General features: G+C 40.7%; 3 protein-coding genes and 2 long non-coding RNA genes across 8 annotated transcripts in view; 2 read left to right on the top strand and 3 right to left on the bottom strand.

Annotated features, from left to right (window-relative positions):
• LOC130838656 (zinc finger protein 546) overlaps positions 1-10,241 on the bottom strand; it is a 13,651-nt gene extending 3,410 nt beyond the window's left edge. Inside the window, exons 1-7 of one of the 4 annotated variants that reach the window (XM_057712075.1) lie at positions 10,175-10,241; positions 9,380-9,454; positions 5,217-5,303; positions 4,841-4,924; positions 3,482-3,608; positions 2,176-2,271; positions 1-831 (exon numbers count right to left, since the gene is read on the bottom strand). The exon at positions 1-831 is cut by the window's left edge and continues 3,410 nt beyond it. In XM_057712075.1, the coding sequence (XP_057568058.1) occupies positions 1-831; positions 2,176-2,271; positions 3,482-3,608; positions 4,841-4,858 (1,072 nt within the window). In that variant the 5' untranslated portion in view covers positions 4,859-4,924; positions 5,217-5,303; positions 9,380-9,454; positions 10,175-10,241. Of the gene's footprint in view, positions 832-2,175; positions 2,272-3,481; positions 3,609-4,840; positions 4,944-5,216; positions 5,304-9,379; positions 9,455-10,174 lie in introns of those variants that run through there. The other 3 variants (XM_057712077.1, XM_057712078.1, XM_057712076.1) reach the window with 3 other exon arrangements.
• Positions 10,242-30,792: 20,551 nt separating this feature from the next.
• On the top strand, positions 30,793-36,262 carry LOC130838659 (uncharacterized). Its single transcript, XR_009049697.1, has 4 exons — positions 30,793-31,067; positions 33,458-33,652; positions 35,624-35,734; positions 36,172-36,262. It is a non-coding gene; the product is annotated as an uncharacterized LOC130838659 (long non-coding RNA).
• A 21-nt stretch (positions 36,263-36,283) lies between these two features.
• PSMC4 (proteasome 26S subunit, ATPase 4) lies at positions 36,284-44,148 on the bottom strand. The gene is made up of 11 exons (XM_057712079.1): positions 44,030-44,148; positions 43,059-43,157; positions 42,748-42,934; positions 40,934-41,080; positions 40,744-40,853; positions 40,549-40,642; positions 37,437-37,604; positions 37,275-37,351; positions 36,963-37,131; positions 36,700-36,755; positions 36,284-36,524 (listed from the first exon to the last, which is right to left on the bottom strand). Exons 1-11 carry the CDS (start codon positions 44,063-44,065, stop codon positions 36,411-36,413), a joined length of 1,257 nt encoding a protein of 418 aa, XP_057568062.1. The 5' UTR covers positions 44,066-44,148; the 3' UTR covers positions 36,284-36,410.
• Positions 44,149-45,616: 1,468 nt separating this feature from the next.
• Positions 45,617-52,237, top strand: LOC130838660 (uncharacterized). The gene is made up of 3 exons (XR_009049698.1): positions 45,617-46,025; positions 47,068-47,212; positions 50,581-52,237. It is a non-coding gene; the product is annotated as an uncharacterized LOC130838660 (long non-coding RNA).
• Positions 52,238-69,931: 17,694 nt separating this feature from the next.
• LOC130839072 (sugar phosphate exchanger 3-like) lies at positions 69,932-71,524 on the bottom strand. Its single transcript, XM_057712909.1, is given in 3 exon segments — positions 69,932-70,663; positions 70,928-70,999; positions 71,002-71,524. Coding segments are annotated over 3 exon segments (1,197 nt in total). The 3' UTR covers positions 69,932-70,061.
• Between the last annotated feature and the right edge of the window lie 333 nt (positions 71,525-71,857).

Raw genomic sequence — 71,857 nt, 5'->3', positions numbered from 1 at the left:
CAGCATGAATTTTCTGATGTTGAACAAGGTATGAGCCATGACTGAAGGCCTTCCCACATTCATTACATTTATAGGGTTTTATGCCAGTATGAATTTTCTGATGTTGACTAATATGTCGTTGTACCCTAAAGGTCTTTCCACAAATCTTACATTCATAAGGCCTCTCACCAGTATGAATTCTTTGATGTTCAGTAAGCTGGTAATGAAGTCTAAAGGCCTTCCCACATTCCTTACATTCATAAGGTCTCTCCCCAGCATGAATTGTCTGATGTACTCTAAGGTCTCGAACACGACTAAAGGCCTTCCCACATTCCTTACACTCATAGGGTTTCACACCAGAATGTATTCTCTGATGTTCAGTAAGGTGATAATGAAGCCTAAAGGTCTTCCCACAATTGTTACATTCATAGGGTCTCTCCCCAGCATGAATCGTCTGATGTACCCTAAGGTCCCCCACACGACAAAAGGTTTTCCCACATTCCTTACATTTATAGGGTCTCTCACCAGTATGAATTCTAAGATGTTGAATAAGGTATGACTGTTGTCCAAAAGCCTTCCTACATTCCTTACATTCATATGATTTCTCTATAGCATGAATTTTCTGATGTAGAGGAAAAGATATATGTTTTTGGATTAACATTTGACGAGCACATCTCATTTGATGTCCCTCTTGTCTCTCAAACTCAAGTTTGCACTGCAAATCATTTCTGAAAATGGGGTCCTCATGGATGTAGGTTTTACTTTTGTCTACTGTCTGCAACTGAGACAAATATATTTCACAAATATTCTTTTCTGGAAATAACTTCTTGGTGACATACTCAGACTCCAAATCTGAAAACAAGCAAACAAAAAAAACAAAGACAAAAAGGAAACAAATGCTGTGATGTGATTTTTCTGTATTGGGGGTAGAATAAAGGATTGCATCTCTTAGTTGAAATAAAATATAAACTAAAACCAACACACATTAGAAGAAAAGGTTTGGAGCAGGGGTCAGCAAACTATTGCTGTAAAGAGCCGGAGAGTAAAAATTTTAGGCATTGTAGGGCATGTAGTCTTTGTCACAATTACTCAGCTCTGCTGTTATAGCTCAAAGGCAGCCCCTAGACAGTATATAATTGAATAAGTGTAGCTATGTTGTAATACCACTTTATTTATGGACACTGAAATAATTTCATAAAATTTTTAAGTTTCACAAAATGTTTGTGAAACATAATTCTGATTTTTTTTCAATGAGTAAAAATGTAAAAACCAATTTTAGCATGTGAGCCATACAAAATCAGATGGTGAGCTCTTTCGCCCATGGGCCTTAGTTTGCTGGATCCTGACTTAGAGAACTCTAAATTGTTGTAATTCAATCTGAAAGATGGCAAAAGACTTCAGAAAATGATGTGACTCTAAAAGAGGGTAAAATAAGTGATTAGAAGAACAAGTTAAGTCAGTGGTCTTCCTGCTTAAGATGCATGTAGGGGAGTTCCTTACATATATTGCTCTTTATGCACCAACCCAGACAAATGGAATCAAAATCTATATGAACAAGTCCTGAATCTCTGCGTTTTTAATCTTTTTCATCAGATGACTCTGATGCAGATCACTTTGAGAAACTGTACCTAATTATTTCCCCAAAGATTTCTTCTTACCCTTAGAATAAAATGCAACCAAATTACCACAGATAAACATATAACCACCATATTGCCTGACTTCTCTGTACTGGGTATCTTCTTTACTACAACATCAACACCTCTATGACAGTAGGAATCTATATCAATAGATTCAACCTAAATCAGGCACAGTGCTGATTTCAAGTAAATAGGAAATATATGTTGAATAAAATAACTTTAGGCAATGGGGAAATGAATAGAAGTGTAACTATAAAAGAGGACTTGAAAATATAGGTAAAGTGGTTATCAATGGAGAAGAAAGAAGGTGGTTCCCTTTTTGAAATGGGAAGAAACATAAGAGAAACAAGGAGCATGGCAAATGCGGGTAAAGACTGGCGCTTTTAGGAGCTCACATTGAGAGGACATTAATGTTTTCCCAGATTTCAGGCCTTTCCCCCACAGGCCTTGGGCCTTTGAAAGGAGCTTTCCAAACAACATCTCAGGGCCATGCCTCTCCCTGACTCAAAGGGCTATAACTTGTGATGGCATCCCCCTTGTTTGATTTGTCATCACTGACCTGTGTACCAACTACTTGTTCCTTCTCTCACTACCATCCAGGGCTCTTTCTCTTGTTCCAATAAAGTAATCACGTCTGGCTTAGGAGTGGAACATCCTGGTCATAGGAAAGAAATGCCACATAATTTAAAACAAACAAACAAACAAACAAAACCCTGTAAGTTCAAAATGACTCAATTTAGACTTGGTTACATTTATATTAAACTGTAGGTCAAAACAGTATGAAAAAGGCCATTGAAGAATATTGACATTTAGATGGACTCATGGTCATAGGATAGGGGAGGGTAAAGGTCTGGTCTGCTTTTATAGGCAGTATAGACAGGGGTTGAGGACATAGGCAATGGAGCCCTGTGGTCTGGATTCAGATCCTCTGTCACCCACCAGCTGTTATTCTTTCCATGTGTTATGCTTTTATCAATGCAAATGGGGCTAATATTATGTGCTCTGTAACAAGAGAAGCCACTACACTGAGAAGCCTGTGCACTACTATGAAGAGTAGCCCCCACTTGCCACAACTAAAGAGAAAAGCTTGCGCCCAGCAACAAGGATCCAACACAGCCCCAAAAATAAATTAAAAAAAAAAGAATAAAAAATTCAAAATGGGGCTAATATTACCTGCTTCATAGGGCTCTTGTGAGAATTAAATGAATTAATATACGTAAAGGCTTGCAAGGATGCCTAGCATGCACTATTATTTTTGTTGTTGTTCTTACTATTTTCGTAAAAGAAAAATACTGTTTCCTGAAATGCTTCCAAGTTCTTCCTCAGAATTCTTTCAATAGAAAATGCAAAATTCACAGACTAGAATTTGGAAGCACAAAGTAGGCTGAAGAGAGTATGTCCCTTCTCAGATGGGATGTGTTTGCTTGAATTTTAAATGGATATTGTTAGCCCAGTTCACCACTATATAAAATGCAGAGGCTCATCTGATCACAAAAACACAAAACACTGAGACTAGCTAATCTCTTTTCAAGTGAGTCAGACATGAACGTAGAGCAGCTACAGGAATTCTGAAAAAATGCATCACACGACACCTGGCTTTTCTGAAAATGTTGTGGGACTCAAATCCAGGAATAACTTAGAAAAACAGGCAACTCTAGGAAGAACCCGAGGGAAGAGAAAAGGTCACTGAAGGATAGAGTAGATGGTGCTTAACCAAATGCCTATTTCCAACCCAATAATACTCAAACTATTTGTTTCAAAATAGGGGGCTGACATTCAGCTGGCGTCTTAAAGGAGTGTTCTGAAATTCAACAAGGGAGCAAACTGATATTGCAGAAGACAGTTATTTGCACAGATATTCTTACCCAATGAGACTAAGTTGCTATAGTTCTCCAACATCACATCCCTGTACAGGGCCCTCTGAACAGGGTCCAGGCACTCCCACTCCTCCTGCGAGAGGTCTATGGCCACGTCCCTGAACGACAAGGACATCTGAAATGACAGACCCATGTATTATAAACAATGTTTTAAATTTATTTTCAAGATAGACAATTGCTTTGCAGGAAAGAGGCAATACAGCAAGCAGTAATCTGGTTTCAAACCCATGACAATTAGGGAAGAATAAGAAAATCAGTTACTTCTAAAGTGGAGTGCCTATATGCCTTTAAAGAATACAGTTGATACATAAGAATGTTCTGTATACCATGGGATAACAGAATCATCCAAGGTTCGAGGAATGAATAAAATAATCAAATTTCCCCAATGAAATGAAATCATATAAATAAGCACACTGACTATCATGTTACTGCCATTTAAATTATGAATAAATGTGAGTTCCATTCTCTTTTCCCTTCAAAGAATTAAAACAAAAGAGAAATAATGAATTGTTTTTCCCCAAAAGTACTCTAAAATCTCTCTTAGAAAACAGGACGCGATTGATATGTGATTTCCTTAAAACTCAGGTTCAAGACATGGATAGACCTAGAGACTGTCATACAGAGTGAACTGAGTCAGAAAGAGAAAAACAAATATCATATATTAACACATATATGCGGAATGTAGAAAAATGGTACAAATCAACTGGTTTGCAAGGCAGAAATAGAGACACAGATGTAGAGAACAAACATATGGACACCAAGTGGGAAAGCGGGGAGGGTTGGGGGGGAATGAATTGGGAGATTGGGATACCAAATTGTACACTCTATGCAGTTTATTGTATGTTAACTGTATCTCAATAAAAGTTCTTAAAAAAAAAACTCAGGTTCATCATTATGCAAGATAATGTCATAAGCATTTTTTCTTATTGTAACAAATGATGAACTCTTTAGTTAATTTATTTACTGGCTGGCTATTCATCCATCTTGTGGATATATAAGACTAATCCTTCTCTCATATTTAGGCATTTAGGTTGGACAAGATGTCTAAGGTCTTCCCCAGTCCTGTTAGCCTTTCTTCATTCCTGCTATCACCACCATCCCCCAGGAACACTTGCTTGATCCTGAGCTGGAGGATGCTGATGTAGGATGATTCACAACGACACTGATGTCACTAGAGACCAGCACACCCTCCCTGACCATAAAATTGACTTTTGTCCTGTTACTCATTGCTCTGGGGACCCCCTGGACCGATTCCCTGAAATCCCCACATGCAGGCCTCATTCACACTCCAATCTAGTCCTATAAGTCTCTTAAGGTATGGGATCTCATCACATGCAAAACACTCACCACGAAATTCCATCTCATCAACCTGCAAAACTCAGGTCTGTGGAGTCTAATGGACCATCATCTCTGTCTCATGGAATCATGACTCTAAGAAGGGAAGTTCAGATATTTCCCTCAAGCAACTTTATCCATCACTGCTCCATCACTGCTCCTAAGAGAGACTGGGCACTTGGAGAGGTGATGAATAGGTGGACACAGGTGAGAGAGAAGAGGGGCAAAGAGGAGGCCACTAGGTTGTGTGACGCCATCTTTCACTGTGATCAGAGCTGCTGGGTGCAGCTTCAGCAATAGGGTTGTCTTAGGAGGAAGTCTCAGGATAATAAAAATGATCACAGGAATTCAAACCCACAACATCTCAAGTGAAGAAATGTGAACTTACATGGGCCATGGTTGTAGAACCGCAAGAACCTGTTGTCCTCTTTGGGCCTCCTCCACTTGAAAAGCACAGAGTCCAGAGAAGCCAGGACTGGGGGAGGAACAAGAAGCTTTGAGATCAGGTGTGTCTCAAAGAAATCCCAAAGTAACTTTAGTTAATATGATCCTGTTTTGCCTTCATTCTACTTCCATCCCTACAGGGCCCCACATACAAATTAGGAGAGAAAAGAGGAGCTTGGATGAAGCCAAACCTTCCCTATGCCACAGGGAACCACCCACACAAGTACAGATACAGAGCAGAGGCCTCCTGCATGAAGCCAGACCAGGAACTCCAGCAGAAGGGTCTCTAGTGCACCCCAATTTCTGATGATGTTGAGCTGTAGCTGTTCCTTTAGTTTCACTTTGAATCTAACATCATGAGACGAACTAAGATATGAAGTTGTGTTATGCAATATGATAGCCACATATGGCTATTTAAATCAAATCAAATTTTAAACTAAGTAAAAAATAAAATTAAAAGTTCAGTGCTTCAGTTGCAGCAGCCACATTTCACGGGCTTGATAGCCTCATGTGGCTAGTAGCTACCATATAGGGGAATGTAAATATAGAACATATCCATCACCACAGAAAGTTCTACTGGACAAAGCTGGTATGAATCATACAGCCTAAATTCCATTTTTCACTACAGAGTTCCCCTGAACTCACAATAATTTGGTCAAAACCTGACAGACCTTTCTAGAGAAATAATATCTCCTTCCTATGAACTCCTAAGGCATGTGACCTGAATTTCTCCAGTGGCTTTATTACCTCCTCGCTCATGCTTATTCTGTCTATTCTGATTTTATATTATTTGCTGTATAACAAGAAACTTAAGGGATAGTAACTGTTTCACTGCTTGTATTCCTCTAACTACTATCACAAGATTCAGTGTACTGTGAGCCCTTATGTCTGTTATTTGACCAAAATTCCATTTTTAGGCAGTTTTTCTTAGCACACTAAGATACATCTTAGCACAAGATGTTTATCATACAACTTAGAGTAATCAACTGTTAGAAAAATAAAAAGCTACAGGAGGCAACAGGTTAAATCAATTCCCTGGCGGTCCAGTGGTTAGGATTCTGTGCTTTCACTGCCGAAGGCCGGGGTTCAGTCCCTGGTTGGGGAACTAAGATCCTGCAAGCAGCGCAGTGCAGCCAAAAAACAAAACAAAACAAAAGTATATAAAATGAAGGGAGGGATTATAACGTCAATCATAATACAGTGTTGTCAGACTTTCAGAATGTGAGTCCTAGCCTGACAGCTACCAACTTTTCAGTTAGTTCATTGATAAGCTAGGGATAAAAATAGCACCAACCTCCTCCAGTTGCCATGAAGATTGGGATATTACATGGACACCAGTTAATGACATATAATTACTAAATAAAAATTAGATGGCATTGTTATTAGATAAAATTATTTTCTTTTTTTATAGTAAAATTTGAGTCTCATGCCCACTCTTTTTTATAATGACATTTGAAATATTTTAGAGGCAAGGCTTGGAAGTGCTAACTGAATCTCTCCTCATCCCTGCAGTTACCAAGGAAGAGACACCATTCTTCAACATAAAGCTTAAGTAAAGAACCTAATAAGGTTCTAATAATGGAGAATGTTAATAAGAGGTTCAGTCTTACTCTCCTGTCCTATGTAAAGATTTACATGAATATTTATAGTTATTACCATCTTATTCTGTTTTCCACTATTATAAATCTGTCTTCTAAAATGTTATTTGCGGGCTTCCTAGGTGGCGCAGCGGTTAAGAATCCGCCTGCCAATGCAGAGGTCACGGGTTCGATCCTAGCTCCAGGAAGATCCCACATGCCGCGGAGCAAGTAAGCCCGTGTGCCAAAAAAAAAAATAAATAAATAAATAAATAAATAAAATGTTATTTGCATTAAAAGATACTTGGACTGGAGAGGGTATTGCTATGTCCTGTGAGAGCAATTTTATCTTAAAAAAGTGTAATCTTGAAGGTTATCTTATTTGGTAAACTCTACTATAATAATTAGTCTGAATTCATTTATATAACCCTAAAAGGTGTAAATCTGGAGGTATAAATACGTGGAAGGTTTATAAAACTAGTGGGTTCATTGGCACTTTCCTCTTCTTCCTATATTCATGGAGGTATAAGAAACCTATGGTAGAATTACTTTTTCTAAATAGTAGTTGGGGAGTCTGTGTCCTTTGAATGTTCAATTAGAACAATTTCTATTGTGTGCGTGCACGCACACACACACACACACACAGCTGGAGAAAAAAAAATTTGCTAAAATAAACCTCCCCAAAAAGAATTTGAAAAGGAATAGATACATGTATATGTATAACTGAATCACTTTGCTGTACACCTGAAACTAACACAACATTGTTAATCAACTATACTCCAATATAAAATAAAAAGTTAAAAAAAAAGAAATTATGAATTTAGCTTCAAAACTTCAATTCTACCAACTGGGATGTAAATATTTTGGAACTCACTACAATTGGCTAAGGGAGAACTGAGAATGTCATTACCTAAGAAAAGACTTCTAGTAGAATTCTAATAAATCTGGCTCAACAAATCACTCCTCATGAAATTTTTATTGTTTATTATTACACTTTTTTTGTTACTTTGATCTGAATGAGATGTTCCCAAATAAAATCCAAAAGCACAGTATAAAAAAAAAACTCCCCAAAGTATTAATAGTGGTGCTGGGGCTATTTTAACTTTCTTTTTTATAAGCCCCTCATGTAATATAATTGAATAACTGATTCTTTTTGCAAAAAAATGAGCATTAATTCCATAATCTTAAGTATACAATAAATCTATGTCGAATTTCAAAATATTTGAAAATTCTTAGAAGCAAATCTGTTTGACATGTGTGGGAACAGTAAGGGAATCAGTATGACCACTATAATAAAGCCTAACAATTCTTGAAGATTCTTCTTCAATACAATAAGAACCTTTTACTGACAAAATTCTCCTCTGAATGGACATGTCAGATGAGGGGCATGTGCAGACTAAATGAGAAAATTTGGGCAAAGCAGACAGAACAGTATTTGGTTCTTCTTCTCCTTCTCCACTGAATAATCAATTGAAATGTCACTTTGGAAATAACCCTTGTAAAATGTCTCTGAATCCCAATAATAGTAAGTGACATTCATATAAAATTTAACATTGGAATATTATTGTTCATCACAATGAATACTGCTTTACTCATACGTGCATTTTGTTTCTTTTGACAAACTCTATAAACATAAATCTCAACCCGTTGATTCCTTGGAAGAACCCCCTGCCTATGATGACACAGATTTCCATGCTCAGACTTCCAATCACATTCCTGCTCCTAAACACCTTAAAAAACAGATGCCCATGTCACTTACTTACTGATACCAGTCAGATTACCTCTGGCCTTGCCTTACTTAAAAAAATTTTTTTTAATTTATTTTTAGTGGTGTTGGGTCTTTGTTGCTGAGCATGGGCTTTCTCTAGTTGTGGCAAGCGGGAGCTACTCTTCATTGTGGTGCAGGGGCTTCTCAGTGCCATGGCTTCTCTTGTTGCAGAGCACATGCTTGGGCTTCAGTAGTTGCAGTGAGTGGGCTCAGTAATTGTGGCTTGTGGGCTCTAGAGCACAGGCTCAGTAGTTGTGGCGCACGGGCTTAGTTGCTCTGTGGCATATGGGATCTTCCCAGACCAGGGATCAAACCCCTGTCCCCTGCATTGGCAGGCAGATTCTTTTTTTTTTTTTAAGAAATTTTATTGAGATACAGTTAACATACAATAAACTGCATATATTTAGAGTGTACAATTTGGTATTTTTTTCTTGTTAGTAATGTATATATGGCAATCCCAATCTCCCAATTCATTCCCCTCCAACCCCTCTTGCCTTACTTTTAAACTTAGATTCTGCAGAAGATCAATGATGTGATTCCACTTAAATATTAATCTCAAATCAAACAAAGCTTTAACTTTAGACTCCAGGATATATATTTCTTACTGTTATAAAAAGCGAGTGAGGGGGCCATGCAGGTGGCCCTTCATTGGGAAGGAAGGCCTAGAATAGGCCACTGGACATTTCAGGAAAAGAAAAGCAAATCTTTCCATGTACTAAAAACAAAAATGCATTTATGAACAAAGAGGAAGTAGAAACTCACCTGATCTGTACTTTTAGATGTGCAACAACAATTTTTCCCTCCTCCTCAGGATCCTTCTTGTGGAGGATGGCAGGACTGGGAAAGAAGGAAATCATGAGACACCAGGCCTTTCTTAGAGCACAGATAGATGGAGAATGTCCCCTCCATGGCCACATCAGACCTGACCTCACACATATGACCAGATGGGAGAGGGAGGCTGGAACCTGTCTTTGAAATCACAGCCGATTCCTAGGATCAGAGGTATGGGAATGCTGTGGTTCTGAAAAATGTAGCAGCACCCACAGCGCCTCCAAGTAGGAACCCCTCCCACCATTTTGTCCCAGGAGTCTGTCTTGGAGACACTTTTAGCTCTAAAAGTCCCATCCCAAGCCCGGACGTGCCTTTTTGCTTTCTGGGAACCTTTATCCTAGGGTTCAATATTTGACTTTCCTCCTGGGGACATAGGTCTGTGCAGACACCCGGGCTGTGAGGGTAGGGAGGGGAACGCAGCAGGCGACACACCACTGAGCCAAGCACCAGTATCAGACTGACAACCGCGCCCACCGACAGGAGGCCCGACTTGGTCCTGGAAAGCGCGCGTGCGCGTGCACACACACACGCACATGCAACACACACACAGCCTGTCACACTTAGTCACACAATCCCCCTCCTCTTCTCATTCAGGCCTGATACTGCGGGCACGATGCTCCCTGGGCTCCACATTTTGGGCAGCAGCTCCATCCCCACCCTAACCCTAGACGAGTCCTGCTCCACCTCACCCAGCACCAAATTCTCCCCTAGCTTCGACTAACTCACCGCGGGTGGCTGAGCCACCCAGAACCAACGGCTGGGGGCCCTCAGGGTGGAAGTTACCCCACCCCTGGGGCTTCTGGGAAATGTAGTCCACGGCCGGAAGCCGGTGGGCTTGGGCTGTGAGTGCGCAGGCGCAGGCACGCTCGGCCTTGGCTGCTCTAGTCCCGGACGTGGGGACTCGCGTACTTGCGCAGCAAGCTGAGAGAACTCACAGCCAGGGGCTTTCCGGGCTGTGCAGACCTCAAAGGACCTCAAGAGTCTTGACCGCCAAGTGTGTCCGTGGGTGCTGCCCTGAGGCCGAGCGCGTGTGAGGCGGATTCTGTCAGATTCTTACCACCCAGGTGTAGTCCCCTCGCGTGGTACACAGGTGTGTGGCCCTTTTTACCTGGCCTCATGAGCGTGTGTGTGTGTGTGTGTGTGTGTGTTGTGTGTGTACGTGTCTGCACAGCGCGCCGCTCTGAGGGTTGCGAGACCGACTACACCTCTGGCTGAGGGTGAGTTGTGTTTCTGCATGTGTATAATTCTTTGAGTGTAAGACGGTGTGTGCCTGGAGCGGCACCTGACTGGAGGGAGGCCACAGAAAGTAGCCTGGAGTGTGATTGGTGACTGAGCAGTGAGGTGAGAGGCCCGGTTGGAGACTGTGGCTGAAGTGGCTATAAGTGGTTCATCTGCCACCTTTACTGTATGTTTGCCTTTAACCATGAGATTTTTTTCCTTTCATACTTTTCACATTTCTAGTTTTGGTCTTTTCTGCTTAAAGAAGCCCCTTTAATATTTCTTGTAAAGCTGGTTTAGTGGTGCTGAACTTTTTTAACTTTTCCTTGTCTGTAAAACTCTTTCTCCTTCAAATCTGATTTATAGCCTTGCTGGGTAGAGTATTCTTGTTCTAGGTTTTTTCCTTTCATCAAATTGAATATATGGTGCTGCACACTTCTGGACTGCAAAGTTTCTGGTGAAGAGTTAGATTATAGTCTTTGGGGAGTTCCCTTGTATGGAATTATTTGCTTTTCTCTTGCTGCTCTTACCTTATTTTCTTTAATTTTTGCCAATTTAATTATAATGTCTCGATGTGGCCCTCTTTGAGTTGATATTGTTTGAGACTCTGTGCTTCCTGGACCTGGATGTCTGTTTCCTTTATCAGGTTAGGGAATATTTAAGCTCTTATGTCTTCAAATAAGTTCTCTGCTCCTCTCTCTCTATTCTCCTTCTGGGACCCTGATAATGCAGATGTTAGTATGCTTGTTGTTGTCTCTGAGGTTTCTTAAACTATCCTCATTTAAAAAATTCTTCTTTCTGGGAATTCCCTGGTGGTCCAGTGGTTAGGACTCCACGCTTTAACTGCCGGGGGCGTGGCTTCCATCTGTGGTCAGGGAACTGGGATTCCTCAAGTCGAGCGGCACGGTGGGGAAAAATCTTTCGTATTTTCTCTTTAGCTTGGTCGATTTCCACTACCTTTGTCTTCCACTTCCCTATCCATTTATCTGTATCATCTAATCTACTGTTGAGTCTTTCTATGTATTTTTAATTTCAGTTGTTGAATTCTTCAACTCTGGTTCTTCTTTATATTTTCTAATCCTTTGTTAAATTTCTCGTTGTGTTCATCTGTTCTTCTCCCAAGTTCACTGAGCTACTTTATGATTATTACCTTGAACTCTTGATTGCGTATCTCCATTTCATTTAGTTATTCTGGAGTTTTCTTTCCTCATTTGGAACATATTCCTCTGTCTCCTCATTTTGTTTAATTTTTTGTCTTTATTTCTATTAGATAGGTTGGCTGTGTTTGCTCATCTTGGGGAAGTGCCACAGGACATGTCCTATGGGACTCAGCAGCACACTCTTGGGGTGCCTCTTATGTGGGCTGTATAGACCCTTCTATGGTGGGGTCAACTACTGTGGGGGTGCTAGTAGGCAGGGATGGCCCCCATCCCAGTTGACTGCCAGGCCTTGCCTTGTGTGGTAGCTGCTGGCCTGCTCTTGGGCGGGGCCAGGTCCTGGGGTGGCTGGCTGTGCAGCCTGGGGGGTCCCATGGCTATTGCCAGACTGCTGGTTAGCCGGGTTGGGTCTAGGGTGCTTGTTTGAAGGGGCTGGAGGAGTGTCTAGGGCTGGAGCTAGCCTGCTGGTGGTGGGTAAGCCCCTGATGCTGGTAGGCTAGAGGGAGTTCTCCAAAATAGCCTTTGCTAGCACCAGTGTCCTAGTGGTAGAACATGTTCCAAATATTTTTGCCACAGGCTTCTATGTCCCCAGGGAGCCCCTGCCTCTCTGGGAGGTTCTCCAAGATCAGCAAGTGTGTCTGACCCAAGCTCCTTTTTAATTACTGCCTCTGCAGTGGGACTTCCAGCCTGTGAGAGTTTGCATGTGCCCTTTAAGAGTGGATTGATTTCCTACAGTCCTCCAGCTCTCCCATATGTAAGCCCTACTGGCCTTCAAAGCCAGCTTTCTGGGGCTCATCTTCCCAGTGCAGGATCCCTGGGCTGGGGAGACTGATGTGGGGCTCAGACCCCTTGCTCTTTGGGGAGAACCTCTGAAATTGTGATCATTCCCTCATTTGTGGGTCACCTACCTGATGGTGTGGGTCTTGGCTATATTGTATCTATGTCCCTCCTACCCATCTTGTTGTGGTTCCTTCTTTATATTTTTAGTTGTGGAAAATCTCTTGCTCGTTTTCAAGATGTTTTCATAGATAGTTGCTCTGCAAATGGTTGTAATTTTGGTGTGCTCATGGCAAGAGGTGAGGTCAGCATCTTTCTACTCTGCCACATTGGCCACACCCCATCATAACAGAGGTTTTTTTTTTTAATGTAAATTTATTTGTTTATTGGCTGTGTTGGGTCTTCATTGCTGCGCACGGGCTCTCTCTAGTTGTGGTGAGTGGGGGCTATTCTTGATTGCTGTGCGCAGGCTTCTTATTGCGGTGGCTTCTCTTGTTGTAGAGTATGGATTCTTAGCACAAGAGCTTCAGTAGTTGTGGCACATGGGCTCAATAGTTGTGGCTGGTGGGCTCTAGAGTGCAGGCTCAGTAGTTGTGGTGCACAGGCTTAGTTGCTCCATGGCATGTGGGATCCTTCCAGACCGGGGATCGAACCCACGTCCCGTGCCTTGGCAGGCAGATTCTCAACCACTGCGCCACCAGGGAAGTCCCCATAATAGAGTTTTTATAAATGATGTGTGTTTTTAGACCCTGGCTAGAGGCCAGTCAGTTCCACTTCTTGAGTAGCTAGTTAAACTCACACCCCTAACCACTTCTCTGATTGGGTTCTCACACTCCAGTCCACTATCCATTTGCCGTAATTTTCCTAGGGCAATTGTACTAGATTACCCTAGGGCAAGGGTACCAATTGTACCAGACAACTAGGGACAGCCCTTAGTCCCCAGAACATACTAAAATTACTCAAAGTAGCATTCCTAAGCCTGACTACCTTGCCTTGTGTATATTCCTTCCCACAGAAACCAATAAAGGTGTTTACCTACAGTTCTCTCTCCCTCTGCCTAGTGTATGACCCTGACGCTTCCCCAGAGTGTAACCACATATGGCATGCTGTCTTCTCTCCAGGGAACTGTGCATATATTAAACTGTAAAAAAAATTTCCAGTTTCTCTCTCTTGATTGCATCATCATACCTTTCATAAGGTAATATTGTTGAAACATTCATGCTATGGACTTTTTTGTGCTTATTGACCATTTCTCTATCTTCTTTTGTGAACTGTTTGTTCATATTTTTGCACATCTTTTAATTTTCATCCTATTAAGTACTATGAGTTCTTTAGATACACTAGATGGAAGTACTTTTTTGGATATATGTGTTGACAATATTTTATTCCATCTGTGGTATGTTTCAATAAGTTTTTAATTTTATCGAGTTCATTTATTTTTTTTAAATGTTAGAGCTTTTCACCTACTCTAAGGTTATGAAGATATTCTCCTATATTATAGTCTAGAATTTATAATTGTTTATATCTATGATCTACCTCAATTTAATTTTTGTGTATGGTGTTAGGTATAAGTTGAGGTTAATCACCCCCCTCCCCCAAGTTTATCCAGTTATTCCAGCACCATTTATTGAAAGAATTGTCCTTTCCCCCACTGAATTGCCTTGAAAATTTTTAGGAAAATCAGTGACTGTGTAAGTGTAAATCTATTTCTTGATTCTCTATTTTGTTCCACTTATCTGTTTATCATTATATCAATACAACACTGTCTTGATTACTCTAACTTCACAGTAAACCTTGAGTTCCGGTAGTGTAAATTCCCGAGGTTTGTTCTCTTTTAAAATATTGTGTAAGCATTCTAACTCCTTTGCATTTCCATATATGTTTTACAATCAACTTAGCGATTTCTATCTGTACAAAATGCCTGTTGGGATTTTGATTACCTCCCATTGAATGTACAGGTAAATTTGAGAAGAATTGCCTTTTAAACATTTTTGGGTCTTCTCATCCATGATTATGGCATAATTTTTCCAATTTATTTAGGTATTCTCCAGCTTCTCTCAGCAAAATTGTATAATTTTCAAGCAGTAGTTCTGCACGCATTTTGTTAAACTTATTCCTACATATTTTATGTTTTCTAAAAATGGAACTTTACATTTCATTTTCACTAGTTTACTGTGATATAAAAATTCAGTTTGGGGGCTTATATTGTCCTTGAAACTATAAATCTTTCCCACAAAGAAAATTCCAGGCTCAGATGGTTTCAATGGCAATTTGACCCAAGATTTAAGAAAGAAATAATATGAATCTTATAATATCTCTTTCAGAATATAGAGAAGGAAGAAACACTTTCTGTCTCACTTTACGACATCAATTTAACTGATGCTAAAAATCTGAGAAAGATATCCAAGGAAAAAAAATTACAGACCAATATCAATAATAATCATACCCACAGAAATCTTCAAAAACAATTAGCAAATGGAATTCAGCAATATATATAAAGGATAATACATCATGGCCAGGTGGGGTATAACGCAAGGCTGGTATGACATTCTAAAATTAATCAAAGCAATTCACTACATTAAAGATAGCCCATCCTTAGGGTCACTCTTTTTTGGTTATGGCAGCATTTTCAGTATGGGTTCGCATCCCAAAGATATTAAGTATTGTGAATGGGACTTCCTTAGTAAAGTTTAAGATACAGTAGAATAAACAATGTCAGGCCAATTTTCTTTATCGTAGGACTCTTGAGTTCTTTAATAGTCTGATAATTTTTTTCATAGAAGGGATTTAGTATTTAAAATTTCATAAGCCTCTGTGACCATAGAACATTTATATATATATATATATATATATATATATATATTCTTTTTCAGATTCTTTTCCATTATAGGTTATTCAAGATATTAAATATAGTTCCCTGTGCTATACAGTAGGAGCTTGTTATTTATCTCCTTTGTATATAGTAGTGAATATCTGTTAATCCCAAGTTCCTAATTTACCCCTCCTCCTCACCCCTTTCCCCTTTGGTAACCATAAGTTTGTTTTCTATGTCTGTGAGTCTCTATTTCTGTTTTGTAAATAAGTTCATTTGTATCATTTTTTAGATTCCACATATAAGTGATATCATATGATTATTTGTCTTTCTCTGTCTGACTTAACTTCACTTAGGTCCATCCATGTTGATGCATATGGCGTTATTTCATTCTTTTTCATGGCTGAGTTATGACACATCTTTATCCATTCACCAGCATGGACACTTAGGTTGCTTCTGTGTCTTGGCTATTGTAAATAGTGCAGCTATGAACATTGGGGTGCATGTATCTTTTCAAATTAGAGTTTTCATCTTTTCTGGGTGTATGCCCAGGAGTGGGATTGCTGGATCATATGGTAACTCTATTTTTAGTTTTTCAAGGACTCTCCATACTGTTCTCCATAGTGGTTGCACCAGTTTACATTCCCACCAACAGTGTAGGAGGGTTCCCTTTTCTCCACACCCTCTCCAGCATTTATTTGTAGACTTTTTGATGATGGACATTCTGACTGGTGTGAAGCAATACCTCATTGTAGTTTTGAGTTGCATTTCTCTAATAATTAGTGATGTTGTGTATCTTTTCATGTGCCTGTTGGCTATCTGTATGTCTTCTTTGGAGAGATGTCTATTTTGGTCATCTGCCCATTTTTTTGATTGGGTCGTTTGTGGTGTGGGTTTATTTTTTTCGTTGGTGGTGTGTTTTGTTTTGTTTTTGTATGTTGAGCTGCATGAGCTCTTTGTATATTTTGGAAATTAAACACTTGTCAGTTGCATCAGTAGCAAATATTTTCTCCCATTCTGCAGGTTGTCTTTTTGTTTTGTTTATGGTTTCCTTTGCTATGCAAAAGCTTATGTTTGATTAGGTCCCATTTGTTTATTTTTGCTTTTATTTCTTTTGCCTTAGGAGACAGACCTAAGAACACCTTGTTACGATTTATGTCAGAAATTTTTTTTTGCTTGTGTTCTCTACTAGGAGTTTTGTGGTGTCATGTCTTGTATTTGTCTTTAAGCCATTTTAGTTTATTTTTGTGTATGGTGTGAGGAAGTATTCCAACTTCATTGATTTACAGGTGGCTGTCCAGCTTTCTTAACAACACTTGCTAAAGAGACTGTCTTCTCCATTGTATATTCTTGCCTCCATTGTCAAAGATGACTGTAGGTGTGTGATTTTATTTCTGGGCTCTTTGTTCTGCTCCATTGATCCATATGTCTGTTTTGTGTCAATACCACACTGTTTTGATTACCATAGCTTTGATTACCATAACTTTGTCTGAAGTCTGGGAGGGTTATGCCTCCAGCTTTGTTCTTTTTTTTTTTTTTTTTTTTTTTTTCCTTTGAGCAGCACTTCCTTCCATTTGTGCCACTTGGTTACAAATTGCTAGCTTTGTTCTTTTTCCTTAGAATTGCTTTGGCAATTCTGGGTCTTCTGTGGTTCCATATAAATTTTATGATTATTTGTTCTATTTCTGTGAAAAATGTCATGGGTAATTTGATATGGATCACATTAAATTTGCTTTGGGGAGTATGGCCATTTTAACTACATGAATTCTTCCAATCCAAAAGCATGGGATAGCTTTCCATTTCTTTGAATCATCTTCAGTTTCCTTTATCAGTGTTTTATAGTTCTGTGTATAAGTCTGTGACCTCTTTGATCAGGTTTATTCCTAAGTATTTTATTTTTTTGATGTGATTTTAAAAGGATCTTTTTTTTTTACTTTCCCTTTTTGATATTTTCATTTAGTATAAAGAAATGCAACCGATTTCTGTATGTTAATCTTGTATCCTGCTTCCTTGCTGGATTTATCAGTTCCAGTAGTTTTTGTTTGGCATCTTTAGGGTTTTGTACATACAGTATTATGTTATCTGCATACAATGACAATTTTTCCTCCTCCCTTCCAGTGTGGATACCTTTACTATCTTTTTCTTATCTGATTGCTGTGGCTAGGACTTTCAATACTATGTTGAATAGAAGTGGTGAGAGTGGGCATCCTTGGCTTGTTCCAGATTTTAGCAGGGAGGCTTTCAGCTTTTCACCACTGAGTAGTACGTTGGCTGTGGGTTTATCATAAATAGCTTTTATTATGCTGAGGTATGTTCCTTTTATACCCACTTTGGTGAGAGTTTTTATCATGAGCAGATGTTGACTTTTATCAGATGCTTTTTCTGTATCTATTGAAAGATAACATGGTTTTTGTCTTTTCTTTTGTTGATGTGGTGTATCACATTGATTGATTTGTGTGCACTGAACCATCTTTGTAACCCTGGAATGAACCCAACCTGATCATAGTGTATAATCCTTTCTCTGTGTTGTTGAATTCGGTTTGCTAATATTTTGTTGAGGATTTTTGCAAGTATATTCATCAAAGATATTGGCCTGTAATTTACTTTTTGGTAGTGTCTTTGTCTGGTTTTGGTATCAGGGTGATGGTGGCTTCATAGAATGACTTTGGGAGTGTTCCCTCCTTTTCAGTCTTTTGGAAGAGTTTAAGAAGGATTGGTATAAGTTCTTCTTTGCATGTTTGGTAGAATTCCCCAGTGAAGTCATCTGCTCCTAGACTTTTGTTTGCAGGGAGTTTTTTTGTTTGTTTGTGTTTTTTAAATTATAGATCCTATTTCATTTCTAATGATCAGTCTGTTCTGATTATCTATTTCTTCTTGATTTGGTTTTGATGGGCTGCACATTTCTAGAAACTTGGCCATTTCCTCTAGGTTGGCCATTTCCAATTTGTTGGCATACAGTTGTTCATAGTGTTCTCTTATGGTTTTTTGTATTTCTGAGGTGTTGGTAGTTTTTCTCTTCTTTAATTTATTTTTTTTTAAATTAGGGGTCTCTCTCATTTCTTCTTGATGAGCCTGGCCAGAAGTTTGTTGACTTTGTTTATCCTTTCAAAAAGCCAGGTCTTGGTTTTATTGATTTTTTCCTATTTTTTTAAACCTCAATTTTATCTATTTCCTCTCTGATCTTTATTATTTACTTCCTTCTGCTGACTTTAGTTTTTGTTCTTCTTTTAGGTGGTAAGTTAGTTTATTTGAGTTTTTGTCTTGTTTTTTGAGAAAGGCCTGTATTGCTATGAACTTCCCTTTTTAGGACTTTGCTGCCATGGTACTATTCTTATATTTTTTCCAAAACAAAAGTGGTCTTTTAATTGTTAGTTTCTAATTTATCATGAAATTTGGGCAGAAAAAGCAGACTGTAACATATCTGCTTTATGGATTATGAAAAGAAAAAGCATTACAGCTCTTCCTGATTTTTCAAAAGCCTTACTCTCATAATCTCTACATTCATCAGATCTAGAGATTTCTTTCCCACATTAGCTTCCAGAAATGAGTTCTGATTTTAGAAATGAAAGTTTATTTTATTTGTTTTTATCCAGAACTAATTATCAATTTAAGTAATAAGTGAAAGGTAGTAGACAGTTTTTACACATTTTTTTATACCCATAGGGTCTTCCTATCACATGAATTTACTAATCACTAATGATAAATAAAATATTTATTGAACACATGGTCTTCTAAGGGTTTTGTTTTTTATTAACGTTTCATCCTGGGAATTCCCTGGCAGTCCAGTGGTTAGGACTCCGAGATTCCATGGCAGGGGGCCTGGGTTCGATCCCTGGTCAGGGAACTAAGATCCTGAAAGCCACATGGTGAGGCTGAAACCCTCCCTCTGCCCCAACAAAACAAAACAAACCCAAAAAACCATTTCATCCTTACAAAAATACTATTAGGTAGGTACTGTAATCACCACTTTAAAGTGCAGAGAGGAAAACTGTTTTCCCAATACCGCACAAGCAGAGGTAGAATTGTGAGAACTATAGTAAAGATTTACCATGGCTAAAGTTTTTTCCCAATATGTTACATTAACAGAGAATTATATTCTGTTACAATGCTATTTAAAATGTGGTCCACTTACTGATGCTGGTCAACAGAATGTTTGCTTCTGGTCTGCAGTGAGTTAAGGTAAAAACACCGAGAGCAACGATTTAGAAACGTACAGAAATATGACAGGGCTAACTTCTGTCTGTTAAATGCAGTCATTAAAAAATTGGGGCTTTCATTTTGTATGTTTGTTTTTCTTTCAATTTCATTTTCCTGGCAATTCAACTTCATTGCACTTTATAAAACTATTGGCCAACAACGGTGTTTTGTGTGTGTGTTGGGGGGGTGGGTGGGTTACTTCATCTTGTTTGGAGATGCATTGCAGCAGTATCATTCTCTAAAGTTAAACAAGACTGGGTAATGCTATAATTTTTCAACTCTTTAAATCAACATATATAGTATAAAACTACTCTGTTAAGTTTTGAGCATGAAGCAAGAGGGATTCCCACATATTCCCTAACAGGTAAAAATGTTCTTAAATCAAGCATGAATTCTCTGTTGTTATAAGAGGCATTTTCTAAAGGCCACTGTATCCCCTTTACATTATGCATAGGGGTTCCTCACTAATATGATTTCACTGATGTAAAGTGAGTTGATCACTACCAATAACGGCTTTCCCACATTCTTTACATTTATAGGGTTTCTCACCAGTATGAATCCTCAGGTGTTGAATAAGGTATGCCTGTTGTCTAAAATCCTTCCTACATTCCTTACATTCATATGATTTCCCTCTAGCATGAGTCTTCTGATGTAGAGGAAGAGCTATATGTTTTTGGATTATCATTTCAGTAGCATCTCATTTGATGTCCTTGTCTCTGAAACTTATGTTTACACTGCAGATCATTTGTGAAAATGGTGTCCTTGTGCATGTAAGTTTTACTTTTGTCCACTGTCTGCAACTGAGACAAATATATTTTACAAATATCCTTTTCTGGAAATAACTTCTTGGTGACATACTTAGATTCCAAATCTGAAAAAAAGCAAACAGGAAACAAATGCTATATGTGATTTTTCTATGTTGGGGGTCGATTTCATCTCATAGTTAAAATAAAAGACAGATTAAAAACAAAACACATTAGAAGTAAAGGTTTAGAACAGGAGTCAGGAAACTTTTTCTGTAAAGGGCCAGAGAGAAAAAATTTTAGGCTTTATAGGACCTGTGGTCTTTGTCACAATTACCCAGCTCTGCTGTTATAACTCAAAGGCAGCCATAGACAGTATGTAAGTGAGTAAGTGTAGCTATCTTGTAATACCACTTTATTTATGGACACTGAAATTTGGATGGCAGAAGACTTCAGAAAATGATGTGACTCTAAAAGAGGGTAAAATAAATGATTAGAAGAACAAGTTAAGTCAGTGACCTACTTAGGATGGATGTAGGAGAATTCCTTACATATACTGCTCTTTAGGCACTGATCCAGACAAACAGAATCAAAAATCTACAGGAACAAATCCTCAGTGTCAGCATTTTAAGTCTTCTTCATCAGATAATTTTGATGCTGATCCTTTTGAGAATCTGTACCTAATTCTTTCATAAAAGGTTCTCTTTACTCTTAGAATAAAATTCAAACATATTACTACAGATAAACTTATCACCACCATACTGCCTGGCTTCTTTGTACTAGGTATCTCCTTTACTACAACATCAACACCTCTTTGACAGTAGTAATCTACATCAATAGTGCCTAAAATCGGGCACACTCCTGATTTCAAGTAAGTAGGAAATATGTGTTGAATAAAATAATTTTAGGAGATGGAAAAATGAATAGATGTGTAACTATAAAAGAGGACTTGGAAACATAGATAAAATGGTTGTCATTGGGGAAGAAAGAAGGCAGTTACCTCTTTGAAATGGGAGGGAAATAGAAGAGAAACAAGGAGCATGGCAAATGGGGGTAAAGATGAAGTGTCTCTGAGGGCTGATGTTGAGAGGATTTTAATGTTTTCCCAGGTTTCAGGCCTTTTCCCCACAGGCCTTGGGCCTTTGAAAGGAGCTTTCCAAACGTCTCAGGGCCATGCCTCTCCCTGACCCAAAGGGCTATAACTTGTGACAGCATCCCTCCTGTTTGATTTGTCATCACTGACCTGTGTACCAACTTCTTGTTCCTTCTTTCACTACCATCCAGGGCTCTTTCTCTTGTTCCAATAAAGTAATCATGTCTAGCTTAGGAGTGGAACATCCTGGTCACGGGAAAGAAATGCTACATGATTTAGAAAAAAAAAACAAAACCGTAAGCTCAAAATGACTCAATTTAGACTTGGTTACATTTATATTAAACTGTAGGTCAAAACAGTATTTGATAAAATGAAAAAGGCCATTGAAGAATATTGACATTCAGATGGACTCATGGTCATAGGACTAAAGAGGCCAGATAGGGGAGGAAAAAGGTCTGGTCGGCTTTTAAAGGCAGTATAAACAGGGGTTGAGGACACAGACTCTGGAGCCCTATGGTCTGGATTCAGATTCTCTGTCACCCACCAGCTGTTATTCTTCCCATGTGTTATGCTTTTATCAATGCAAATGGGGCTAACATTACCTACTTCATAGGGCTCTTTTGAGAATTAAATGAATTAATATATGTAAGGGCTTGCAAGGATGCCTAGCATGTAGTATTATTTTTGTTGTTGTTCTTATTATTTTAATAAAAGAAAAATACTGTTTCCTAAAACACTTCCAGCATCTTCCTCAGAATTCTTTCAATAGAAAATGCAAAATTCACAGACTAGAATTTTTAAGCACAAAGTAGGTTGAAGAAAATATGTCTCTTCTAGGATGGGTTGCGTTTGCTTGAATTTTAAATGAATATTGTTAATCCATCTACCACTATATGAACTAGAGGCCCTTTTGATGATCAAGAAACCCAGAACCCTGAGACGAACTAATCTCTCTGCAGGTGGGCCAGACATGAAAACAGAGCAGCTACATGAATTCTGAGCATATGCATTGTATGACACCTGGCTTCTGTGAAAACGTTGTAGGACTCATATTTGGGAATCATTTAGAAAAACAGGTAACTGTAGGAAGGGCCAGAGAGAGAAGTGAAGGCCACTGAAGGATGGGGAAGATGGTGCTTATTAACCAAGTGCCCATTTCCAACCCAATAATAAAACCATTTCTTTCAAAATAGGGGACAGACATTCAGCTGGTGTCTTAAAATAGAGCTCTGAAATTCAACAGTGGAGAAAACTGATATTCCAGAGGACAGATTGTCAGTTATTTGCACAGATATTCTTACCCAATGAGACCAAGTTGCTGTAGTTCTCCAACATCACATCCCTGCACAGGGCCCTCTGAACAGGGTCCAGGCACTCCCACTCCTCCTGCGAGAGGTCTATGGCCACGTCCCTGAACGACAAGGACATCTGAAATGACAGACCCATGTATTATAAACAATGTTTTAAGTGTATTTTCAAGATGGAAAACTGCTTTCCAAGAAAGAGGCAATGATATAGCAACTGTAAACTGAGTTCAAGCCTGTGACATGTTGGGAAAAATATGAAAATCAATTATTTGTAAACTGGAGTGCCTATATGCTTTTGAAGAACACAGTTGGTACAAACGGAATGTTCTGTATACCATGGGATAACAGAATTATCCAAGGTTCGAGGAATGAATAAAATAATCTGTTTCCCAATGAAATGAAATCATTTAAATAAGCATGCTGCCTATCATGTCACTGCCATTTAAGTTATGAATAAATGTGAATTCCATTCTGTTTTCCATTCAAGGAATTTTTTTTTAATTTTTAAAATTTATTTATTTATTTTTGGCTGCGTTGGCTCTTTGTTGCTGTGTGCGGGCTTTCTCTAGTTGCAGCGAGCAGGGGCTACTCTTTGTCACTGTGTGCAGGCTTCTCATTGTGGTGGCTTCTCTTGTTGTGGAGCATGGGCCCTAGAGTGCACGGGCTTCAGTAATTGCTGCATGTAGGCTCAGTAGTTGTGGCACACAGGCTAAGCCACGCTGTAGCATGTGGGATCTTCCTGGACCAGGGATCAAACCCGTGACCCCTGAGTTGGAAGGTGGATTCTTAACTACCTTGCCACCAGGCAAGTCCCAAGGAATTAAAAATAATAATAATAACAGGGACTTCCCTGGTGGTCCAGTGGCTAAGAATCCACCTTCCAGTGCAGGGGTCATGGCTTCCATCCCTGGTTGGGGAACAAAAATCCCACATGCCACGGGGCAACTAAGCCCACATGCTGCAACTACTGAGCCCACGCATGCCACAACTAGAGAGCCCCATGTTGCAACTACTGAGCTTGAGCCACAACAAAAGATCCTGCATGCCACAACAAAGATCCTGTGTGCCACAACTAAGACCCAATACAGTCAAATTAAAAAAAAAAGAAAAAGAAGAAACAATGAATTGTTTTTCCCCAAAAGTATTCTAAAATCTGTCTTAGAAAATAGGAGGTGATTAATATTGGATTTTCTTAAAACTCAGGTTCATCATCATTGTGCAAGATAAATTTCATAAGCTTTTTTTCTTGTTATAACAAATGACAAACTATTTATTTACTGGTTGGCTATTCATCCCTCTTGTAGGTATATAAGACTAATCCTCTCATATTTAGGCATTTAGGTTGGACAAGATGTTGAAGGTCTTCCCCAGTCCCATTAACCTTTCTTCATTCTTGCTATCACCACCATCCCCCAGGAACACTCGTCTTGATCCTGAGCTGGAGGATGCTGATGTAGGATTATTCACAGCGACAATGATATCACTAGAGACCAGCACACCCTCCTCGACTACAGAATTGACTTGTCCTGTTACTCATTGCTCTGGGGACCCCCTGGATAGATCTTTGAAATCCCGACATACAGGCTTCAATCACTCTCCAGTCTAGTCCTATAAATCTCTTAAGGTATGGGATCTCATCACATGCAAAACACTCACCACGAAATTCCATCTCATCAACCTGCAAAACTCAGGTCTGTGGAGTCTAATGGACCATCATCTCTGTCTCATGGAATCATGACTCTAACAAGGGAAGTTCAGATATTTCCCTCAAACAACTTTATCCATCACTGCTTCTAAGAGAGACTGGGCACTTGGAGAGGTGATGAATAGGTGGACACAGGTGAGAGAGAAGAGGGGCAAAGGAGGAGGCCACTAGGCTGTGTGACACCATCCTTCACTGTGATCCAGAGCCACTGGGTGCAGCTTCAGCAATAGGGTTGTCTTAGGAGGAAGTCTCAGGATAATAAAAATGATCACAGGAATTCAAACCCACAACATCTCAAGGAGGAGAAACGTGAACTTACATGGGCCATGGTTGTAGAATTGCAAGAACTCATTAGTCCTCTTTGGGCTTCCTCCACTCGAAAAGCACAGAGTCCAGAGAAGCCAGGACTAGGGGAGGAACAAGAGGCTTCGTGACCCGTCTTGTCTCAGAAATTAAAAAATGATTTAAGTTAATATGATCCTGTTTTGCCTTCTTTCTACTTCCACACCACAGTGCCCTGCATACAAATCAGGAGAGACAAGAGGGAGTTTGGATGAAGCCAGACCCTTCCTACACCACAGGGAACCACCTGCACAAGTGTAGATAACAGAGCAGAGGCCTCCTGCATGAAGCCAGACCATGCACTCCAGCAGAATGGTCTCTAGCCCACCCGAATTTATGATGATGTTGATCTGTAGCTGAGACTAAATTGTTGAGTCCTCTTCTGAGTTGATCCTCTTCTATCCACGTCCACCTTCTTGAGTTGAGAATGGGCTCCTCCATCCAGACCTGAATATCTTTCACTGGCTCAAGTATGTGTCTGGCCTCTGCATATATGCAGACAGAAAACAACAGGCAGCCTTTCCCAATGCAAAATGCACTTGCCCATGTGGAGTCCTTCCCCAGCCAGAACTTCAGCCCCAGAATCCTTTTGGGTTTGTTTCCAACCAACCTCTTATTTCCTAATCAGGATCATCTGTACTGTTTTCCTGCAGGAAGTCACTGACCACCCCAGTCTCTCAATATTCAAGGCTGTGTTGTCATGAATTCATGCCCATGGTTGTGAGGTGATAACAAAAATAGATATTTTTAGGATCTTCTATGTGATGGGTCCTTAATGACATTAACATTTAATCATGCAATGCAGTTATCTCCATTCAAGAGATGAGATTAAATAGAGGCTCAAAGTAAAGTTCCTCTCTCAAATTAGGTTAGTAAGAGGCAGAGCTGTATTTTGAATCCATGTTCCTCTAAATATAAAGCCAAATCACTTTCAACTCTGGCTTTTTCCTCTGTGTCCCAGGATCTCTTCTTTGAGTGAAACTTGAGCATAGGTAATGCACTAAGAATCACTAAAAAATAACATTATCATCCACCAAAGTTATTAAATTTCAATACAACTAAGGAAATACTTGTTAAGGAAATAAGGAATTCCAGTTTCCCTTTATTATAGTGGCAGATTTAAAAGACTGATGAGATACTCTATGAGTGAAGCCATAGAGAAATGAATATTTTTGTAGATGCTTTAGATTTGTGCAACCTTTAAACAGGGCATATGTGAAAGAATTTAACCATATAAACCTATGTCTGGGAATTTGTCCATTGGAAATGATTGTAAATGTGTATGAAGATGTATGTAGGGATGGCAGTGTTCAGCATTCTGAGTCCAACAATAGCTGACTGGTTATGTAAATCACAGATCATCTATGTAATGGAACATTAAGTAGGTATTAAGTTCTGTACTAAATTTGAGAAAACACTGAAAGGGTGTGGAAAATTTCAGGATATATATGATAAATAGAAAAATCAGGTTAAAAATCAGAATGTACAATATGGTTGTATTTATGAAAAATATACATATATATATATACACACACACACACACACACACACACACACACACACACATGTGCAAGGAAAGAAGGAATGGGATTCTGTTTCCAGGTGGCGATGTAGGAAGATCCTGAACTCACCTCCTCCCATGGACACATTGAGTCTGTAGCTACACATGGGACAGTTTCCTCTGAAAAACCTACAGGATGGCTGAGTAATGACTATACGTTGAGCAAATGAGAAGAAAACCATATCAAAGCAGGTAGGAGAGGCTGGGACACTATCTCACCATAAACCCCACCATTAGCTTGGTGACCCACAACCAGGAGGGAACTCATAACCTAGAGCTTCTCCCTGAGAGTAAAGGGTTCAAGTCCCACATTGGGCACCTCAACTTTTAAGACATGCACTTAAGAGAAAAGCCCTCAAAACATCTAATTTTGAAAACCAATGGGGATCACGTTCCCAGTAGCCACAAGACAGTAGTGATCTGAGAAGCAGCTCTTGAAGGGCTCATACTCTTGGACTTAGGCCCAGCTCAGAAGCAGCTGATTATGCCTAGGCTTGGGAGACTCACCTGCTTGTATTAAAACCTAGGCCTTCGAGGATGGAAGATGCCTTAGAGGACTGGGGCGGGGAGGGTGGGGGGGACTCAAGGGGGGGGGGAGTCAAGGAAGGGAGGGAATACGGGGATATGTGTATAAAAACAGATGATTGAACCTGGTGTACCCCCCAAAAAATAAAAAAATAAAAATAAATAAATAAATAAACCTAGGCCTGAGGGGCAGGCCTTTAATTTAGCACACACATCTAGGAGTCTGCTGGAACGCTCTATAGGGATAGAGACTGGTGGGTGCCATCTTCAAGCTCTCCCTTTGTCATGATCCAGAGCACCAGTATCTCCTGGAAGGGAGCCTTTACATGTGTCTGGTGCCCCAATTTTTGCAGCTGCTCTGAGGAGCTGCCTCTTGATCACATGGCTCTGGATGCCAGGGGAGCTTGCATTCCTCGTCACACGGGACTGTAATAATTAGTGTCACCCAGAAAGGAGCTCATACCCCTGTCTGGCACCCTGATTTTTCAGACTGCTGCCAGAGAACACCTCTACATCCCCTGGCTTTGGTGGCCAGTGGGGCTTCCACTCCTGGGTGAAGCCAACAGAGAAAGAGTTCTTAAATAGCTATCATCCCCAGGGCACAGCAAGAGGTAACACACTTAGGAGGTTGGTCTTTCTGTGAAGGAGGCCTATTAGCTCATCATCATGGCTGTGGCCAGAGGGGCAGGCTTCTAATTAGACATGCATCTGGGGCTGACTGTAATCCTTTCCACAGACCTCAGAGGGTGGGTGCCATATTTACACTCACCCTTTGCCATGCTCCAGAGGTCCAGTGTCTCCTGGAAGGGAGATTTACACCTGTCTGGTGCCCAGTTTTTGCCTGCAAAGTTTGTGCTGAAAAATCTGCTGATAGTCTTATGGGGAGACTTTAACACCATATTTACATCAATGGATAGATCATTCAGTTATTAAATCAATAAGTAAACATTAAATGACATATTAGACCAGATGGACTTAACAGATATTTATAGAACATTCTCTTCAAAAGCAATATAGTACACATTCTTCTCAAGTGCACATGGAATATTTTCCAAGATAGGTCATATGTTAGGCCACAAAACAAGTCTTAATAAATGAAAGATGACTGAAATCATATCAAGAATCTTTTTTGGACCACAATGGTATGAAACTATAAATTAACAACATGAAGAAAACTGGAAAATTCACAAATATGTGGAGACTAAACAACATTCAATGGAACAACCAATGAGTCAAAGAAGAAATCAAAAGAGAAATTTAAAAATACCTGGAGACAAACAACAATGGAAATGTAATATGTTAAAATCAATGGTATGCAGCAAAAGCAGTTCTAGGAGGGAAGTTCATAGCAACAGATACCTACCTTAAGAAACAAAAAAGTCTCAAACAATCTGACTTTACACCTCAAGGACCTAGAAAAAGAAGGATGAAGCCTAAAGTTAGAGGAAAGAATAAAATAACAAAGATTAGAGCAAAGTGAAGTAGAGAATAAAAAGACAAAAGAGAAGGTCAATGAAATTAAGAGCTAGTTGTTTGAAAAAGATAAATAAAATCGATAACCTTTAGCTACATTCACCAAGAAAAAAAGAAAAAGGACTCAAAATCAAATGATAAAGGAGATACTACAACTGATACCACAGTAATACAAAGGCTCATGAGACTACTATGAACAATTATTCATCAACAAACTGGACACCTAAAGAAATCGATAAATTCCTAGAAACATACAACCTCCCAAGACTGAATTGTGATGAAATATAAAATCTAACAGACTGATTACTAGCAAGGAGATTGAGTCAGTAATCAAAAACCTCTCAACAAACAAAAGTCCAGGGCCAGATGGCTTCACTGGTGAATCCTACCAAATATTCAAAATTAATACGAACCCTTCTCAAAATCTTCCAAAAACAGAAGTGGGGAAACTCTTCCAAACACATTTTACGAGGCCTGCATTATCCTGATACCAAAACCAGACAAGGATGCCACAAAGAAAGAAAATTACAGGCCAATATTTCTGGTGAACACAGATGCAAAATCCTCAACAAAATATTAGCAAACAAAATTCAATGATACATTAAAAGGATCATACACTATAATCAAGTGGGATTTATTTTAGGAATGCAAGGATGGTTCAACATTCACAAATCAGTAATGTGATAATGCTACAGTAACAAACTGAAGGACAGAAATAATATGATTATCTCAATATATGCAGAAAAGGCATCTGACAAAATTCAACACCCATTTATGATGAAAATTCTCAACAAATTGGTTACAGATAAAATGTTTCTCAACATAATAGGCCACTGGACATTTTAGGAAAAGAAAAGCAAATCTTTCCATGTACTAAAAACAAAAATGCACTTATGAACAAAGAGGAAGTAGAAACTCACCTGATCTGTACTTTTAGATGTGCAACAACAATTTTTCCCTCCTCCTCAGGATCCTTCTTGTGGAGGATGGCAGGACTGGGAAAGAAGGAAATCATGAGACACCAGGCCTTTCTTAGAGCACAGACAGATGGAGAATGTCCCCTCCATGGCCACATCAGCTCTGACCTTTCACACATGACCAGATGGGAGAGGGAGGCTGGAACCTGTCTTTGAAATCACAGCCAATTCCTAGGATCAGAGGTATGGGAATGCTGTGGTTCTGAAAAATGTAGCAGCACCTACATTGCCTCTAAGTAAGGACCCCCTCCCACCATTTTGTCCCAGGAGTCTGTCTTGGAGACACTTTTAGCTCTAAAATTCCCATCTGAAGCCCAGGACTATGCCTTCTTGCTGGAAGCCATCACCCTAGTGTTACTGACCAGGATTCTTGGACTCTTTAATCAGTAAAAATTCATACAAGGCCAGATGAGAAATTCAGGCAAGGCTTTATTGGCGCTGGTGCTGCAATACGAGGGAATGAGAACAAGAAACAGGTGCTCTTGCTGGCTCCCAGGAGATGTGGTGAGCTGGTTCTTTAAACGGGGTGAGGGTAGGGGCGGATGGGTGGGTTGGGCAGGAGGCATAGCTTAGGTGTTCAGACCACCCCCTCGGTGCTGCTGTGTGCAGGGATCATGGGCAATACTCTAGTTTTGCTCCCTGCACCTCAGAAATTGCAGTTGGTTTGTGGCCTTTTTGTCTCTTATTATTCATAATTTGCCCCAACTTATAATTTGGGACATATGCATAATTTGCAGGTATGCAGTTATTTTTTTAGTCCGTTATAGTTTCTTTGTACTCTATTGCTGGAGGAGATGTTTGTCCAGGTGCAAGCACTCTGGTAAAGGGTCCCAGGTTACAGCCTATTACAACCTAACTAGGGTTCAATATTTGACTTTTCCTCTTGGGGTCACAGCTCCATGCAGACACTCGGGCTGTGAGGGTAGGGAGGGGAAAGCATTAGGAGCGTGGGTCAGTCACACACACACCTCTCAGCCAAGCACCAGTATCAGACTGACAACCTCGCCCACCGACAGGAGGCCCGACTGGGTCCTGAAAGCGCGCGCGCGCGCGCACACACACACACACACACACACACACACACACACACACAGCCTGTCGCACTTAGTCACACAATCTCCCTCCTCCTCTCATTCTCATACAGGCCTGAGGCTGCGGGCACGAAGCTCCCTTGGCTCCACATTTTGTGCAGCAGCTCCATCCACACCCCAAGCCCAGATGAGTTCTGCTCCGCCCTACCCAGCACCAAATTCTCCCCTGGCTTTGATTATCTCACCAGCGGTGGCTGAGCCATCCAGAACTCACGGCTGGGGGCCCTCAGGGTGGAAGTTGACACCACCCTCCTGGTGCTTCTGGGAAATGTAGTCCACAGGCAGAAGCCGGTGGGCTTAGGCTCTGAGTGCGCAGGCGCAGGTGCCGGCACGCTCGGGCCCGGCGGCTCTAGTCCCCGAGTCGGAACCCGCGCACGCGCGAGGTAAGCTGAGAGAACTTCCCGCGGAGGGCTGTCCGGGCAGCGCAAGCCGCGACAGACTTCCACAGTTCTGACCGCCAAGTGCGTCCGTAGGTGTCTCCCTGAGGCCGAGCGCGTGTGAGGCGGATTCTGTCAAATTCTTCCCCCGAGTTTGTCCCCTCACGTGGTACACAGGTGTGTGGCCCTTTGTACCCGGCCTTGTGATCCTGTGTGTGTTTGCAGCAGAGAGGGTTGCGGGACCGACTGCACCTCAGGCTGAGGGTGAGTTGTGTTTCTGCGTGTAATTCTTTGGATGCGAGATGGTGTGTGCCTGGAGCGGCACCTGACTGGAGGCCACAGAAAGTAGCCTGGTGTGTGATTGGTGACTGAGCAGTGAGGTGAGAGGCGCGGTGGGAGACTGGCTTTGCTGGACTGTGACTGGGGTGATGTGTGTGTGATGGCGTGGGTGTGCGGGTCGCCGTGTGTCTTGGGTGGTCACAGTAATTTTTTTTTAATATGAAGGAATTCTTTCCACTCCTCTGTGCTGTTAGGGGTCTCATGGCAGATGCATTTGAAAATCTTGGACTGAGAAAATAGCTTCATGCTTGGGAGGGCAGTGTGCCACAGAATAGTGACCCCACAGTCAGAGTCAGATGATAACACACTTTGCTCTTCTTCCCTTCCCTTTCTGTGCAATTCAGTCCTAAAGCCAGAAGCTGGGCTCAGAGCAGGGTCTTGGTGCCTGAGCAGGATGAGGAAGGGGTTCATGTAGGGTGTGGCTTGGTGCAGGGTGACAAGGCTTACTAGGGAGCATTCCAAGTAATACAGTGGTCCAGCATGGGATTGTCAACCTAAGCAGGATAAGGAGGGCGTCCACACAGGAGGAATGCCCTCTTGGGGATTTCAGAGCCCAAGCAGGGTGAAGAGGGCATGTGAGTATGGTACTGCCCAGCATTGGGTGTTTGAGCCCAAATTGGGCTGTTGGAGACATTCATGTCGGTTGGACGGGAATTAGTGAGTCTCCGAACCCAAGCAGGGTGAGGAAAGCATCTGCATGGGGAAGGGGGCGACAGGGTGATAGGAGTTGTTACGTACAGTGGCAGGCAGGGATGAGAGTGCGGTTCTGATCAAGTGAATACATCATTGGGTTGGCCAAAAAATTCATTCTGGTTTGTCCATAAGATATTACAAATGAACTTTTTGGCCAACCCAATAAGTGTGATGGGTGCAGCCAGGCTTCTTCCTATCAGCAGGGAACCTCGGATATGGAAAAGAAGAGAACTACAAGGAACCTTGTGATGGTAGGTTCAAACTAGATGTAATCGTAGGTTGAAACTACAAGTAATGGTATGAATTCACAGTTATCTATATGTATTGATATAAAAACAAAAGTAAGCAGGTGCTGATGTGAGCCACTGAGGTCACCAGGCTCACTTCTGGGGAGAACCTTGCTCTCCCTTGCAGGACTCTGAGTTCACATCTACCTGGCCTGATATGTCCCTGCTTCAGCAGGAGGAATCACCGTGCTAAGTGTTTCACTGGAGCCTCCTATCCTATGACATAAGATAGTAAATATACCTTAAGATCCTGAAGAAGAGGCAAAATGTCTGAGTAATATTTTGGGATAACTTGTGAGGACAAGTTAAAAAAAATTATGTAGTCATTAGGATGTTGAACACTATCTTCTTCTGCTTCCTTCTTCTTATGCATCTTTTTTTTTTTAATAAATTTATTTATTTATCTTATTGGCTGCTTTGGGTCTTTTTTGCTGTGCGTGGGCTTTCTTTAGTTGCTGTGAGCGGGGCTACTCTTCATTGTGGTGCGCAGGCTCCTCATTGCCGTGGCTTCTCTTGTTGCGGAGCATGGGCTCTAGGCGTGTGGGCTTCAGTAATTGCAGCACATGGGCTCAATAGTTGTGGCTCATGGGCTCTAAAGTGCAGGCTCAATAGTTGTGGCGCATGGGCTTAGTTGCTCTGCGGCATGTGGGATCTTCCTGGAGCAGGGATTGAACCCGTGTCCCCTGCATTGGCAGGTGGATTTTTAACCACTGCGCCACCTAGGAAGCCCTTCTTATGCTTCATCCTCCTTCTCTCCCTCTGAGGCTGACAGGGAAGACCATGTTTGAATCATTTAGGATGGCTGTGGTGTGATATGTGCCATCATGACTTGGCTTCTGGTCTGCACTGGTCTGTGCAGACGCTGGTGATGTTTGTCATGTTGCTGCATTGGTATAGAGTCATTCTTGATCAACAGAGATCTTTTTAACTACTTATCAGTACTTGCACTGTAGTCTCATCTGAGCTATGCTTACTGATGCTGGTTGTACTCAAAGGAAATGTTACTGAAGAATACATGAAACCTGAGGAAATGATTGACATTTGTCCAAACTGTTGCTGTATCAAGCTAGGGTACACCCTCCATTGCAGTAATTGCAGATATATTCACAAAAGGGACTATCACTGCCTATGGACAGTTGTGTAGGAATTTCTTTTTCAGTGGAAACCTACAGCCTGGTCCTGGGATGATGTTTACACAAGTGTTTTATTTACAATAAGTTGCTACATTATATATTTATATTTTGGGCTCCTTTTGTGTATTATTTTTACAAAACAAACAAATAAAGAGGTTTACATATATTTAAGTTTGTTTTTTTTTTCCTCTTGTCTTTGCAGAGAAGAACAGAGAAAAGGGATATGCGTTTCCCTTGGCAGGAAAACACTTACTTTCAAGACTCCGCTTCCAAAATGTATGAGTGTCTGGGCTGTTCAGCAAACCGGCTTTAGTTTTTCCCTCTTAATGTGGTAGCATGTTATTGAGAACAGAAAAAAGCAGGCCCTGGCATCCAGGAACTGGCCTGACGCTTACAGGTAGGCCTCAGTTGTACTGAAAGCTGGCCTGGTGCGCACAGCTAGGCCACGTTATTCTGTTGGACATAAACAGTCTCACAGAACATCAACATCAAGGTCACTCTGCGACCATAATGATGGTAGGCCACTTCATAATTTTGCCTAACCACAGACAACAAGGTTGTTGGGCAACCCACAAAATATACCAAATATCCCCTCTCCCAGCTAATCTGAGTGGCTGCTAGTCTTACCAATTATAGCTTTAGCCTCATTCTAGTCTGCTGTCATTTCTGAGGTACATGGCTTTGTTCTCTTTGCCCTTTATCATTGATGTTTAGTATGTGTTTTGTCACTTCAGCAATTTCCTTCCTTTACCCTCCAAGAGGACTTGTAAAATCCTTTTTTCGCGTGGTTTTGTTATTGTTTTTTTTGTTTTTTTTTTTTTATTATTATTTTATTTTATTTTTTTGGGGGGTACACCAGGTTCAATCAACTTTGTTATTGTTTTTTAAGTACCTAATTTAAAAAGTCAAATATATGAGAATGAGTCAAAAATTATCTGCACTCTGGCTGTAGAATTTAATTAACTTTTAGAAAAGACAAATACATCATTTTTCAACTTAATTTTCTTGCTTTTCAATACACTTTGTCCATCCGTCAACAAGCTTTCGTATACCCTCATTAAAAAATGTTTTAGGCTGAGCTGCGAGTCACAAATGCACTGCTGTCTTCACTTCTTCATCAGAAGTGAATCTTTGTCCTCACAGGGCTGCTTTCAGGGGACCAAACAGGGGAAAGTCTGATAGAACAAGATCAGGACTATAGGGAGGATGCTTTAACACTTCAAAACGAAGTTTTTGCAGAGTGTCGACAGTGTGGGCAGAAATGTGCAGACATGCACACCCTCAGACCCGCCAAAATGAATCACTGCACGCTGCTCTTCTTTCATGCAAATCACAAGTGGGGCATCCATTTTTGTTCGCACCACAGTTACAGATGAACTGAAGTAACACATTCACAGCAGTGCCTGGGGAGACAGTAGCCTTGAACGGAAAGCGCTAAGACAGAAGTTTTAATATAACTGGAGTGCAGATAGTTTTTGACTCACTGTCATAAAGTGTATTAGAAACAAAAAGCATTCCCATGACACCCTTACCCTGTATTTCCCTGTCTACTTCCGAGAGGCAGCGACAGCGACTTCCCATCCTTTTTTGCTTCTTTTGACATTTACTTTCATATTTCTAAATTATATGCTTTTGTAAACGCATCAGTTTTAGATATTAGCTGCTACTGAACGATGAGAACTTTAGGTGTCTTAACAACCCACTTTCCTCTCTCATGCGGCTTGGTTTCCTAAGAAGTAATCCTTCAAATGCTTGCACATGGCTCACTTAATCGCGCCTTCTGTATGCCCCCCGCCCCTCTGCAGCCTCCCATCCTTGCTCCAGGTACACCAGCCCAGAGACTATTTGTCCAGCCTTTCCAGAGTAAATCTGAGGTCTTCAGCCAGCCTGAAGAAGGGTCACAGGGCCTGGAGTAAACAACTCATTTGTTTCCTGCATAATCAGTGTATCAATTCTGGTTTTTATATAGCCTTTCAGGTAGCCCTCCTGTTTCCAGCCCTCACGTTCAGAACCTGGCACCTCTGGTTTCTGAAATGGAAAAACGTCTGTTTCTGGGCTTCCCTTTAGTTCAGGTCCAAGTTTTCTCAGGTCTGCTATGTCAACCAACAGGTATCTGCCTCTTTCCAAAACTGTGTTTGCTGCCATCTCCTCTCTCCTCCTGTGTCCATGTGAATTTATACCTTAACTTTTGTTTTAGTGAGGTGCCAGGAAGGAGGAAGAATTAACTTCTCTGCTCAACTTGCTATGCTTATCTACAGAGGAATCACCCCTATCCCTTCAAGGACCTGTAATTCCTCAACTATTTTTCCTTATACCTTCTTCCTATCTCACTCCCAAATATATAGTGACATTCATACCTTTGTTCAAGGAACATGAATTGAAGGTCTACCAAGTGTGGGTGCTGGGATTTGAATTGTGATCAAGCTACAATCCCTGACTACGAGAGGTTCCAATGTGGAGGAGGCAAGCACTTGGAGATGTAAGAAGTACCAGGCAGAGCATGTGCATGACGCCAGGGCAGCACAGAGGAAGGGGCATCAGAGAATACTCCCAGAAGGAGAGGTGTCTAAACAGAGATTTCAAGAGAAAGTGGGAATTTATCCAACCAAATGCATCTGTGCTCCAACAAGGCAGTAGAGCCAGAGATATTCACAGAACCCAGGCATCCAACCTCCCCGCCTCATCCCTGCTCTGGTGGACTCTACCTGGCAGTCTCCCTGTCCTTGATATTCCCTCTGAGTGGGCAGAAGGCAGGAATTGCCCAAGACTCAAACTGTCTTCTACCTGTAGGAAATGTGGGTGGGGAGATGTATAGAGACTTTATTTTGTGGTCAGGGGCTGCAGTCTGCTCATTTTTCATCCTTTTCCCCACATTTCTGAAGTCATTTAATTTGAATTCTTTACTTCTCTCTCAAGCTGTAACCCAGGCCATGTACCTCAGCTGCTCATCTGTCAGGAGAGCAGGAGGGGCACAGAGGATCCTATTCAAGGCCCAACTTCTCCAAAGGAGTTAAACACAAGAAGAAACTAAACAGATTCAGTCTTGTTTGTTTATTGAATAAATCAATCCTGGGTAAAGAGAAAAGAGAACTAGCTTTGGGGACAAAGGTTGGGGAGGTGAGAGAAGCCCCGGCCCCTGTGATGTGGGGGAGGGGTCACTTGTAAAACTCATGCTCCTGTTCGTCCTTCTTGATGACTGTCTTGTATGCTTTCTCGAAGTCCTTGGCCAGAACAATGTAGCGGTTCTCTCGGACAGCCAACATCCCACTCTGTTGAGGGATGAGAGTTAAAATCTACTCCCTGCACTTCCCACCCTTAGTGATGGTGTGGGAAGAGACAGATGCAGCCCAAGACCCAGGGAGGCAATGATGGACAGAAGGAATGCAGCAGAATGGAGAGTGTTCATACACCCCCTGTCCAATCTAGAGAGAAACCATCACTCACCTCCTGACAGATGGAGTTGATATCAGCTCCTGAAATCTTATCTGGTCGGGCCACATCTGTGGCAGCTGAGTTAAGGAAACCATTCCATGTATGACAGGGTGAATGCCTGGAGCTTGAAGTTGTTCTTGGGCTGTCTTTGTCACCACCCCCCTCCCCGGACCTTGGTCTCCCACCTGCACAGTCTGGGTGGTGGTGATAGCAGCGGTGGAGAGTCAATCCTCATTCTCACCCCTGACCCTCCCCTGGCTTCTCGAGCAGGATACAATCTTCCAAGTCAACCTCCTCAGAGAGATTCATCTTGCTGGTGATAGTGGAGAAAATCAATCTCTTCTGGCGGCGGTCAGGGAGTGGAAATTCAATTTTACGGTCAAGGCGTCCCGGCCGCAGCAGGGCAGGATCCAGGGTGTCGGCTCTGTTTGTAGCCATGATCACCTGGCATCGGGGACAGGCCAGCTCAGACCTCTGTCCCCACTACATTCTCCATCCCATCGCAATACCTATCCCCTCACGTGCCAGCCTCCACCTTTTCCTGATTCCCACACCACACCTCCCCTTGCCCATCCTGAACCCCAAACCTTGACATTGACATTCTGGTCAAATCCATCCATTTGATTCAGTAGCTCCAACAGGATTCTCTGAACCTCCCTGTCAGCTGGATAGTAAGTAATACAGTCAGTCCAGGGCATCCCGCATGACAAGCCTGCCCAAGACCCAGGCTCTGTTTGGGCATCACTCACCCCCCGTCTGGGCATCGAATCTCTTGGTCGCGATGGCATCGATCTCATCTATAAAGATGATAGCAGGTGCGTTCTCCTTGGCAAGGCGGAACACATCCCGGACCATGCGAGGGCCCTCACCCAGGTATTTCTGTACAAATTCTGAGCCCACGACTCGGATGAACGCAGCTGACGGCAGGATGACAGGGGTTAGATGAGAATGGGACTCCTATAGGGCCACGTAATACTTTAACTGAAACTGAGAATTCCTTGAGGACATCCCTTTCTTTGGATGCCCACTCTAAGTACCCAGGTCATTCTCTCCTGACCTGGGCTGGGTCTCAGATCCAGTCAGGAGGACCAGCTTGTACCCCATAGCGACACAGAAGCCCAAATCATGAATCCTGCCTACGGATGTGTTATATTTTTGCCCAACATTAAAAAATCAGGGTATTAAAAAAATGTATCTGTGCTTCACATGCCTATGAAGTAGAGCTAGAGACACTCATGGAATCCAACATACCAGAAAATGTGCATTTCTGGAATGCTTAAAAAATCGGTAAGAAAACAGGTTTTCTATATACTAAGGCATCATGTTGCCTCACCAACAGCTCACTTCCATTTGCTTAAAGGACCTGCTTTTGAATATCATGCAAGAGTTAGGAACCAGGAACACACATTCTGACATAATCAATAAGTGGCAATGGGACTGAAGACAGGTTCTGGGCTTGCCTCTCCTTTCTATCTTTCTTAGCGTTTAACTTGTTTGTTAGTGACTGGCTGCGGCTTTGTGTTGCATGGATCAACCTTCCAGCCACCACAGAAAAAGGAGACACAAAGTCCATTATGTAGACCTGGTCATAAACTAGGAGTTGTGCAAGTTGCAACCCTGTCCTCTAATGTGGTGGCCAATGGCCACACTGAGCAACTGAAATGTGCCTGGTTCAAAATGAGATGTGCTGTAAATGTGAAATACACATTTCACAAATGTGTATTGTGACACACAAAAGACAGTACAAAAAAAGTAAAATATCTCAATAAATGTCCATCAACAAATGAATAGACAGATAAAACGTGCTATATACACACAATGGAATATTATTCAGCCGTCAAAGGAAATAAATTCTGACATGTTCCAACATGGGTGAGCCCCAAACACATTATGCTAACTGAAAGAAGCCAGTCACAAAAAGACAAATATGTATGATTCATCACGTGTATGAGATGCCCAGAACAGGCAAATTCATAGAGACTGAAAGTAGAATAGAGGTTATCAGGGACTGTGGGGAGGGAGAAATACGAAATTATTGTTTAATGGCTATGGAGTTACAGTTTGGAATGATGAACAAGTTCTGGAAATGGATAGTGGTGGTGATTGCACAACACTATGAATCCACTTGATGCCACTTATAAATGGTACACTTATAGCATGGTTAAAATGGTAAATTTTATGTTATGTATGTTTTACTACAATAAAAAATTATAGCAAAAATTCAAATTTTATATCTGCTACATGTTAAAATAATATTTTGAATATACTAGTTAAATTGTGTGTATCTCCCAGGTGTGTGCCCGACAGACTTCTCACACCTCTCTTCTTCTCAGAGCTCCTACCTGAGAGGCCTATGCAGAATGGATTGACAGCCCTCCTTCAGGGCTATTGCACTACCTTCCTTGCTTCCTTGGAGCATTTGCTACTCTGCAGACTGTCCCCACCCAAGCTCACCTCCAGCTGTGACCTCGCTCACTTGGCTTCAACTGCAGGGGCCTCTCACTGTTCCTGGAACACTTTAAGCACACACCTGGCTCAAGGCCTTTGCACCAGAGTCCCTCAGCCTGACATATTCCCCGCCCCCAGACATCCATGTGACTCATTCCCTCAAGGCTTCTTCTAGGTCTTTATGTAAATGTCACCTCAGAAAAAGTCTTCCCTGACCACCGCCAGTCCTACCAAGTAAAGTTGCAGCCCCTGTTTTCCCTATCCCCTGCCCTTTAGTTGTTCTCTTCAGGTACTTGGCACCACATGACACATAATCTATTCATCTGTTCAAGTGCTTCCTCAACTAAGACATCACCTTTATGAGGAATGGAGACTTTGTTCTGTGCACTGCTATAGCTTCCACACCTAGAACACAGCTTGGTACATAGTAGGTGCTCAATAAATATTAAATGAATGACTGAGTTCTAAGTGTTTACTTTCCTTTTTCCTCAGCCACACTGCGAGATTCCCCAGTGCAGGGGACAGGTCTGACTCATCACTATATCCCAGCACCTGGGAGAACAGAAGTTCAATGAACTGCTAGACAAATGAACGATCATGAAAATGGCTAACATTTATTGTCTACTTACTACGTGCCAGGTATGGTTTTAGAAGCTTTATATTGATTTAATCCTCTGAATAATCCAGAAAATTAAGAAATGGAGTCACAAAGAGTTTAACTTGCCAAGTAGTTACATAAACTAACTTACGTAAGTAGTACTAACTTACGTAAGTAGTGGTAGGGGGGCCAGATTTCAAACCTAGGCAGTCTGGCCCAGAAAACACACTGCTTACCCACTGTCCTCTATGCTTCCTGGCTTATATATATTAAGATTTTAAGATGTGCCGAGTCCTCTTCTTAGGCTTTACAAACAGTAATACGGTGACTTTCAGACATTTTTGTTTGGAACTTACAAGAAGAAGTACATTTACAAACAACCACAGCATACATGTGTATGCATGTTTGTGTGCATTAAGTTTCACAAACAATAGGAGCTCTTACTATGTGGGGTGGACTCTAACTTTTCTGTTCTGTTTCATTTTTTTAAATGCTGGTTGCAACCCATGAATTTGAATTCACAATTACTAATGGGTCATGACCCATCATAGGAAAAACATGGCATTATTTCATTAATTCCCCACAATCATGCTGTGAAATGAGTATTCTATTAGAGGAGGAAGTTGAGGCACGAGAGTAGAGTCATCTTCCCAGGATAGTACAGCCGCTCAGTAAGACGCACACTGGGGCTTTGACCCCAGAGCCCGTGTTCTTAATTGCTGTGCCACGCTACTTCCTGGGGAGGATGAGAAAGGTGAGGGCAAGGCCGAAAAGCTGAGAAGGTCAGAGCTCAAGGGCGGGGCCAAGCGGCTCACCTGTCGTGTGATGAGCCACAGCCTTTGCCAACATGGTCTTCCCGCAGCCAGGTGGGCCATACATGAGGACACCTCGGGGAGGGTCGATGCCGATCTGAAGCACGAGGTGGAGAAAAGCATGAGCCGGGGAGTCCATCACCAACTGCAGACATGGTGGGGCTGGCCTCTCCCTTCCCTGCCAGCTCAGCTCCTCACCTGCTTATAGAGCTCGAAGTGCGTAAGTGGGAGCTCCACGGCCTCCCGCACCTCCTGCTTCTGGATGTCCATGCCTCCGATGTCCGCATACATCACGTCTGGCTTCTGATCTGGTGGGAGAGCAGAGCTGGGGCTCCCAGCCTGGCCCGCAGGGTCCCTTCCGGCCTCCCGGCCCTGGACGCCCCCTCACCTGAGGTGAGCATCATGATGCTACTGTCGGCCTCAGGAGGCAGCACGTCCACCAGGGCGTTGCTGTGCTTGTGGAGGGCCACCGAGGCGTTGGGCTTGAGCAGCTCCCGGTCGATGGTGCTCAGGATGCGCACGTAGTAGTTGGAGCCTTAGGGAAGAGGACAAGAAGGGAGAGGGGAAAATGAGACGTGCCAGAACCTCAAAACTGTCCCCTTCCCCCAACCCCACAGCTGCACCTCCAGGCCACCAGCATCTCTCACTCAGACCCTGAATGGCCCTCCTGGCTTCTAGTGTTGCCTCCTCCAGTCCACCCCCCACACCCACACTAACAACTTCCCTGTCTATCCCTGACTCTTGAGCTCCAGCCCCAAGTGACCAGCAGCCTCCTGGAATGCCTGTCCCTGGATGTCCCCACGGCATGTCTCACTCACTATGTCTCAATGTGTTCTCAGTGTCTCCCTCCCATTTGTAATGCTCCTCCTGGCTCTCTGTCTCAGGAAGGCCTGTGGTCCCAAGTCATTAGCAAGAGCCCTAAGCCTCATCCTAGACTTTTCTCCACTTCCCTCCACAGCCCGCCAGTCACCATGGCCTTCCACCAGCCTCCTAAAATGTCTCTCTGACCAATGCCTCCCCTCCTCCCCAGGGACCCTGCCCTGATTCAGCACCATCCTCTCCCATCTAGGTCTCTGCAGCAGACTCCTTCTTGCTCTCCCAGCCTCCAGTCTCATCTCCCCAGACCACCTTCTACATTTATGGTAGTGACACACACATATCTCTTTCTAGCCTCAGTCTCTCTCCTGACCTTCAGACCTGGCTGTCAGGAGCCTCCCAGACACTTCCCTGTGATGTCCCAGACTGCCCTCACTGTCTCCCCGCAAACCAGCTTTTCTGCCCATGTGGTCATCAAAGGGATAGTCACTGTCCCCCTAAGTCCTACAGATCAAAGACACAGGCTTCATTTTGGATATCTCCCTCCCTTCACTACCTCACAACCAGCCCATCAGTCCAATTCCAGGCCCAGGCACACACCTTTCCCCACAAGCTTTATAAGAATATGGCTTGGGGGACTTCCCTGGTGGTCCAGTGGTAAAGAATCCGCCTTAAAACACAGGGTACTCGGGTTCGATCCCTGGGGGGGAACTAAGATCACACACGCCGCGCAAGCAACATGCCACAACAAAAGATTCCATGTGTCACAAGTAAGACCCAACGCAGCCAAAAAAAAAAAAAAAAAAAAAAAACCCCAAAAAACAAAAAACAAGAAAGAACATGGCTTGATACAGAGGAACATAAGCTGGAAGCAGGAAAAGACAGATCAGATGCAGAGACAGCAACCATCATGAAGGCAGAGCCTAGACCCATGTTAATAACAGCAGCTCCCTTATACTGAGCCCTTACCAGAGCCCATTCTCTAAACACTTCACCTATGCTTTCAAATCGCAGGTCCCAACCCAGTAGTAGTTGTGAAATCATTTGAGAGAGTCATGACCAGAACATTGTTTAAAACAAAAACAGACTGGAACAGAATGGAAAACTAATTAGAGTATGTCACACATAGTGAGACTAACTATCGTTCTGTCAAACTTTTACTATATAAGTTACATACACACACGTAGAGAAAGAAACAGGAGAGAGAATGTAAAATATATTTCCACTTTTGCATCAGACCTCGAAATACTCTGAAAAACACCATTACACTGTCTCGCCTCGTTTGCCGTTGTGAGTTCCTGGCACATGGCAGGAAACAGTTAACAGCTGTTGAATGAACAGGTGAGTAAATAACTACCCCCACCCCCACCCCCGTCCTCCGCATACCTGTGGTGGAACCCACGATGGCTGTATTCTGATCCACAGCCTCCAGAAACTGCCCGATAACCAGCGGGATGCTCTGGATTCGCTTCACCTCCTCCTGGGCGTGGAGGAATTCCTTCTTCAGGTTCTTTTGCTCATCCTTGATGTACTCCTCCTGCACCTCCAGGAACTCCAGCTCTTGCTGCAGCTTCTATGAGCAGAGAGTGGAGAGGTAAGGGATGGCTCCAGGTCTTGCCAAGCCAAGGAGCAGTGGAAGGTGGGGGAAGTATGGGATGCTGGGCCCTGTGCAGGGTCTGGATTGGGTTTGAATGTACCTTGTAGCGGCTATACAGGTCCTCCAGGTCCTCAGGCTCAGGCCCCAGGAAGGACAGGCCAGTCTGGGGCCGTGACACAGACAGGGCTGGGATCTCATCCTAGACCATGGAGGGAAACTCAGGTTGGAAGAGGGTCCCCCACTTCACCATGAAGTCACTTGGCCCCTCATAGGCTGCTGACATCATTCAGCGCCCTAAATAGATCCTGGAAACCTCTCAGCCCCCTACACAGCTTCCTGAAGTCACCCAGCTCCTAACAGGCCCCTCAGTCAAACAGCCTTCCAAATAGATCTTCTGGTATATGCCACTTTTTAAACATGTCCCCAGTGTCACCCAACTCCCATCTAGGGCCTAAATGTCTGATCAACTCCCCCATGCCCTCCAGCCCCCCTCAACAGGTTGCTAATAACACATGGCTCTCTCAATTGACTATTAAAGTCACCATGCATTTATGCAATCCTGGCATTACTCAGTTACCCAAAGATCCCTCATGTGCCAGAACTCCAACTCACACTAGGCCCTTGTGTCATCCAGCTCCCAGGTAGTCCCCAAACATCACTCGGCCAGACCACATAGATTACTTGACCCTCCAACACCAGCTAAGCGCCTGATATCAGTCAGCTCCCCAGCCCAGCCTCATATCATTCGGCCCCACGGCCGGATCCCATACATCACTCACCACCCGACCCATCTGCAATGCCGCCAGGTAACCGATGTCACAGTATTCCCAGCTAAACCTCGAAATCACTCAGTCCCAAAGAACCCCTAACATCACTCGTTTCCCCAGCCCCGCTTTCCGAGCCCTACTGCCCTCCTAACATCACTCGGCCACCCAGCCCAGGCCTCAGGACGGCACGAAGCTCTCCAGAGGCCTCCGAAATCACTCAGACCCAGGCCTGGATCCCCAGAGTCACTCAGCATCTCATTCAGGTGGGCTTCGCCCTCTCCCCGCGAGCCAGACCCCACCGGACCTGAGCTTTCTCCACCAGGATGCCTATTTCCTCCATAGTGACCAAGCCGGCCTCTGTGTGGCCCGGCCTAATCCAGTCACCGCTTCCCCTGACGTCACCGGAAAGCCAGAGCCTGGGTGGGTTCTGGGAAACGTAGTTTAAGATTTAGCTGAGAGACGGCTGGATGGGGCGGATAGGTGGAGGGCAGGGCGACCTCGTCCTGAGCTCCGCCCCCAAGGTGTGCTCATGCGCACTCCGTACCTCGCGAGCGCGCGCGCGGGCCCGGGGCGGTGCGCGTGCGCAATAGCGCGCGGTGGTGGGGTCTCGCTTAGTGTGATCGCGTGCGGGTTTTCTTGCGAGCTGGCAGATCTGCCCGCATTAGTCTTTGAACTGAGGAATTTCTCAGAAGTGTGTCAGAGTCTGATGACCAAGTGCTCCTTTTTTCTTTAGTGGCGGGGCTGGAGCTGCCTTTGGCTGGGTTCCGCGGGGGGGGGTTCTTTTAGGGGGTTTCCAAGTAGGCTGCCGCCGAGGATTGTCCCCCGCGCGGGGGCGCGTAGAAGCGGGCTGTCCCTGAGAGTGACACTTCTTACCGGGCTCCATCCCGGGGGTGAAGAGCCCCAAGACCGCTATTAGCAGTAGCCGTGAATCAAGTAGAGCCCACGAATTAGGGCTGGAGAAAGGGAGGCGGCGGTGTCAGGAGTTGGGTCACGCGGGAGACCTGCAGACCTATATATACCAGACCATGTGCTTAAGTCTTACCTACTCAACTCTTTGAATCTTGGCAGATGTTATGTTCCCTCTTTTACAGGGAAAGAAAGCAGAGCGCGGGGCCTCAGATCTGTCTGTCCTCAAAGCCTGTGCTTCCCGCTGCGGGAATGCACTGCTGCTCATCAAACCAGCTACAGTTTTAAGTCAACTTTTTATTCATGTATAAATACAGGGAAGTTTACATATCATTAGTGTACAGTGCAATGAATTTACACAAAGTAAACACACCCGTATAATCAATACTCAGATCCAGAAACCAAACAGAGAAGCCCCCAGAAGCCCCACACATGCTCTCTTTCTGTCACCTTCATCCCTTCTGAAAGTTATCACGTAACTGATTTCTAACAGCATGGCGTACTTTTGCCTGTTTCAAACTCTCTATGGACCCATACAGTGTGTACTGTGTTTTTAGCTTCTTTTACTTAACATGTTTGTGAAATTCATATTGTGTGTAGGGATAGTTCTTTCATTTTCATTGCTGTATGGTTTCCATTGTGTGAATATGCCTAAATCTGGATATTTTCCAGTTTGGGGCTATACTGATGTTATGAATATTCTAGTACATTTCTTTGGTAAACATACTCAAGAGCAGAATTGCTGGAGAGGGCAGGTATGTGTTTAGCATTGGTAGACACTGTCAAACTATAGTACTAACTTACACTCCCACCAGTGGAGCATACATTTGATATAGTCTGTCTTAAATTTTTTTCTCTGCTCAACATCACTAGCTATTAGAGAAATGCAAATCAGAACTACAATGAGGTACCACCTCACACCAGTCAGAATGGCCATCATTAAAAAGTCTACAAATAACAATGCTGGAGAAAGTGTGGAGAAAAGGGAACCCTCCTGCACTGATGGTGGGATTATAAGTTGGTATAGCCACTATGGAAAACAGTATGGAGGTTCCTCAGAAAACAGAAAATAGAATTACCATATGATCCAGCAGTCCCACTCCTGGGAGTGTAACCAGACAAAACTATAATTCAAAAAGATACATGCACCCCTATGTTCACAGCAGCACTAGTCACAATAGCCTAAACTATAAATTAAAAAAATACATGCACCCCTATGTTCATAGCAGCACTGTTCACAATTGCCTAAACAACCTAATGTCCATCAACAGATGAATGGATAAAGAAGATGTGGTACATATATACAATGGAATACTACTCAGCCACTAAAAAAGAATGAAATAATGCCATTTGCAGCTACATGGATGCAACTAGAGATTATCACACTAAGTGAAGTAAGTCAGAAAAAGACAAATACCATATGGTATCACATATGTGGAATCTAAAATATGGCACAAATGAACCTATCTATTGATACAAAACAGAAACAGACTCATAGAGAACGGACTTGTGGTTGCTGGGGGGAGGGGCAGAGGGAGAGGGATGGACTGGAAGTTTGGGATTGGTAGATGCAAACTATTACATTTAGAATGGATAAACAACAAAGTCCTAATGTATAGCACAGGGAACCGTACTCAATATCCTGTGATAAATCATAATGGAAAAGAATATAAAAAAATTTTTTCCCCATTCTCAGCAGTGTCTATTGGGTTGGTCACACCAGATAGCCTTTTGTGCGCTTACTTTTAGCCAGGCAATTTCCAGACCATGATCTCTGAATCCTTACAACACTCTCAGGGGTAGGTTTGCTTTTCCTCATTTTACAGATGAGAAAACTGAGGCTGAGACAGGGGAAAGTCACTTCCACTAAGTCAAAGAAAGTCAGTGGTTCCTGCTCAGTGCCAGCTCTACACAGGGGGAACTCAGAGATTAATCAGATCTGGTCCCTGTCCTCCTTGTTTAAGGTCCCAGTGTTTCTTTTTCCAAAATAAAAGGGGAAACAATGGCAACAAATCCTTCCTTTTTTCTCTGTATTGACAACTCTCAGTTCCATCTTTAAGAGCTCTAACACCCAAAAGGCACCCCAGATTTCTACTTAGTCTTAGAGTCTATAACTTATTCCCCCAAGCCCAAATTGTCTCCAAGTTCTCTCTGCTGCCTTTGGCAATGATAATGTATCCCTTTGGCATCTTTATGGAGAATAATCAAAAGTAGCCATTTCCTGAACACTGACCATGTACCTGGTTCTTTGCTAAGCATTTTACCTCAGATCTCATTTAATCTTCACAACAACTTTAGGGGGTAGTAAAAGTAACCATTTATACAGAGTCCTTACTTTGTGCCAGGGACTCAAGTATTTTATATATATCATGATTTAATCTCAGATTCAAGTGGAATTTGAAGTGGGAGCTATTGTCTTACTTCCTTCTTTTTCAGGTCCTACATGAGAAACCAGGCTCAGAGAGGTGAAGTCATTTGCCCAAGATCACACAGCAAGTAAGACCTGGCATTCAAATCCAGAGCCTGTGCTCTTAACCTCATGTGATAGTTATCATTTGGGTTTGCAGATGATCTTCAACAGGTAAGCTAGTCATTCTCAAAAAGGAGGGCATCAAATCATTTAGGGAGTTTTTTCAAGCTAGAGCCACCTTTCCCAGCACCTATCATTATGACCCTCCCCTCCACCTCCCAGTTAAGAACCACACTTCTAGGTCATTTAACAGTGGGCATATTAAAGCCAGGATCATCCCAGCTGACTAAAATTTAACTCTCCTGGTTCAAGGCCAGGGCTTTCTTCCTCTCAACTACACTGCCTTCTAACAGAAGTCCTGAGCAGCTCTTGCTTTGAGCTGCTCCTGAATCTGTGTCTTTAGAGCCTTGGGTAAGGCTAAGTGCATATAGGAGCCATTAGACAAGTCCGTAAAGACAGCTGGGCTGGCAGAGAACCTATTCCTCATCTACAGAGAGTGGTTGAAACTCAACTCAGGGTACAATAGCCATGCCAGAGTGTCGGCACATTGTTGCCAGATCTGATGTTTCAACAGAAGTCAACAATCCAAAGTTTCAAGTGAAGTCTTCTTTTTTTTTTTGGCCATACCGCGTGGCATGTGGGATCTTAGTTCCTGGACCAGGCATGGAACCTGCGCCCCCTGCAGTGGGAGAGCAGAGTCTTAACCACTGGACCTCCAGGGAAGTCCCGTCAAGTGAAGTCTTCTAATTTTTAAATGTTGACAATAAATTCAAGCACTTAAAAACACCATGCAGGCCAAATAGAATTCATCTGTGGGCTTCATATAGTAGATAGATGACACCTGGTCTAGGTTTATCCTGTCCCCAGGATTACTATCAAGAGCCCAAGAAGGAAGAGCTTTACTTAGTCCCAGGATAGAAGTGGAGGGAGGGATCTGAACCATTCAGAAGGCAGCATAAATATGGAGTAAAGGTTAGGTAAATATTAAACCCTGAGAAAGAGCAAATGTAAGTGTCTAACAGTAGCTGATTGATTAAATAAACTTTGAACCATCCATCTGTTTTAGGCTATGGCACAATGTTAAAAAGTGGTGTAGAATATTTAATGATATGCCGTATGTCCACAAAATATGTAATATCTGAAAGAAAAAAGTAGATGACAAAGCAATACAGTATAAACCTTTCTAAAAAGTGTTTTTTATTTTGAAATTTCAGTTACAGAAACTTCTAAGACTGGTACATATTCTTTACCCAGATTCCCCAAGTGTTAACATTTGAACACATTTGCTTTATCATTCTCTTTTTCTCTATATATTCATCCTTATATATGTGTATGTATGTATATGTATACATATTATACATATATCTTATGTATATTATACATATATCTATATAATTTGTTTTTTTTAACTGCTATTGGGATTTTTATTTGGATTGCATTAAACCTATAGATCAATTTGGAGAGAACTGGCACATTCACAATATTGTCTTCCCATTCGTAAAAGTGATATGTCTCTCAATTTATTTAGTTCTCCTTTGATTTCCTTCTTTAGCGTTTGTCCCTTTCAGTATACAGATACTGCACATACTTTGCTGGATTTATACCTATTCCATTTTTTCAAACTATTTAAAATAGTGATTTAACGCAGACGTAGAGAATGGACTCGAGGACCTGGGGGTTGGGGGGAGGGTAGAAGGGAAGCTGGGATGAAGTGAGAGAGTAGCATTGACATATACACACTACCAAATGTGAAATAGATAGCTAGTGGGAAGCTGCAGATAGCACAGGGAGATCAACTCAATGCTTGGTGATGACCTAGAGGGATGGGATAGGGAGGGTGGGAGGGAGGCTCAAGAGGGAGGGGATATGGGGATATATGTATAAATACAGCTCATTCACTTTGTTGTACATCAGAAACTAACACAAGATTGTAAAGCAATTATACTCTAATAAAGATCTGAAGAAAAAATAAAGTAAAATAGTGCTTTAAAAAAAGGTATAATTGATATACCATAAACTGCACATATTCAAAGTATGCAATTTGTTAAGTTTTGGCATAAGCTTGGCACACACAATACCATCACCAGAGTCAGGATAATGAACATATCTGTTACCCTGAAAAGTTTCTTCATGTCCCTTTGTACTCTCTTCCTCCTGCTCTCTCCTTGACTTCATCTCGGAAAACTCTCATTCATTTGCACCTTTGAGAATTTTATGTAAATGGAATCATACAATATGCACTCTTTCACTCAGCATTACTCTCAGATTTATCCATGTTATTGTGTGTGTCAACAGTTCATTCCTTTTTATTGCTGAGTATTCCATTGTATTGATTGACAGTCTTTGGGTAGTATAAGCAAAGTTGCTATGAACATCTATGTACAAGTTGGATGTGTGCTTTTATTTCTCTTGGATAATTACCTAGGTGTGGAATGGCTGGATCATATGGTAGGTGTTTGCTTAACTTTTGAAGAAACTGCCAAACTGATTCCCAAAGTGATTGTACCATTTTACATTCCCATTCGCAGTGTGAGAGTTCTCATTGCTCCACATCCTCACCAAACACTCCCTGACTTTCGAATCAGTCTTTTCAGTTTTATACATTCTAATAAGTGTAGTTTACATCTGAATTTACCTAATGACTAATGGTGTTGAGCCTTTTTTTTTTTTAACCATCCATATATCTTCTTTGGTGGAGTGCTTCTTTAAGTCATTTGCCTGTTTTTAATTGTGTTATTTGTTTTATTATTGAGTCTCAAGAGTTCTTTATTTATCCTTGTTATGGACCCTGCATGGGCTGCAATATAACAATATTATAGACTGAGTAGTTTGAACAACAGAAATTTATTTCTCACAGTTCTGGAGGCTCTGGAGGCTCAAGATGGAGGTGCTGTCCAATTCAGATCTTGGTGATGACTTTCTTCCTGGCTTATAGATGACTGCTTTCTCACTGTGTCCTCACATAATGGAGAAAGAGAGCTCTGGTATCTCCTTCTTTTCTAATAAGGACACAATCCCCATAGGATTAGGGCCCCAGGTTTAAGACCTCATTTAACCTTAACATCCCCTCACAGGCCCTATCTCCAAATACAGTAACTTTAGGGGTTAGGGCTTCAACATATTAATTTTGGGCTGGACACAAACATTCAGTCCATAACATTTATGCAAGTCCTTTATCAGATATGTTATTTACAAATATCTTCCCATTGTGTGGTTTGCCTTTTCATTCTCTTAATACAGTCTTTGAAGAGAAGACGTTCTTATTTTAAAATCCACTTTCTCAATTTTTTAATGGATCATGCTATCAGTGTTGTATCTAAAAATCTTTGCCTAATGGAAACTCACAAATATTTTTTCCTCTATGTTTTCTTCTAAAAGTTTTATAGTTTCATATTTTATATTTAGATCTGTGATTCATTTTGAGTTGTTTTTGGTATATTGTGCAAAGTGTTGATTGAAGTTTATCTTTTTGCATACAGGTACCCAGTTGTTCCAACACCACTTGCTGAAAAAACTCTTGCCACTGAATTGCCTTGAAACTTTGTCAAAATTCAATTGACTATGCATGTGTGGATCTATCTGTGAACTGTTTTTTCTCCTGATCTATTTTTCTCTCTTGACACCAATACCACATTATCTTAATCTTTATGCTGTAGCTTTATGTCTTAAAGTTCAGTAGAGGTCTTCCAACTTTATCCTTATTTTTCAAAGTTATTTTGTTTATTCTATGTACTTAGCATTTCTATAAGAATTTTGGAATCTGCTTTTCAATTTTTGTAAAAAAAATTCTTACAGGATTGGATTTGGGAATATATTGGATCTATACACTAATTTGGAGAAAACTGATATCTTAGCACTATATCTTCCAATCTATGAGCTCAGTATATTTCTCCACTTATTTAGGTATACCTTAATTTCTCCCAGCACTGTTTTTTAGTTTTAAGTGTGCAGATCTTGTACGTTTGGTCAGATTTTTCCCTATGTATTTCATATATTTAATGATCTTACAAATGATATTTATAATTTTTTTATTTTCAATTTTTGGTTCCTAGTATATGGAAATATGATTTACTTTTTCACATTGTCCTGTGACCTTGTCAAAATTACTTACTAGTTTTAAGAATAATTTTGTAGATTCCGTGGAATTTTCTACACATCATGTCATCAGTGAATAGAGATTGTTTTATTTCTTCCTTTTCTTTAAAAAAAATTTTTTTTATTGTGGTAAAAGTCACATAATTTAAAACATACTATTTTAACTGTATTTAACTGTACAATTCAGTGGCACTAAGTACATTCACATTGTTGTGCAACTCTCATTATCTTCCATTGCCCGAATTTTTCACTTTCCTAAACTGAAAGTCTGTCTCCATTAAACACTAACTCCCCATTCCCTCTCCCCACTCCCTCACCCCACCAGTCCCTGGCATCTACTAATGTGTTTTCTGACTCTATGAATTTGACTATTCTAGGTAACTTGTATAAGTGGAATCAAATGGTATTTGTCTGCAACTACTGTATATTGGAATGCATTTTTAAGATTAACTTAATATATGTCCTACAAACAGATTGTACCCTTTCCCCCTACCCGCCCGGTGCTATACAGTAGGTTCTCATTATTTATCTATCTTATACATGCTAGTGTGTATATGTCAATCCCAGTCTCCCAATTTATCCCACTCCCGCTTTTTCCTCTTGGTGTCCATACGTCTGTTCTCTGTGTCTGTGTTTCTGTTTCTGCTTTGCAAATAAGTTCACCTGTACTATTTTTCTAGATTCCACATATAGGCGTTAATATACGGTATTTGTTTTTCTCTTTCTGACTTACTTCACTCTGAATGACAGTCTCTAGGTCCATCCACATCTCTGCAAATGGCACAATTTTGTTCCTTTTTATGGCTGAGTAATATTATTTCTTCCTTTTCAATGTGTATAGTTTTTATTTATTTTTCCTGCCTTCTTGCACTGGCCAGGACTCTCAATACGATATTGAATAAGAATGGTGAAAGCATTCAGACTTTTTAACATTAAATATCTTTCTAGATGCCTTTTAGCAGGTTAAGGATGTTTCCATTCCTAGTTTGCTGAAATTTTTTGTTTGTTTGTTTGTTTTACGATGAATCGATGCTAAATTTTGCCAAATGTTTTTTCTGTATCTATTGAGATCATTATGCAGTGCTTATTCGCTAGTCTGTTAATATGATGAATTTCATTGATTGCTTTTTGAATGTTGAATAAACTGTATTTCTAGAGTAAACCCTACTTGGCCTTTTTATATGATATCCTTTTTAATTTATTCTTTATTCTTTTTAATATGTATTTTTGGATTCAATTCACTAATATTTGTTAAGGATTTTTATGTCTATATTCATGGAGGATATTGATTTATAGTTTTCTTCCTTTGTAATGTCTTTGTCTGATTTCTGGTATCAAGGTAACACTGGTTTCATAAAATGAGTTGGAGAGTGTTTCTTCCTCTTCTATTTTCTGAAAGAGATTTTTTAGAGTTCATGTTATTTCTTCTTTAAATATTTGATAGAATTCCCCAGTAAAACCATGGCCTGGAGATTTATTTTTTTGGAAGATATTTAACTGTAAATTCAATTTCTTTAATATTGATACTTATAGAACCTCTCAGGTTATTATTTTCATCTTTGATGAGTTTTGGTAGTTAGCATATTTCAAGGAATTGATCCATTTCATGTATGTTGTCAAATTTATCAGCATTGAGTTTTTTGTAGTATTATCTAGTTATCCTCTTAATGCCCATAGGTTCTGTGGTAATATCTCTTCTTTCATTCTTTTTTTTAAAAAGCATTTTATGGTTTGTTTGTTTGTTTATTTTCAGCTGTGTTGGGTCTTTGTTGCTGCCCATGAGCTTTCTTTAGTTGCCGCGAGTGAGGGCTACTCTTTGTTGTAGTGTGTGGGCTTCTCATTGCGGTGGCTTCTCTTGTTATGGAGGAGCATGGGCTCTAGGCACACGGGTTTCAGTAGTTGTGGCTCTTGGGCTCAATAGTTGTGGCTCACAGGCTCTAGTGTGCAGGTTTAGTAGTAGTGTTGTATGGGCTTTGCAGCACATGGGATCTTCCTGGACCAAGGATCGAACCTGTGTCCCCTGCATTGGCAGGCAGATTCTTAATTACTGCACCACGAGGGAAGTCCCTTCTTTCATTCTTAAAATGGGCAAATTTTGTTCTCTCTCTCTCTCTCCAGTTCAGGTAGAGGTTTACCAATTGTATCAATCTATCAAAGTGCCACCTTTTAGTTTTCTTGATTTTTCTATATTATTTTTCTCTTTTCAATTTCATTGAGTTCTGCTGTATTATTTTTTCCTTCAGTGCTTTGGGTTTCATTTACTCTTCTTTTTCTAGGATCTTAAGGTGGAGAATTAGATTTGATAACTTCTTTTATAATATGTGTTTACTGCTGCAAATTTACCTCTAAAAACTGCTTTAATTGCATCCACAAAGTTTTATGTTTTTCTTTCCATTCAGTTAAAAACATTTTCTATTTTCTCTTAAATCTTCCTCTTTGACTCATGGATTGTTTAGAAGTGTGTGATTAATTTCTAAATATTTGAGGATATCCTAGATTTCTTTCTACTATTGATTTCTACTTCAATTCCATTGTGGTCAGAGAACATACTTTGTGCATATTTTGAATAATTTGAATTATTTTAAATTTGTTAAGGTTTTTTTTTTGTTGTTTTGGTTTTTTTTTTTTTTTTTTTTTTTTTTAGTGATCCAGGATATGGTCTATCTTGGTGTGAATGTTCTAACTGCACTTGAAAAGAATGTGTTTTCTGCTGTTGTTGGGTGTAATGTTTCAGAATATCAATTAGGTCAAGTCGGGTAACAGTATTGTTCAAATCTTCTCTATTCTTGCTGATCTCCTATTTGTACTATTGATTATTGAGACAAAGGTGTTAAAATTTCCAACTATAATTGTGAATTTGTCTATTTCTTCTTTCAGTTTTATCAGTTTTTTACTTGATGTTTTGAAGCTCTGTTAGATGCATGCACATTTAGGATTTTTAAATCTGCTTGGTGAATTTACTTTTGTATCATTATATAATGTCCAAGGTAATTTTTCTTATTCTGAAATCTACTTTGTCTGATATTAATAGGATGACTCTTGCTTTCTTTTCATTAGCGTTTGAGTGGCATTTCTTTTTCCATACTTTTACTTGTGGACAGCTTATAGTTTTTTTAATTTTTAAAAATTTTATGTATTTATTGGTTTATATCATTATATAAGTTTCATGTATACAATATTGTATTTCAGATTCTGTATACACTAAAACATGCTCACCACCAAGAATTTAGTTTCCACCTGTCACCATACAATTGACCCCCTTTATCCATTTAGCCCTCCCACCACCCTCTTTCCCCTCAGGTAACCACTACTCTGTTCTCTGTATCAGTGTGTTTGTTTTTGTTTGATTTGGTTTGTTCGTGTGTTTTTGTTTTTGTTTTTATGTTTTACAAGTGAAATCATATAGTATTTGTCTTTCTCCATCTGACTTATTTCACTGAGCATAATACCATCAAGGCCCATCCATGTTCTTACAAGTGGTGAGATTTCATCTTTTTTATGGCTGAGTAGTATTCTGTTGTGTATATATACCACATCTTCTTTATCCATTCATCCATCAAGGTGCAGTTAGGTTTTTTATATATCTTGGCTAGTATAAATAATGCTTTGATCAAAATGAAGTTCATATATCTTTTTCAATTAGTGTTTTCCTTTTCTTCAGATAAATACCCAGAAGTGGAAGAGCTGGATCATATGGGAGTTCTGTTCTTAATTTCTTGAGGAATCTCCATGTTGTTTTCCATAGTGGTAACCCCAATTTACATTCCCACCAACAGTGTAAGAGGGTTCTCTTTTCTCCACATCCTCTCCAACACTTGCTTTTTCTTGTTTGGTTTTTTTTTGTTTTTTTTGTTTTTTTTGTAATAGCCATTCTAATGGGCATGAAATAATATCTCATTGTGGTTTTGACTTACATTTTCCTAATAGTTAGTGATGTCGAACATCTTTTCATGTGCTTGCTGGCATCTGTATATCTTCTTTGGGAAAGTGTCTATTCAGCTCCTCTGTCCATTCCTTAATCAATTGTTTTTTTAATTGTTTGAGTTGTATGAGTTCTTTATATATTTTAGGTATTAACCCCTTATTGGATATATGATATCTCTCATTCAATAGGTTGTCTTTTTGTTTTGTTGATGGTTTCTCTGGCTGTGTAGAAGCTTTTTAGTTTAATGTAGTTCCACTTGTTTATTTATGCATTTGTTTCCCTTACCTGAGGAGACATAGGCAGAAGATATAGCTAAAACTGATGTCGAAGAGTGTACTGCCTATGTTTTCTTCTAGGATTTTTATGATTTCAGATCTTACATTCAAGTCCTTAATTCATTTTGAGTTGATTTTTGTATATGGTATGAGATAGTTGTCTAGTTTCATTCTTTTGCATGTGGATGTCTGGTTTTCCTAACAACACTTATTGAAGAAACTATCTTTTCGCCATTGTATGTTCTTTACTCCTTTGTCATAAATTAATTGTCCATTTATGTGTGGATTTATTTCTGGGCTCTCAATTCTCCATTGATCTATGTGTCTGTTTTTCTGCCCATACTATGCTGTGTTTTGATTACTATAACTTTGTAATTGAAACCAGGGATTATGATATCTCCAGCTTTGTTCTTTTTTCTCAGGATTACTTTGGCTCTTCAGGGTCTTTTGTGGTTCCATATAAAATTTACAATTTTTTGTTTTATTTCTGTGAAAAATGTCTTTGGGATTTTGATTGGGATTTCACTGGATCTGTAGATTGCTTTAGGTAATATGGACATTTTAACAATGTTCATTCCTCCAATCCATGAGCACAGAATATCTTTCCATTTATTTGTATCTTCTTTAATTTCTTTCAACAATGTCTTGTAGTTTTCGGTGTACAGGTCTTTCACCTCCTTGGTTAAATTTATTCCTAGGTGTTTTACTCATTTTGTTGTGATATAAACGGGATTGTTTTCTTAATTTCTCTGTCTGCTAGCTCATTGTTAATGTATAGAAATTAAACAGGTTTTTTTTTTATATTGATTTTGTACCCTGCAAGTTTACTATATTTGTTTACTATTTCTAATTGTTTTGGGGGAGTCTTTATGGTTTTCCATATGTAAATCAAGTCATCCATGAATAGTGGCAGTTTTACTTCTTTCTTACCAATTTGGATGACTTTTATTTCTTTTTCTTGCCTAATTGCATTGGTTAGATTTCCAATACTGTGTTGAATAAGAGGGTTGAGAGTGGGCATCCTTGTCTTGTTCCTGATCTTAGGAGGAATAGTTTTCAGATTTTTACCATTGAGTATATTAGTTGTGGATTTGTCATATATGGCCTTTACTCTGTTAAGGTATGTTTTCCTTATACCCATTTTATTGATAGTTTTTTTTTTATCATAAATGGGTGAATTTTGTCAAGTGCTTTTGCTGTATCTATTGAGATGATCATTTGATATTTATCTTTCATTTTGTTAATGTGGTGTATCACATTGATTGGTTTGCTGATGTCAAATCATCCTTGCATCCCTAAAATAAATCTGACTTGATCATGGTGTATGATCCTTTTAATGTATAATGTTGTATCCAGTTTGCTAATATTTTGTTGAGAATTTTTGCATCCATGTTAATCAGAGATATTGGCCTATGATTTTCTTCTTCTTTTTTTTTTTTGTATTGTCCTTGTCTGTATTTTGTATCAGGGTGATGTTGACCTCATAAAATGAGTTAGTAGGCATTCCCTTATCTTTAATTTTTTTGGAAGAGTTTGAGAAGGATAGGTATTAAATCTTATTTAAGTATTTGGTTGAATTCACCAGGGAAACCATCTGGTCCTGGACTTTTAAAAAATATATTTATTTATTTATTTATTTATTTATTTATTTAGGCTGTGCTGGGTCTTAGTTGCAGCATGCAGGATCTTGTTGCGGCATGTGGGATTTTTAGTTGTGGTATGTGGGATCTTTAGTTGTGGCGTGTGGATTTCTTAGTTGCAGCATGTGGACTTCTTAGTTGCAGCATGCATGTGGGATCTAGTTCCCTGACCAGGGATCAAATCTGGGCCCCCTGCATTGGGAGCATGGAGTCTTAACCATTGGACTACCAGGGAAGTCCCGGGTCCTGGACTTTTGTTTTGGGGAGCTTTTTGTTTTTGTTTTTGTTTGTTTGTTTGTTTTTTAAGATTTGATCTCTAGTTTCATACCATTGTGGTTCAGAAAAATGTTTGATATGATTTCAATCTTCTTAAATTCATTGAGGCTTGTTTTGTGTCCCAACATATGGTCTGTCCTTAAGAATGTTCCATGTGCACGTGAGAAAAATGAGTATCCTGCTGCATTTGGATGGAATGGTCTGTACAGATCTGTCAAATCCATCTGGTCTAATGTTTCTTTTAAGGCCACTGTTTTCTCATTGACTTTCTGTCTGAATGATCTATCTGCTGATGTAAGTGGGGTGTTAATGTCCTCTACTATTATTGTGTTGCTGTCAGTTTCTCCCTTTAGATCTGTTAATAACTGCTTTATATATTTTGGTGCTCCTTAGGTACATATATATTAATAACTGTTAAGTCTTCTTGATGCATTTTCCCCTTTATCAATATATAATATCCATCTTTTCTCTTGTTACCTTTTCTGGCTTAAAGTCTATTTTGTCTCATGAGTGTGGCTACATCTGCTTTCTTTTGGCTCCATTTACTTGAAGCATCATCTTCTGTCCCTTCACTTTGAGCCTATGTTTTTCTTTAGAGCCGATGTGAGTCTCCTGGAGGCAGCATATTGTTGAGTTTTAATTTTTAATCCATTCAGCCATTCTGTGTCTTTTGATTGGTGAATTCAATCTGTTTACATTTAGGGTGATTATTGGTAAATGAGGACCTAGTACTGCCATTTTGTTTTTTGTTTTCTTTGAGTTTAAGAAATTCTTTAACTAAAGCCCTCAGTTTAGCCTTTGACTTGAAGAGGATCACCTACAGCCTCAGGTGGTCATATTTCTAAAGGTAACCTTTTTTTAATAGTTTTTTAAAATTGAAGTAGAGTTTGTTTACAATGTTGTGCCAGTCTGCTGCACAGCAAAGCGACTCAGTTTTACACATATTTACATTCTTTTTTTAAAATATTCTTTTCCATTATGGTTTATCCCAGGAGGTTGGATATAGTTCTCTGTGCTATACAGTAGGACCTTGTTGTTTATCCATTCTAAATATAATAGTTTGTATCTACCAACCCCAAATTCCCAGTCCACCCTTCTCCCTCCCCCTTCCCTCTTGGCAACCACAAGTTAAAGGTAATCTTTTAATAGTCTCTTCAGAGTAGAAAGGTAATTCAGTCAGAACGTTACTAGAATTAGTACTCAAATAAAGGAGGATAGAGGGGAGAAGCAGTAGGAGCTATGTCAGTCTTATAGTCTTTTGTTCTAGGTACTATGTATATCTTTAATCATTTATTAGCTTTCTACAGCAAATCCTTCAATGAAGCTATTTTGGAATTTTAAAGCTTTTGGGGCTTCTGCATACCAATTAAAATAAGTACAATTGTTTAGGATAAGAACTCTCTAAAAATTTACCAATTTAGGTAATTTTCCATTCAAATGGCCATCATCTGGCCATTGACGAGTAGGATCTTAATAGCAATTCAAACCAATAAAGGCAAGAGACATCCCTACAAGAGAGTGCAAAGGATGCAGCACACACAAGATCTAGAAAGTTCACTCCCAAAAATTGTCGAAGAAAGCAAAGGTCTTCTTTGTACAAGTGGAAACAACAAGGGTTGAGACAACAAAGGCCCCTTATGGACTGAGACCCTCATGACAAACTCCTCTGAGAGCCAACCCAGTTGGACAAAGAACACTCTGCTTGGAATCCTAGTCTATTCAACTGACTGCCAAATATGTGTTGGTACGTGCACTTTCCAGATGGTGGAGATCAGAAAGAATATTCTCACAGGTCAACGAGTGAGGTTCTCAGGACATATAACAAGATGAAGGGAAGACCTAATCTGACCAAATAGTTTCCTTCCTTATGACAGAGGATGCAAAAGACAGACAAAGAAAAACAGTTCTGTTTGGTTATTTTTTTTTAAGTTTCAGTCTCTTTGGTAAAGTATTTTTTCTGTTCATTATTTGTATTCCTGAGTTCACTGGACTGCCTTTTTTGAGTTTTCTTGCAGCTCATTGAGTTTCTTGAATTTTGAATTCTCTATCAATTAGATTGCAATGTTCTGTGACTTTGATTTCTGGAGAATTGCCATTTTCTTTTTGTGATACCATGTAACCATGGTTCTTCAAGGTGTTTGATAAATTGTTCCTTAGCTGGCGCATTTGGAGTCGCGAACAACTTTTTTCTTTTGATAAAGCGTTTTTTCCCTTTAACTTGAGTCTAAGGATTTGTTAGCAATGAGGCCTTTCTTGTGTTTTCCAGTAGGTGGCGCTATAGCACAAGCGTTTGGGTTCTCTTACCTGAGCTAGCTCTGGTTATACGTATTTGAGAATGGGTACTTTGCACTCTCCACTGCTTCCGTCAGAGGTGTCCCTTGGTGCCCTCATTGTCGCTGCTTGTGCCTCTGGGGTCATTGGTGCCTTGTTGCTGCCAATGTTGCTGGCATCACCACTTGGGGCCCTGTGATGGTGCACGCCTCCACCATATCTTGGGTCTCCGGTTCTGCCACAGAGGGGAGCCGGGGTGGCAGGCATCTCTGTCATGATCAGGGTTGTCAGGTTGGTGGGCTCTGCTTCTGCAGACAGGGCAGGGGCTGGAGTTGTGGGTCCCTTTGTAGCTGGATGGACAGGGTCACAGGCCCTGCTGCTGCTGCTGTGTGGTTCCCTGTGGCCACAAGCATTGCTGCAGCTGGGAGGCTGGTGTCATGTGCACTGTCTCCCCGATGCTACTGGGTTCTCTGCAAGATCAGCCACTATGGCCAGGTTCCAGGGGTCAGGCCACAAACCATCTCTGCTGTTCCCCCTGTTCTGCCTCCTCTGTGTGTTCCAATCCACATAGATATACAGATGTGAGGAATTCTCTAGCATCCTGATGTGTTGGGAAGATGTGTTTGTTGAGTTATGGATGTTTTACTGGTTGTAGATTGACGGGGAGAGACAAAGGAGGGTCTTATGCTGCCATGATCTGAACTCACCCCTAGTCAGACAGGATATAGTTTAAATCAAACCTGACAATCTCTACCTTCTGGTATGCTTAGTTCATTTAAGTGTAATGTAATTATTGATAAATTGGACTTAAGTTCATCATTTTATTATTTGTTTTCTGTTTGTTCCCTCTGTGTTTTGTTCTTATCTTTCCCCCTTTTTGTCTTCTTTTGAGTTTAAATTTTTTAAAATTTAATTTCTCTATTGGCTTCCTCAACACCCCCCCTGCCCCCCACACATACACTTTCTGCTTATAGGTGATCCTTCCCTGTCCTCTGACTGGAAAGAGAGTTTCTTAACATTTTTCTGCCTTCATTTGCTGTCCATATCTGGGATTTGATTAAAGTAGGGAGATATAAGAGGGAAAAAAAACCCCACAGAAACTTCACCACCATATCAGTAATTTTTTGAATTTTGACTTCCCTCCCCAATCTGCCTGCCCTCAATTACTTTTCAGGGTCCTCAGGTAGTTACTGCTTTATGTATTCTGCTCAGAGCTTTTAGTTGTAATCAGTGAAACATTACATATAGTAGGATTAATCACTCTTAATGAGAACCATAAGCAAATACACACAGAGAATCTACTGAGAAGAGTGACATTGTTCTGAGTTTTTCAAATATCTTTAATGTCCTGCTTAATAGAAAATAATTGGATTCTTATGTCTGCTTCTGCATTCAATATGTTGTGAAATGTTGTTTGGTTGAAGTATATGAGGAAAATCTGGCCTCACACATATAAGCAGTTATAATATAGGGGTATATTTAATAGCCTTTTTTAAAAAGAAATTTTATTGAGATACAATTGACATACAATAAACTGCATATATTTAGAGTGTACAATTTGGTATTTTTTGTCTTATTAGTAATGTATATATGGCAATCCCAATCTCCCAATTCATTCCTCCCCAACCCTCCCCACTTTCCCCACTTGGTGTCCATATGTTTGTTCTCTACATCTATGTCTCTATTTCTGCCTTGCAAACTGGTTGATTTGTACCATTTTTCTGTATTCTGCATATATGTGTTAATATACGATATTTGCTTTTCTCTTTCTAACTCACTTCACTCTGTATGACAGTATCTAGATCCATCCATGTCTCTACAAATGTCCCAGTTTCATTCCTTTTTATAGCTGAGTAATATTCCATTGTATATATGACCACATCTTTTTTATCCATTCATCTGTTGATGGACATTTAGGTTGCTTCCATGTCTTAGCTATTGTAAATCATGCTGCAATGAACGTTGGAGTGCATGTGTCTTTTTGAATTACGGTGTTCTCTGGGTATATGCCCAGCAGTGGGATTGCTGGGTCATATGGTAGTTCTATTTTTAGTTTTGCAAGGAACCTCCATACTATTCTCCATAGTGGCTGTATCAATTTACATCCCTACCAACAGTGCAAGAGCGTTCCCTTTTCTCCACACCCTCTCCGGCATTTACTGTTTGTAGATTTTCTAATGATGCCCATTCTGACTGGTGTGAGGTGATACCTCATTGTTGTTTTGATTTGCATTTCTCTAATAATTAGTGATGTTGAGCAGCTTTTCATGTGCCTCTTGGCCATCCGTATGTCTTCTTTGGAGAAATGCCTATTTAGGTCTTCTGCCCATTTTTTGATTGGGTTGTTTGTTTTTTTGATATTGAGCTGGATGAATTGTTTATATATTTTAGAGATTAATCCTTTGTCTGTTGATTCATTTGCAAATATTTTCTCCCATTATGAGGGTCGTCTTTTTGTCTTGCTTATAGTTTCCTTTGCTGTGCAGAAAGAAGCTTTGAAGTTTCATTAGGTCCCACTTATTTTTGTTTTTATTTCCATTACTCTAGGGGGTGGATCAAAAAAGATCTCGCTGTGTTAATAGCCTTTTTAGATAAATGTGGATTTCCTTTTCTTTTTTTAACACTACAACAAAACTCTACAAGTGGTAGTTTCTTAAAAGTTAGTTGCAGGACTTCCTAGGTAGCCCAGTGGTTAAGAATCTGCCTGCCAACGCAGGGGACACAGGTTCAAGCCCTGCTCCGGGAAGATTCCACATGCTGCAGAGCAACTAAGCCCCTGTGCCACAACTATTGAGCCTGTGCTCCTGGAGCCTGTGAGCCACAGCTGTTGAGTCTCTGTGCTGCAACTATTGAAGCCCAAGTGCCTAGAGCCTGTGCTCCGCAACAAGAGAAGCCACTACAATGAGGAGCCCACCACAATGAAGTGTAGCCCCCGCTCGCATCAACTAGAGAAAGCCTGTGTGTAGCAGTGAAGCCCCAATGCAGCCAATAATTAAAATAAACAAATAAATAAAAATAAATTAAAAAAAAAAGACAACAGAAATGAAAAAAAAATGGGGCAGCCCAGAGAAAATTAAAAAAAAAAAAGTTAGTTGCAATGTGCAGTTCAAAACCATATCAACAAATTTAAAAAAAATCTATTGGTCTGTCTTGCATTTTGAATAGATCTTTTACCTATTCACTGTTTTATAACATCATGCATCAGATATTTGGAAAATATTGGCTTACTGAATTATTCAGATTTCCAAAAATGTTGAAATATTTCATTATATAATATAAAAAATTATTTTCATAACTATCCACATTGATCTCATCAGAAAATCTTTAGAAAATTGCTAAGTACATGGTGGCAGATAGGTTTTTCCCCTTGAAGGTTCAGATTTTATCATTTGTCACAAATTCTGTCAGTTATTCTCCTTAAAGGAAAGGCTCGCTTTGTTCTTTTTGAGAAAATATCTGCCAGGTAAGTCTATAGTTTTTAAATCATTTTTTCAATGTAAAAAAAAGTTACACTATGACAAAAGCTGCTAGTACAGTTTATAACTCAAACAATCAAATGCTTTTTTTTGAGACAGTCATCATATGTCATTTTGCAGCTTTATACATACCTTGCATTTTGTCACACAGAATATTAAAATGACGTACTCAAGGGTAGAGATGTAGTGGAATTAATAATTTTTACTGGTTCATGAAGGATTTTCTTAAGTGAGACTGGTTTTTACTGTTTGTTTTCTGCTGTGGGTGGTTGTGTAGAATACAACTCCTAGGATTTGGTGCTACTGCCTTGATTTGGGACAAGGGCCAGGAGTTTTACCCACCATTGTTTTTGCACCATCGGTGCAAATTTCAACATAATGAAAAATCTGAATAACATCTCAGTTTTAATATGAAAATAATTTTGACCTTGGGGGCCCTCTGAAAGGGAGATGCAGGGGTCTGCAGATCCACTTTGAAAATCACCCTACTAAGAGAAAAGATAAGGGAAGCATTTGGGGTTCTCTTATAGGAGTAAAAATGAATAACACTTAACCCAGGCAGGAGATTATAGCCAAACAAACCTGAAGAATAAGTAGGATTTAGATCAGTGAGGGAGAAGGGCATTCAACTAAAAAAAAAGGAAGCAGGGTAAGTGAGAGTATGTGTAGGAGACATAGGGGGGACCAGGAGTGATGAGTTGAGATAGGAAAGGAGAGCTGGAGGCATTATTTGCAGAGTCTTGAATGTCATCTAAGGAATTTAAAATCTATCCTAAGTGTAAGGGACAACCACTGAAGGGTTTTAAGCTAGGGGATGACTCAATAAGATTTTGTGTATTTAGGACAACCACTGTTACTGCAGTGTAGATATGGATGCAAAGGGAATAAGACTTTGAGCAAAAAAAACACAGAAAACTATTGCAATTAATCCAGGTGAGAAGTGGCTACCTGAACCCATTGGTAAAATGGCAGTTGACTTGGAAATAAATAGATGAATTTGAGAAGTGTAAAGGAAGTATAAGTAATAAGATTAAGTGAGTCATTAGAAGTGGGGAAGAAAGGAAGGGAGAAGAACCAAGCTTGGGCTACTGGATGAGGGCATATTGTTCACTGAGAAGATATGGGAGGGGAGCAGATTTGGAAGCAGGGATATGATGCTGGGTTAAGGTACCCATGAGACATTTAAGTGGGAATATCCCATAGTCAAATGGATATATGGGACTGGAAGTTAATTAATGTCTCATTCCATTTATAAGACATTCTTGAAAAAGAGCTATAGGAACAGAGAACAATTCAGTGGTTGCCAGGGGTTAGGGGGAGAGTGAGGGTGGGACTACAAAAGGATAGCATGAGGGAGGTTTGGGGTATGATGAAACTATTCTATAACCTGATTGTGGTAGTGGTAACAGACATCCATATATGTCAATTCTACTGTATGTTAATTTAAAAAATTAAACAGGCAAATTACTCTTGGGTTTCTGGCCTGCAGAACTGGTGCCATGGTGGCATCATTCACTGAGACTCAGAATAAGAAAAGGCCCTGAGTAAGTGGAGGGAGACAATGAGGTTTGGGATATAGTAAGTTTAAGGTGCCTTTGAGACATCCTGTAAGTATCAAGTAGACAATTAGACACACCATCTGGAACTCAAAGGAGAGCTGTTCTTAAAATTTTCAAAATCCTCACTTGGTGTAGAATCATGAATTTTTTTCCTGAACTTGTACCCGTGTCATCAAGAACCGTGCCATGTTCCTTATCACTGTACTTACATTGGCCTAGCACCAGCAACTTCGTTTTTATATCTTAGCCATTATATGGTGGTAAGTAAAGAACATTGATAACTTCTCTGTGGGATCTTATTTACAATAAGAAATATAACAAAAGCAGAAGGTCATTTAGAACCATTATAGGGTGTGAGTCAGCTTATGGTGGTGTCTGAAGCCAGGAAAGGGTGTGAGAGGGCTTAGGAAAAGTATGGAATGTAAGAAGAAGCAGCAATGACAGAGGCTCGAAGATGAGAAGTGACAGAGGATAAGGAGCTTGAAAGTTGCAGGCTGAGGGGTTAGATGGAAACCAGGTGTGTGTGTGTGTGTGTGTGTGTGTGTGTACATAAGTATGTGTTGTCAGAGAAGCCAACAGAAGGAGAAAATTCAAAAAAGAGGTGCTTGTGAGAGATCACACCAGAGCAGGAAAATGTTCTCTGGATTTAATTATAATGGTTATTGGCAACCTTGGCTGGCATAAACTCAGTGCAGTGGTGGGGGTGGAAACTAGACTGTAGGGCTGAAGAGTGTAGAAAGGATGAATGTAGAATGTGGAAGAATATAGAAAGTTGTCAGTGAGTGTATATAGCTCTTTCAAGAAACTTGACTCTGATGGAAAGGGGAGTAAGAGGGCTGTAGTTAGGGCAGAATGAGTTGTTAGAAAGGTGCGTGTGTGTGTGCGCGCACGCACATGCCCGCATATGTATTTTAAAGAAATTTGATTATCATTATATGATGATGTGCAGGAGCAGAGATTTAGAGAATGAAGTTAATTGGTGGAGCCAGTCCCCTGTCACAAAGGGAGGGTGATAGTAAGGGGATAGTTCTGACTAGGGTGTCCTCTATCTTCGGTCCCTTTAACTTTATGCCGGAGCTATTAGCCAACACCAATTAGAGTCATAAGAACCGGACCCATCTCTATTCAATGATAATATGATTATAAAAGAATCAGCAAAAAGCAACCACAAATAGGAGAATTTAGTTAAGTAGCATGACATACACTTAATGTACAGAAATCAACAGCCTTCAGCAGTATCCAGTTAGAAGAGGTAATAGAAGAACATAAGCACACCCTATTCACAAGAGCAAATAGTAATGATAATAAAATACCCAGGCAGACACTTACCAAGAAATGTGTAAAACTTATATGAGGGAAACTGTAAATACTCATGAAGGACACAAAAGTAAACATGAACAAATGGAAGGGCAATGTATTTAGATAGAAGTCTCACATAATAAAGATAGCAATTCCTTCAAAGTTAATTTACACAAGTAATGCAACTCCTTCAAAAATACCATCAGTTTTTAATCTAAAATTAGAAAAATCAATTATAAAAACTTATTTGAAAGAATAAATAAGAACAGCTAGGAAAACTCTGAGAAAGAGGACCATGATATAGAGGCACTATCAGAGAGTTAAACATACTATAAAACTTCTGTAATTACAACAATGAGGTATTAGCAAATGAATGGATAGACCAAAAGAACAGTATAGAAAATTCAGAAATGGATACAAGTGCATATAGAAATTTAGTATATGATACAGGTTGCATCTCAAACCATTGGAGAGAAGGATTTTTAAATGAGTGGTACTGTGGTAAGTGGATAATCATATGGAAAAAGATCAAATTAAACCTGCTCCTCACACCATACATTGGGATAAATTTTAAAAGGGTCAGAGATCTGAATTTTAAGATGAAACTGGGACTTCCCTGGTGGTCCAGTGGGTAAGACTCCACGCTCCCAATGCAAGGGGCTCGGGTTAGATCCCTGGTCGGGGAACTAGATCCCACATGCATGCTGCAACTAAGAAGTCACATACTGCAACTAAGAAGTCCATATGCCAGGGACTTCCCTGGTGGTCCAGCAGTGAAGAATCCACCTTTCAGTGCAGGGGGTTCGAACCCTGGTCAGGGAACTAAGATCCTACATGCCATGGGGCAACTAAAAGCCCGAGCACCACAGCTACTGAGCTCGCACCCCTCAATTAGAGAGCCTGCATGCCTCAAACTACAGAGCCCAAGAACCCTGGAGCCTGTGCACCAGAACTAGAGAAGAGAAAACCTGCAGGCCACAACTAGAGATAAGCCCACGCACCACAACAAAAGATTCCGCATGCTGCAGTTAAGACCCGAGCAGCCAGAAAAAAATAAAACTTTAAAAAAAGAAAGTAATTAAACCCATTATTCATAAACAATGTGATTGCCTATATAAAGAATCCAAAAAAACCCCTTACAAATAAATTATTAGAATAATAAGTGGTGACTTCTGGTCCCAGACAAGATAGCAGAGGCTCATTTCTCCCTACTCCTTTCTGATAAGTGCAACAAAAATCTCTGGAAATAATACAACAGACATTCATAAGAGGTCTCTGAAAGGTAGAAAGTAGAAGGCTAACTGGCTGGGGATCTTAGGACTTGATGAACAACACAGTGAGCCAGCATTTCTCAACTCCTGGCCCAATGACAAGAGGTGGCCCAGGATCAGCGGCTCTCTAGCCTCCATCCAGCAGCAGAAGACACCCAAGTAGGTGCTTTTCTCTCCTGTGGGAGGTATCAGTAGTGATCAGGCAGAAGCCCCGCTGGCAGTGGGCAGTCCAGGAAAGTGCTCTCCACGAATTCATGCCAGTGTCTCCTCCTGCTAACCTAGCAGCACCATGAGGACACTAGGAAATGCCTTCAGTTTCCATTGGTGGTAACAACACAAATTAGGTGCAAGTGCAGCCAACACTGGGACAATTAAAAAAATCAGAATAACACTACAAGTCCTCTGAAAATTAAATTGTCATTGGAACCATAGCACACACAACTAGGCCAGGACCTGCATGCTAAACCTAAACATGGTGACTGCCTGTGAAAATGGAAAAGTTAAATAAGATCCAGAGTTTTCTATCATAATATTTAAGACGTTCAGGATATAATAAAATAATCACACATCATAACAAAAACCAGGAAAATCACAACTTGAATGAGAAAAGAAAATCAACAGATGCCAACACTGAGATGAAGTAGATGTTGGAATTATCTGACAAAGATCTAAAGTAGCCATCATAAAAATGCTTCATCAAGCCATTACAAATACTCTTGAGACAGATGAAAAAAAAAGAAAATTTCACCAAAGATATAGAAAATATAAAAAAGAACCAAATGGAAATGATAAAACTGAAAACTACAATAACTGATATTAAAGGCTCACTGGAAAGACTCAAGAGCAGGATGACCATAACAGAGGAAAGCATAAGTGACTCTCAAGATAGAACAACAGAAATGATCCAATCCAATCCAAAAAAAAAATCAGAAAGAAAACTGGCAGGAAAAAAACCCTACCAAATCTGTAGAGAACCTGCAAGACAATTACAAAAATTCTAACATTTGTATCACAGAGCAACAAAAGGAGAAAAGAAAGAACAAGGCTGAAAAAGTATTTAAAGAAATAATGACTAAACCTTACCAAATTTGGCAAAAGATATAAACCTACAGATTCAAAAAGGTAAACAGAATAAACCCAAAGAAATACACACCAAGACAGCATAATTAACATATGAAAACTAAGACAAGAAAAATATTGAAAGCACTAGAGAGAAATGATACATTATCTACAGGGAAACACAATGGATTTCGCATCTAAAACCACTGAGAAGAAAGCGTGGCATAATATTTTTCAAGTGCCAAGAAAAAGAACTGTCAACTGTGAATCCTATATCCAGAAAAACTACCCTTCAGGAATTAAGGGGAAATAATGTTTTTAAATGAACAAAAACTGGGGGTTTTGTCATCAGCAGAACCACCGTTAAAGAATGGATGAAGGCAGTTCTCCAAATTCCAAATGATAACAGAAGTCTCAGAACTTCAGAAAGGAAGGAAGAAGAACAGAATGGGTAAAAAACAGGGGTAAATATAATAGACTACCATTCTCATGAGGTGTTTTTTGTTTGTTTGTTTGTTTTAATAAAAGTCAGTTTATTTTCCCTTTCTGTGTTTCAAATTTTCCCTTTTTGTCAGAAATGAGCAATTAACTGATTGGAAATCTGCTTGATTAAATAACATTAACAAGTTCATAAACGCACCACATTTGAGAGTATAAAGCAAAAATTTGAAAAATATTCCCTAACCTGATGCAAATTAGGCAGCCCTCAAAATTGCACATTTTTTGCATGTTCACTTTCATAATTTAAAATATATATACAGTATGACCTTAAAATATTGATAATTAGTATAGAATTCACAGCCTTGAAGACATATAGTCTACAAACTTCTAGAGACTAGATACCTAGATATACCTCAGGCCCTAGTAATCCGTTAATGTGATTCAGTGTCACATACTTAACACTTACAGGGCCAAAAGGTCTTTCTTTTTTCTCTAATTCTAGTCTTCTGCTGAGGTAACACAAGGAACCCAGTTATGACAGAGGTCAATCCTCTGAAAATAGGGCTAAGCTGATTAGCTTCCTAGTGGATCCTAAAGTTCCCAGAGCACAAGTCTGAGGTTGAGTGCTTTGGTTATAAATTTACACACTGGAATGTTCACAATTGAGGTACCTTACGGTCCTTGAAAGAAAGACTAAAGACTTCCAGGAGTCAAAGGTAATTCTGAATGAAGATGGAGGCGAACAAGTTGACAATCATTTGAAGATATTTCTGCTTCAGAGCTGATCGACTTTAGAGCAGATACAGAGTAACTGAGCCAATCAACATATAGTGTGATTTTCCCCACCGTGGTTAGCAAAGGGATTCTCTGGTCCAGGGCAGGCTGGACCCGGCTGGAGTGCTTTATCAGGATTTGACCGTTCAGAGACGAGCCACACTCTGCAAACTCATGACCAAAGCAAAATGCAATGATCCTTTCTATTCATGGAGCACGTTGCTGACTCAAACTGTGTGTGACGGCCTCGTGGTCACTTGGCATTCCAGGCTTGGAGAACTAGGGTCCAAGTCCAATACAGCATTTACGGTTAAGGGGATAAACCTCCACAAGACAACAAAGACGCTGGCAGATTCATAGTCCATTCAGTACCTTCATGAAGCAACAGCGATAAAAGTCATTAACAATAATTCCTGTTGTGTGGAAAAACAGCCCAGCCTTCGCTCTGGTCAGCATCTCCAGTGGCTGACACTGTTGAAAGAGGCTTGACAATCTCAGGTTATGTTGGAGCTTTTAAGACAACCCCCAAATAGGGTGAACAAAAAGAAATAATAGTCCTGATATGTCTCCTATTATTCTTGTTCTTTTGTGGGCACTGGTTACTCACTCAATATGTGAGCTTGTTGTCTTTGCCTAAGATAGCATATTTCCCTCACTATTAATGGTGAAATAAACAGAATTGTGCAACTTGTCATTAGAATGAAAAAGTAGAAAACCCACATCCATCCTAGGTTGTCCTGGATCAAAGACACTAAATACTGGCCCACAGCAGCTCCAATGCTCCCAGTTCCATCAACTATTCCTGTGACAATCGCCAAAGCCTCACTGCTCCCTTTGATCAGCTCTTGACAACCCAGGTCTGCAGAAATAGCAGAGCTAATCATATTAGAAGGTCCACCAGTAAAGAATCCTGTGACAGCCATCAGAAGTGCATTGATGGACTTATCGTTTTGAGAACGACTATATCCAACGAGGGACCCGACAGCCAGAAGCAGACTGAGAGCTAATACCAGGGCTCTCTTCTGTAGCACGTCGGAGATGAAGCCTTGCAGAGTTCCACCAACAAATCCTCCAACGTTGTACCAAATGGACAGCCTATCAGCTTCAGCCTCCTTCCACCTGAAGCTGTTACTCAGATAAAAGGGCGACCAGAAGAAGAAGGAGTAACTCACTAACTTCAAGCAGGCATAGGCCAGTGAATGCGCTATAACTCTGGGCAGGCAGCAAGGCTGGTAAAAGCTTATTGCCTTGACTTAGGTAACAGTACTGCTTTCTTGGATTGAATAATTAGGCTCAGCTTCATCTTCATTTTCAGAACCATTAGTTAACGGCCCGTGTGAGTCTTCCTCAAAATTTTCTTCTGCCTCAATATGGGGGAGACCAATTTCTTTGGGTGACAGCAGGAGTCCAAAGAAGATGATGATCCCACCAGCAAACTGCACAGCCGCCGTCACCACGAAGGCATATTCATAACCGTACTGCAGAATGAAAGAAGCTAGACACGCTCCCAAAATATTGCCCACTGAGGCACAGGCACTCCTGGCCCAGCTTTCCCAAACCAGTTGCCCATAACGGCAACCACATAGAGCCAACCAGTGGACTGCAGCAGGCCATTCACGATCCACAGGCTGCAGTACAGCCCCTTGTTGTAGAAATGCAGCCATTCTGTGACAACGCTGAGAACAAACACCGCTAATGCAGAAGAGCACATGCCAAAAGACAGAACCCATCGCCAGTTAAGCCAGACCCCAATGATACCGCTGATGAAAAGGCCCACAGCATAGAAGAGGAAAATGGTGTCGAGTGTTCCGAGGAAAAGAGTGGCTTCCTCAGCGCTGGGAAACAAATGGTTGCTGCTCCAGATCACTATAGGCAGTTCAATAGACTTGTTAAGAGGACTTGGGGTCCACTGCTTAGAGATGCTGACTTTGACATTGCCAAATGTTTTTCTTGATGCGTGGAGCAACGAGTAACTGAAGAAAGTGCGCAGAAACACCACCACGTGATGATGGCTGAACCAGAATAGCAGAGTTGCTCTTTGCAAAATATTTGGCCAGGCCATGTTCCTCCTGACCTTCCTCCTCGCCTTGACCTTAAAGTCTGGATAGTGAATGGTTTACGTCATTTCTTCTTTCTGAGACCAGTAGTAGTCACCGCGCTCCAGCCAGCCTCTCCGCTCGCTCCCTCTCATGAGGTTTTAAAATCACATACAGCTGAAGAAAAAATTATAACATCGTTTGATGTGGTGCTTATTGTAGATGGAGGAAATACTTGAAACAATTATATTTTTTAAAGTGAGGAAGGTAAAAGAACCTCCATGAGAGTAAAGTTTCAGCACTTCAATCAAAGTGGTAAAATATTGCTGTTAGACTTAAGTGATGTTACATATTCATTT

Source organism: Hippopotamus amphibius, chromosome 16 (assembly GCF_030028045.1).
Source record: "Hippopotamus amphibius kiboko isolate mHipAmp2 chromosome 16, mHipAmp2.hap2, whole genome shotgun sequence".
Classification (NCBI taxonomy): Eukaryota; Metazoa; Chordata; class Mammalia; order Artiodactyla; family Hippopotamidae; genus Hippopotamus; species Hippopotamus amphibius.
The sequence above is the reverse complement of the archived record's forward strand: the minus strand, read 5'-3'. Positions and strand labels throughout refer to the sequence as shown.

Excerpts from the sequence above, each read along its gene's own strand:
- PSMC4 (XM_057712079.1), bottom strand. The coding sequence starts at position 44,065 with ATGGAGGAAATAGGCATCCTGGTGGAGAAAGCTCAG. Across the intron at positions 43,158-44,029 it reads TCCTGGTGGAGAAAGCTCAG|GATGAGATCCCAGCCCTGTC; the intron begins GTCCGGTGGGGT and ends TCCATGGTCTAG. Across the intron at positions 36,756-36,962 it reads GGAGGTTGACTTGGAAGATT|ATGTGGCCCGACCAGATAAG; the intron begins GTATCCTGCTCG and ends CAGCTGCCACAG.